At 41.4% G+C, this 72089-nt stretch overlaps 1 protein-coding gene across 5 annotated transcripts; it reads left to right on the forward strand.

Moving 5' to 3' along the window:
- Positions 1 to 2679: 2679 nt before the first annotated feature.
- LOC109936602 (zinc finger protein 239-like) lies at positions 2680 to 60067 on the forward strand. 5 transcript variants are annotated; one of them, XM_048619709.1, is made up of 6 exons: positions 3316 to 3421; positions 12074 to 13100; positions 17159 to 17298; positions 18244 to 19495; positions 54914 to 54984; positions 59758 to 60067. In XM_048619709.1, the coding sequence occupies exons 2-3, from the start codon at positions 12428 to 12430 to the stop codon at positions 17233 to 17235; spliced, it is 750 nt and encodes a 249-aa protein (XP_048475666.1). In that variant the 5' UTR covers positions 3316 to 3421; positions 12074 to 12427; the 3' UTR covers positions 17236 to 17298; positions 18244 to 19495; positions 54914 to 54984; positions 59758 to 60067. The 5 variants fall into 5 exon arrangements, 3 of the variants coding, with proteins under 3 accessions (XP_048475665.1, XP_048475666.1, XP_048475664.1); XR_007266034.1 differs by lacking the exons at positions 12074 to 13100; positions 54914 to 54984; positions 59758 to 60067 and having other exon boundaries at positions 3344 to 3421; positions 18244 to 19676; XM_048619708.1 differs by lacking the exons at positions 3316 to 3421; positions 17159 to 17298; positions 18244 to 19495; positions 54914 to 54984; positions 59758 to 60067 and adding an exon at positions 2680 to 2779 and having other exon boundaries at positions 12074 to 13197.
- Positions 60068 to 72089: the final 12022 nt, after the last annotated feature.

Here is a 72089-nt window from a genome sequence, read left to right on the forward strand (position 1 = left end):
TGAATCGATTCTGAGAGACAGGACAAATTATCACTTGGAAAGTATTAGAATAATTAAGGACAGTTAGCATAAATTTGTTAAGGGAAGATCATGTCTAACTAACAATTGAATTTTTTGAGATGTTAATACAGTAGATTGATGCGGTTTACATAAATTTTAGTGAGGTTTTTGACAAAGTCCACATGACAAACTATGTAAAACAAAAAAAATCAAGGCCCATAAGGTGCAGGCGAATGTAGCAAACTGGGTACAAAATTGAAGACAACAAGGTGCAGAGCTGGATGAACACAGCAGGCCAAGCAAAAATCTGATGAAGGGTCTAGGCCCGAAACGTCAGCCTTTCTGCTCCTATGATGCTGCTTGGCCTGCTGTGTTCATCCAGCTCTGCACCTTGTTATCTCGGATTCTCCAGCATCTGCAGTTCCTACTATCTCTGGGTACAAAATTGGCTCAGTGGCAGGAAACAAAAGGTGATGTGTGTGTGCCTGGAAGACTGTTTCCAGTGACTGTACCAGGTCCCCTACTTGTTTGCAGAACATATTAACAATTTGGACTTCTATGTAATGGGATGATAAAAACATTTACAGAAAACATAAAAAGAACTCCATTTAGTTGAAAGTGAGGAAAGAAACTATAGTCTTCAGGAAGATATCAATGGACTGGTCAGATGGGCAGTAAATAGTAAATGTAATTCCACCTGGAGAAGTGAGAGATGATTCATTTGAAAAGGTGAAACAAAGCCAAGAAATACACAATAAATGGGAGGCCACCAAGAGAGGTTGAGAAAGTGAGGGAGCTTGATATGGACTTTTTTTCATTCATTCATGGGATGAGGGCGAACTGGCTAGGCAGCATTCATTGCCCATCCCTAATTGCCCAGAGGGCAGTTCAGAGTCAACCACATTGTTGTGGGTCTGGAGTCACATGTAGGCCAGACCAGGTAATGATGGTAGTTTCCTTCCTTAAAGGACATGAGTGAACCAGATGAGTTTTTCTGACAGTAGACAATGGATTCATGGTCATCATTAGATTCTTAATTCCAGATTTTTAAAATATTGAATTCAAATTCCACGATCTGCTGTGGCAGGATTCAAACATGGGTCCCCAGAACATTATCTGGGTCTCCAGATTAACAGTCCAGCAATACCAGCACCAGGCCATTGCCTCCCCCGATTTGCATATCACAGTTCTTGTTGAAAGGAGCAGGACAGGTAGATAAGATGGTTAAGAAGGTACAATTCTTATAACAAAGCATACAATGAAAGAGCAAGTAGGTTACATTTGAGTTGTATAAAACATTAATTATTCCAAATCTTGAGCACTGTATGTGATTCTGGCCTAGAAGGGTGGGTGCAGTGAAAATTTACAAATATGTTGCCAGGACTGGAACAGTGCAGCCTTGGGGAAAGACTGGATAGGCTGAAATTTGATGGTGGTGCACAGAGGGATCAATGACTAGATTTAAAATGACTGGTAGAAGGATTATAGTAAAGATGATCCAGAGACTGGTCAGAATCTGGAACTCATAGCCCTAAATATAGGTGGAAAGCTAATTGAATGTTTTATTATGAGGGGAATTGAATGCAAGAATAGAGGTCATGTTTCAGTTATACAGGCATTGGTAAGACCACATCTGGAGTACTGTATAAAATGCTGGTCACCAGACTTACAGAAGGATGTTAACACACTGTAAGCAGTTCAGAGAAGGTTAACAAGACTAAGGTCAGGAATGAGTGATTGCCTTATGTGGAAAAGATAGACAGACAGTCTAGACCTGTATCCTCTGGCATTTAGAAGGGTCATATAGCACGGAAACAGACTCTTCCGTCCAACTCGTCCATGTGACCAATTTTCCCAAACTAAATTAGTCCTATTTGCCTGCATTTGGTCCATGTGCCTGTAAACCTTTCTTCTTCACGTACTTATCCAAATGTGTTAAAACCTGTAACTGTACCTGCATCTACCACTTCCTCTGGCAGTTCATTCCACATTACGTCAGAGCTGATTTAATTGAAACATACAAAATACTGTGGGGCCTTGACCGTGTGGGTGTGCAAAGGATGATTCCTCTTATGGGAGAATTGAGAAATAGCGGTCATAGTTTAAAAATAAGGGGTGTCCATTTAAAAATGTTGAGGAATCTTTCCCCCCCCCCCCTCAGGCTCAAATGTCTTTGGAATTCCCTTCCTCAAAAGGCACTGGATACAGAATTGTTAAAGGCTTTTAAAGCAGAGGTAGAGAAGTAATGTTGTCATAGTCACAGAGGAGTTATTAGAGACATACAACTGGCTTAACCTGAGGTTCACCAGGCCTTAGCCAAGGGGAGTGGTCAAGGAGGAACGTCGTTTGTGGTAATTTCAACTGGGTGTGTGAATTGAACCTATGCTGTTGGCATGACCAGCCAGTCGTTCAGCTAACAGACCTACTTGAGGTATAGATTTTTGATAATCAAAAGGATGAAAGATTATCCAGATGGGGGGTACATTACAGGAATGCAGAGTTGAGGTTAAAATCAGATCAACCAGGATCTTGTTATATAACAGCGTAAGCTCAGAGCATTGAATGGCCAACTCTTGTACTTACGTTTATGTAGAAACTCTGAACTATTTTAGAAAGTGCATGGATGCAGTTCTGTTATCTCCAGGGATACAGACCAAACGTAGGAAAATGGGAGAAGGCGGACTGGCTCGACTTTCGACTGGCTCAAAAACGATAGCCGTGATGTGGAGGTGCCGGTGTTGGACTGGGGTGGACAAAGTTTGACTTTGGCTCAAAAATGGTAGGCTGATTGGTTTTTGTGTGAACTCTTCTGCATGTTCATAATATCTTAAGGAGGGAAGGAATGCGCTGGCGTGGTGGGGGTGTGGTGAGGTAGCGGATTTGAATTTCGCCTGAGGGTGGTTGATTGAGACGATGGGTTGAATGGATCCCACCTCCTCTATAACCATTCTAAGATGGCGGCCGGTTATCTCGCTCACGCCTTTCCCAAGACGGCGAGCGGCCAGTTATCTGGGTCATGCCCTCACCAAGATGATAGTCGGTTACCTGGGTAACCCGGATCCGCTCTGACTACCCACTCTCAAGATGGTGGTCACTAAGCTCTCCGGGGCCTGTGGACTCTTATTTGGCGCGTCAGGAGTTGTTAAAGTTGCTAGGTCCCAGCGCCGCGGCTTCTATTCCTACCCTGTCTCAGGCTCCTCTCGCCACTGGAAGCTTCCGCTCCTCCTCAGGCTCTTCCCATCGGTGACATTGAGCATGCTCAAAGCGCAGCTGCTCTAGCACCTGCGCACTGGATTCCCAGTACCCCGCCCCCCCCCGAGAACAGTTTAGATGCGCATGCGCAGGGCTGTCTGGTCTGGGAGGGGAGAATGCGGAATGCACACTGCGCAGCGCTTGTGCACGAATATTCGGTCTGCAGCAGGTAAGCGGTGACAGATACTGTAGGGGTTGATAACACGTTATCGGGGGGGGGGGGGAGAGGCATAGAAAATCGCCAGCTCCTAGGTTTACAGCCGCAGGGGCTTCACCCTCCCGGAAAAAGGCTGGGGGGAGATGCTCCCATCCTGGGGCAGAGAGTGGGGGATTGTTCACATCGGAAGATGGGGGGGCAATAATAAATAGGATGCTTCACAATGTGAGTCCCTCTGAACTCTGTTGAAGAAGGAAATCCTGTGGGGTTGGGTATTGGCATGTTTTAATGTCAGTGGACCATAGTGTCATACAGCATGGAAACAGACCCTTCCATCAAGCTCGTCCATGCCAAACAAGTTTCAAGATTCTGCATGGTCGACTGACTCATAAAATTAGATCGCACTGGGATTCAGGGAGAACTTGCCAATTGGATGCAAAATTGCCTTGACGGTAGGAGACAGGGTGGTGGAGGGTCCTTTTTCCAACTGGAGGCCTGTGACCACTGGTGTTCTGCAGGGATTGGTGCTAGGTCCAATGTTGTTTGTCATTTATATAAATGATTTGGATGAGAATTTAGGAGGCATGGTCAGTAAGTTTGCAGATGACACTGAAATTTGTGGTATAGTTGACAGTAAAAACGGTTATCTAAGGTTACAAAGAGATCTTGATGGTTTGGGCCAATTGGCTGAGGACTGGCAGATCGAGTTTAATTTGGATAAATGTGAGGTATTGCATTTTGGTAAAACCAACAAGGGCAGGACATATACAGTTAATAGTAGGGTCCTGGGTAACATTGTCAAACATAGAGACCTAGGAGTTCAAGTACATACTTCTTTGGCAGTTGCTTCACATGTATACAGGGTGTTTAGCAATCCGGAACTCCAGGTTAAAGTTCTAGGGACTGGGTTTTGATAGCAAATGGCAATATTTGAATTCAATAAAAAACCTGGAATCAAAAGCTAGCCCAATGATGACCATTTAACCATTACTGATTGTTGGAAAACCCATCTGGTTTACTAATGTTGCTTAATGAAAGTGGAGAAAAACCGCAAAAAGCTACAATGCAGTGAGACTTGGGTGTACCTGTGCATGAAATACAGAAAGCTAGCATAGATGCTGCAGATAATCAGCATTGGTCCTTATTTCTAAAAGGTGAGAGTATAAAAGTAGGGAAGTCTTACTGCAACTATACAAGATGCTGCTGAGACCAATGTAGAGTACTGTGAGCAGTTTGGTCCCTGTATTTAAGAAAAGAAATTATTTCATTGGAGGCAGTTCAGAGAGGTTCTCTAGGATAATCCCTGGTCTGGAGGGATTGCCTTACGAGCAAAGGTTAAATAGGCTGGGATTCTACTCAATGGAATTTAGAAGAATGAGTGGCGATCTCATTGAAACATTAGGTTTCTTGAGAGGCTTGACAGGATAATTGCTGAGAGGGTGTTTCCTCTCAGTCTACGAGGGGACAGTGTTGGACCAGAGGGCATAAGAATTAAGGGGCTTAAAAGTAAGACTTTGATGAGGAGGAATTTCTTTTCTCAGAAAGTTGAGAGTCTTTGGAGCTCCTTGCTACAGAGAGCTGTGGAGGCAGAATCCTTGTGTATATTTAACGCTGAAATTGATTCTTGATCAGTCAGGGAATCACAGGGATGACGAAAGAGCAGGAAAGTGGATGTGAGGAATGTTGGATTAGCGATGATCCTAATGAATAGCAGAGAAAGCTCGATGGGCTGAATGGCCTACTTATTCCTCTTATTTATGGCTCTGATGCTTACTAATGAAGGAAGTATACTATCCTTACTTAGGTCTGGCCTACATGTGACTCCACACCCAGAGAAAAATGGTTGACTCTTAACCACCCACTGAGCAATCTGGCTTGGGCTCTGAATGTTTGCCTAGGTAGCAATGCCCTAATCCCCTAAACAATTTCTTTAAAAACACTGCAACCCTTGAGTCAGATTCAGTGCTTTTACAGTCTGCAGTCGGGAGCTGGAGGAACTGATCCCAGGCAGAAGAGAGGGAAAAACAAAGAAAACTATGGATGGAGGAAAGTGTTGGTGGAAGTGGTTGCATTGGGTTTAGATTTCATCTCCAGAAGGAGGGAGAGCATGTTTAGAACTGGGATTTACAGCTTTGGTTGTAGCAAGAGATGGAAATGTTCTGCCGAAACGAGAATGTCCACTCTGAATTCCTACCCTATACTTAAAGTGACTTTGATGATTTGCGGTAACCTCCTTTCACAGGACTTTGTAAGGTAAGGTACTTCATTCCTGAAACTCAAAACACTGGTTGAGGCACTAGATTCATCAGGACCTGAAAATCTGCAACCTTTGAGTTTCAAAAGAGAACTGTTTGTCTGGGAAAATATTTCAAGTATCTGGGTGGCTGGAAAGTGCACACATGTACCTGAGTGAAAGTGTTGTTCTGCAGTGACTGTGAAAATAGCTTTAACCGTTACCCAGACTGAAGAAAGTCCAACTATTCACAGTGAGACAAAACTGCATACTTTCTGTGTTGCATGAGGTTATCATGGAGACACACAAGGATACCAACACTGTGGATAAACTGTGGAAATGTGCGGACTGCAGGAAAAGATTCCATTAACTGTCCCTGCTGAAAACCATAGACACAGCCACACTGGGAAGAAGCCATTCATTTGTTGCATGTGTAGGAAAGGATTTTCCGATTCGTCCAGCCTTATGCAACATCAACAACTCACACTGGGGGCAGGCCAATTTGTTGCACTGTCTGTGGAAAGAATTTCTGGTCTTCATCCAACTTGCTGAGACATCAGCAAGTTCAAACTGGAGAGAGACTGTTCACCTGCTGTGTCTCTGGAAAGGGATACACTCATTTATCTGGCCTTCAGTCACACCAAATTCACAATGGGGGAACACTGTTCAGTTGTACTGTTTATGAAAAGAGTTTCACACTGTCATCTGCTCTGATCACACATCAGCGAGTTCATTCTGGGGAGAGACCATTTGCCTGCTTTGTGTGCCAGAAGGGATTTAGTAAGTCTGCCTGCCTCTTGGCACATAAGTGAATTCATACTGAGGAAAGGCCATTTAGCTGCACTTCCTGTGCGAAGAGGTTCTTCATCTGACTCAATGTGGCGTGTTCACACTGGGGAGAAGCTATTCACTTGTTCTGTGTGGGAAGAGATTCAGAAAGTCCTCGAATTTGTTGGTACACCAATGCACTCACACTGGAGTGAAACCCTTCGCCTGCTCTCTGTGTCAAAAGGCGTTCACTGAGTCATCTAAATTGCTGAGGCAACAGCGAGTCCATAAGTGACTGCAGAGGTTGAATACTTCTGTTAATGTTGCTGTTAATCACATCTAAAGTTGATAGTCTCACAGTATTCAGTTTGTTTCTGCTGCTGTTAACAACCTCCCCTCTAACTGGCTGGAACTTAATTCTGGATATGTTGCTAGCCAGCATTTATTACCTATTTTAATTCCTCTGGAGAAGGTGGTGGAGAGTTGCTGCCTAGAACTACTGCAGTCTGTTTGGTGCAGGTACACCCACAATGCTGCTGGGGAGGAATTTCTAGGATTTTAAGCCAAGCAACAGTGAAAGAATGGCAACATATTTCCATGTCAGGATGGCAAGTGGCTTGAGAAGTATTTGTGGGTGGTGGTGTTCCTATATATTTGTCTACTTGGATGTAGTGATCATGGGTTTGGAAGGTGCTGTCTAAGGAGCCTTAGTGAATTTCGGCAGTGCATCTTGTGGAATGGGTTCCTTCTGTACCGTAAGACTTCTGGATTCCTTGGCCAGACTTTCACCTGCTTTTCCCATCAACCCAAAATATTGAGATTGTCCAAAACTCCGTTACTTCTTTGCTTTCTCATGCCTAGTTCCATTCACCCTAAGCTACATCAGTCAAGAAATGTCTCTATTTTGAAATTTGCGTGCTAGTTTCAATATTCCTCTGTGGCCTTGTTCCTCCCCATCTCAGTAACCTCCAGTCCCACAACCCTCTGAGACATAAAGCTGTATTCATTCAGGCCCCTTTAGCATTTTTTTTTTGTTTCGTCCACCATTGGTGGTCATACCTAGGTTTAAAACTCTGAAATTCCCATCCTAATATTTTGACCTCTCACTCTTAAAGATGCTTGTTCGAAACTGCCCTCCAATCAAGTTTTTGACCATCTACCCAAGTATCCCAAAATTTGTTTTTTGAAACTCCTTTGAAGTGTCTTGCAATGTTTTAATGTATTAAATGATTCGCTCAGACTTCTGCTATGCTGAGACACTAGCGGGTTCACGAGTAACAACAGTGATTGAATCATACTGTAAATCACAATCAGGACTGAAGAAACTTCATTGGAGTGTATTGCTGCTGAAACAATGTGTTTAAACAATAGCGTGTTGAGTCTTTCTAATACCTCTCTAAATTTATTCATTTTGAAGATCTTTCCCTTGCCATTGTCACCTCCAGTATTTCCTCTAAAAACAAGTCAAGGAGCTCATAGACTTCTTTGTCTCTAAGATTGAGACCATCTGCTCAGCCTTTGCTGATTCCTTACTTTCCATTAGTCTACTGGGCCAAACATATGTTCAGTTTTAAGCTGAACTTGGATCTTTCATCAGCTTCTTTCCTATCTCACATTATTATCTTAAGCACTGAGGCACACCTTCTAAACTATTGACGGTGTTAACATGCAACTGCTAATGGGATAGAAGGCTTTTAGAGGAGTGTAAATGTGTGGAGGGTTGAAGATGGAGTAACCAGCCAGGACAGCATTTAAATATTTGAATCATGGTGTACCAAAGACATGAACGAGTGTTTCAGCAGCAATGGGCTAAAGTGGGATAGATACAAGCAATATTACAGAGATCAGTGATGCAGGGGACATGGCAGGAGCTTGGCTCAAGTTCATATAGGAAACCAAAGTTGAACTTGGTCTGGTTAATCCTCAGACTATGGTCATGCGGGCAGATGGAGTCGGTAGTGAGTAAGAAAGAATCCATGATGCGGTTTTGCATAAGCTGGTGTGTTGATCTAACAGTTGTATGGACACAAGCATTAAATCACCTCTGCTGTATTGGATTATATGACAAATAGAGGCCATTCAGTCCAATCGCAGTGTATTGACACAAAATGCTCAGCAGGTTAAGAAGGCATTTAGCATGCTTGCCTTCATTGCTCAGTCCTTTGAGTATAGGAGTTGGGAAGTCATGTTAAAGTTGCACAGAATGTTGGTGAGGCCCCTTCTGGAATACCGTGTCCAGTTCTGATCACCCTGTTATAGGAAAGGTATTATCAAGGTGGATAGGGTTCAGAAAAGATTTACCGGGATGTTGCCAGGAATGGAATGTTTGAGTTATGGGCAGAGGCTGGATAGGCTGGGACTTTTTTCACTGGAGCGTAGGAGGTTGAGGGATGACCTTATAGAGGTTTTTAAAATTTTGAGGGGTATAGATATGGTGAATAGCAGGTGTCTTTTCCCTAGAGTGTGGCATTTCAAGACTGGGGGCATATTTTTAAGGTGAGAGGAGAAATATTCAAAAAGGACAATGAAGGGCAACTTTTTTTTTACTTTTTGGTTCGAGTATGGAATGAACTTGCAGAAGAAGTGGTGGATGTGGGTTGAGTTACAGCATTTAGAAGACATTTGGATAAGTACATTAATAAGAAAGGTTTGTGGGGATATGGGCCAAGCGCAGGCTGATAGGACCAATTTAGTTTGAGATTATAGTTGGCATGGACTGATTAGACTGAAGGGTCTATTTCCATGCTGTATGACTCTATAATTGAGCTTTCAATGATGACATTACAATCCTGTGCCTCATGAATGACTACAGGAGCTCAGTAACAATGTGTTCTGATCTCATCATACATAGTACAAATGGTGCAAGCAGAACATACAAATTGAGTACCAGGGGAATTGAAATGGCAGAGAATATCGAGTTCAGAAACCATTCAATAAAATGAATCTGTTCTGATTTTTATATTTTATGAGTCTCATTCCATTCCATCTGTTTCACCTCAAAATGTGTACTTTCTGAGTCTCCTGCAAATAGACACCTTCATTCCACATCTACACTGTCGAACTCTTTCACAACTTAAAAGACCTCCATTTGGTCACCTTGAATTTTTCCCTCAAGATAAAGTCCCCCACCACATCAATCTTTCCCAATAACCACGATCTCTAAGTTTTGACATCATTCTTGCATATCCTTTTTGCACTTTATCCAGTTTTTTTTTATAATATGGTGGCCAGAACAGTGCACAGCATCTTATCAAAATTGAACAAAACTTGACAATTTCTAAATTCTGTATCTCTGAAAGAAATTGCATTAATTTGTGATTAATTTTTACTTAACTTGCTGAATTGCAATAATATTTTTGATTAATTGTTCACCTGTATCCTATGATTGTTTTCTATTACCTATTAGTTCATAGGATGCCTACATCATTGACTAGGGTAGCATTTATTTCCCATTCTGATTTCCGTTGGGAAGGTGGTGGTGAGCCACTGCTTTGAACTTCTGACTTACATACATTAGGGTGTAGGATTCCAGGTTTTTGACCCGGTGACAGTGAATGCAATATAGTCAGTAAAGTATGATATAGTTCCATGTCAGGATGGTGTGTGTCTTGGAGGGCAATATGCATTTGTTACCATGCATTTCTTGGCCTTAGCCTTCTAGATGATAGAGAACCAGAAGTTTGGAATATATTTTTTTCTTTATTCATTCATGAGATGAGGGCGTTGCTGGCTAGGCAGCATTTATTGTCCAGAGGGCAGTTAAGAGTCAACCTCATTGCTGTGGGTCTGGAGTCACATGTAGGCCAGACCAAGTAAGGATGGCAGTTTCCTTCCCTAAAGGACCTTAGTGAACCAGATGGGTTTTTCTGACAATCGGCAATGGATTCACGGTCATCATTAGATTCTTAATTCCAGATATTTACTGAATTCAAATTCCACCATTTGCCATGGTGGGATTAGAATCTGGGTCCCCAGAACATTATCTGGGTCTCTGGATTAATAGTCCAGTGATAATACCACTAGGCCATTGCCTCCCCTTGTCAAAGGATTCTTGGTGAGTTGCTGCAGTGCATCTTGTAAATGGTTCATATTGCTGCCACTGTGTGTTGGTGGTGAAGGTTACGAATATTCAAAGGATTAGATGGGTGTCAGTCAGGTGGACTGTTTTGGCCTGAATAGCCTCTGAACTGCTGTGATCTATTTGGAGTTGGAGGAACACGGCAGGCCAGGCAGAACCAGAGGAACAGGAAAGTTGACATTTTGGATCGGGACCCTTCTGCAGAACTCCGAGCATGTTCAATGATTGCCATGGGGACCACCTGAGAAGGAGCAGACAGTCTGAGCAGCGGGAGAAGATTTGAGAGCCAGGGTAGGAATGGAAACTGGTGTCTGGGAACTTTATCAACTTCCAAGGGGATGCTTGAGACCTCGAATAAGAGCCATAAGCCCCGAGTTTACCCTGCAGGTGGGGACACGCACTGCTGAGCGGGCTCACAGACTGCTATCTTATGAATGGGAGTCAGGGTGAATCAGAGAGGCGGGGCTCCATTCCCTGGCTAGGGCCAAGGCTACCCAGGCGTCTAGCCGTCATCTTGGTGAGAGAATGACTTGAAACTGGCTGCCCACCATCTTGGGAGAGGAAGGTGAGGCAGATTTTGGGGGCGGTATTTGCACTGTATCTCTGGCAGTTTGGAACCAATGATTCCACTCTATGCAGCTCAATTTTCAAAATCCTAGAATGTAGGCCACTGGATCCTGGCAACTTGCTACAACTCATTCCCTTAATTTCTGCAGTATTTTGTCTTTACTGTGCAGTGTTCCAGCAAAGTTCAACACAAGCTGCAGGAACACACCTCATCTTCCACTTTCAGAACTCAACATCGAGTTTAACTATTTTAGAGCATGAACACTCCATTCCTTTTCTATTACCTACCCACAACCCCATGTCCTGTTGCTTTCAGTACAGTCAATCCATTTTGCAACTGGACCCCATTATCCCCTATTTAGCTTATTGTCACTGACTTACCATCAACAATCCCTTTGTTTGCTAGCCTTTTTTCACTTGCTTTCTGGAATAAATAACATGCTACTTCCTCAAAGAGCTCCAATAAATTTTTGAACATTATTTCTATTTCACAAGTCCATGTTAACTCTGCCTGATTTCCATGAAAATTTCTAAGTGTTGTGCTCTAATGTCTTTACTAATAGCTGCTAACATCTTCTTTGTGACACATGCTAGGCTAATAGCCTGTAGCTTTCTGCTTTGTGTTCCCTCCCATTTGCTTCTTTCCACTTCAATTGGACCTTCTCTGAATTTACGGAATTTTGGAAAATTAAAGCCAGTGCATCAACTGTGTCACTCATCACTTATTTTAAGACCCTAGGCTGAAGTTCGTCAGGACCTAGGAACTTGTCTGTTCTCAGCTCCCACGAATTATTCAGTATCACTTCCATTTAGTCGATTTCCTCTTTCCCTTCCATTTCCAGCTTAACATCTGTCAAGAGGAAAATGCGGAAGGTCTGTTGTTAAGAAGGTTACTGCAGCATACTTAGGAAATGGCAGCGCAATCAGGCTGAGTCAATGTATGGGTAATTTATTGGAGGTTTTGTGGAATATATCAAACAATGTGGTTTGATCTATTGTTTGTGCACTCCTTTTCCAGGTTTTAGGAGGGGAGGAATGCAGAGTGGAAATTGAAACTAAATATTAAGTCAGGATCTGAGAGAGCCACTTGATACACCACAGCCTGAACATCATCAGCTTTCAAATGTAGAAGGAGAAATATTTATCTGTTCTGTCTGTGGGAAAAGATTTCAAACATCAGCATGACTAAAAATACTGAGACACGTGCATCCAAGAGAGAATGTTGCAATGAGCTGGCTGTGCAAAGAGCCTTCTCCAGTTATCCAGCCTGAAAAAGCATTGGCCCATTCACAGTGGTGAGAAAGCTTATTCTTGTTCAGAGTTTGGGTGCATTTATAATTAGCCATCAAACCTGGAGAAATACAGTTACCCCATGGAGAAACCGTGGAAGTGCAGGAGCCGTGGGAAGGGGTTCAATTATTTGTCCAAGGTGAAAACTCATCAACGCAGTCACATTGGAGAGAAATGCTGCAAATGTGGGGACTGTGGGAAGGGATTCAATTACCCATCCCAGCTGGAAATCCACAGACACAGTCACACTGGGGAGAGATCTTTCACCTGTGCTGTGTGCAGGAAGGGATTCAGAGAGTTATCCAAACTCCACATCCACATGCGAGTTCACACCGGGGAGAGGCCATTCCCCTGCTTGATGTGTGGGAAGCAATTTACACAGTCATCCAGCCTGCTGATGCACCAACGTGTTCACACTGATAAGAGACCTTTTAAATGTCCAGAGTGTGAGAAGAGTTTTAAAAGCAGAAGTGAGATGCTGACGCACCACCGCACGCACACTGGAGAGAGGCCATTCACCTGTTTTGAATGTGGGAAGGGATTCACTCAGTCATCCACCTTGCGCAAACACCAGGATGTTCATAATGGAGAGAGACCATTTGTCTGCTCTGTGTGCGGGAAGGGATTCACTCAGTCAGCCAGTTTGGTGGAGTACCAGAGAGTTCACACGGGGGAGAGGCCATTCATCCGCTCTATATGCGGAAAGGGATTCACTCATTCATTCAATTTGCTGAGACACCAGCACATTCACACTGGTGAGAGACCATTCACTTGCTCCATGTGTGGGAAGGGATTTACTCGTTCATCCAACTTTGTGACTCATCAGCAAGTTCACAATAAATGACTTCAGGGATTGGATTCCGCTGTTAGTTCTATTGTTAATTACATCCAGGACTGAACCATGTTCATTCAGACAGTTGGAGTTTGTTTCTTGCTGCTCTTTGGAGCCCTACAACTGAACTAGTATTTAATATCCAGGTGGTCAAACACATTTAGTTTATTTTCAGCACCTTGTTCTTTTTTGTCATTTCAGTTTTGTCCTTTTGGTAGGAGACATTAACAGCATTCTAAAAATATTAAATAATCAAAAAAAAGGAGAGGAAATAAATTAATGTCTATTAATTGAGGGAAAATGAGGGAAACTAATGGGTCTAAATACCAACAAGATTCCTGGATTTGATGGAATGCATCCTAGGATATTAAAGGAAGTAGCTACAGTGAGATAGAGGATTCACCGGTAGTGAACTTCCAAGAATCCTTAGATGCTCAAAGTGCCCAATGATTTGAAAATTACCAGTGTAACATCTTTATTCAGAAAGGGAAGGAGACAAAAAACAGGTTCCCTTCGGCCATTTAGCTCAATATCTGTTATTATGAAAATGTTTGAGTCAGTTATAAAAGTTTCAGCAGTTTCAGTATTTAGAAGTACATAATAAAATCAGCAAAGGCAGCATGACTTCACAAAGGGAAAATCAAGCCTGACAAATATATTATAAGCCTTTGAGAAGGTAACAAGCAGGATAGAAAAGGGGGAAGCAGTAAATGCAATATATTTGGATTTCCAGAAGGCATTTCATAAGGTACCACATATTACGTACTTAATAATGTAAGAGCCCAACGTGTTGGGAGATATCTAACCTTTAATCTATGCTAATATACTAATTAATAGAAGAAAGAGAGTTTGGAAAAAGGGGACATTTTTCGGAGAGCATGCTGTCTCCTATGGAGTACCCCAGGGACCAGTGCTTGAGCCACAATTATTTACAGCATATATTAATGGCTTGGATGAGGGAAATGTATGCCATATCGCTAAGTTTGTGGATGACAAAACTAGGTGAGGATAACACAAAATGTGCAATTAATAGAGAAGGCAAGTAGAATGTGGCCTTTATTTTGAAGGAAATGAAGTATAAAAATAGGGAAATCTTGCTGACGTTATACAAGGTCTGAATTAGACCAAACTTGGAATACTGTAGATAGTTTTGATCACCTTATCTCAGGAAAGTTGGTATTGGAGGTAGTCCATAGAATGTTCACAAGGTTGATCCTGGGTTATGGATGGATTGTCTTATGAGTTGAGGTTGAGTGGATTGAGCCTGTACTCCTTGGAGTTTAGAAGAATGAGAGGCAACCTTATTGAAACACTGAAGATTCTGAGATTTGATAGGGTAGATATGGAAAGGTTGTTTTCCATAGTGGGAGAATTTAAGAGCAGAAGTCATAATCTCAGAATAAGGGTTCACTGTTTAAGACAAAGATGAGAAAGAATTTCTATTTTTCAGAGGGTAGTGAATCTGAAGAATCCTTTACCACAGAAGGCTGTGGAGCCTGGGTCATTAAGTATATTCAAGTCTGGGACAGGCAGACTTTTAGTCAGTAAGGGCATCAAGGGTCATGGGTTAAAGGCAGGAAAGTGGAGCTGAAGATTATCAGGTCAGCCATGATCTCATTGAATGGTGGAGAAGACTTGATTGCCTGAATGGCTGACTTCTGCACCTTATGGACAGTTTCACTTCACCTAGATAAAGCTCAAGGAGGATAATAGGGGATGGGAGTATACAGAACTTCACGATCACACTGAGAGGTACAAACAACACTTTGATGTTATGGAAGAGAGGTAAGAATGGCTAAAGTGCCCTTGTAGGTTAGCCTTTTTAGTGAATTTAATATGCCCTGATGCTGTGGTGGGATTTGAACTCATGTCACCAGTGGACTAGTCTGGTGTTTGGGTTTCTAATTCAGTAACATAATCACTGGAATTTTAAACCGTTCTCTATTAGTAGATCAAATGTCTGTTGTACAATTGTACCAGCAGCTAACAGGCTCCTCTTAACTCTTACTAATTTAGTTGCAGACTTAAAGCAATGTATTTCTCCATAGGTTTATTTTAAACAAAATATCACCTCCCTCAAAATGGTAGATTGAAAACTGTCACAGAACACATTAAACCTTCCGAGAATAATCACCATAGTCATTTTTAAATTGGAAACCTAAACCTGTTGTTTGACTTTTGACTTTTGAACAGGAACAGAGCAGTTTTACTTTTTTCACTAATTCATTGACAGTACATTTCCAGCATTTACCATTTTTCTTCCTGATTTGAAGTACAATAATAAAAGAGATTTCTGTTCTGCATCAATGAGTTGTGAACCTTGGAAGTCGTTTCCATGGGACACACTTCTGAATCCTGAACTTTCTCATCTCCTTTAGCTCAATGTCAATATTATACTGATTATGCATTTGTGAAGCAGTTTCAAATATTTTACTATCTTCAAGTCATTATCTTACCACAAGTTGTTGTTGTGCTATTCGTGTGCTGTGCTTTTCTCAATTGGATTAGCCAGAAATGATGGCTGCCGCCTCCCTGTCCCCATTCATTGTATAGGATCACAAGATCAGAATATTGCTTGCCTTCCACTACCTTACTAAGCAGTGAACAGGACTGAATGCAGCCATCACACAGCACCATCCAGAAGATCTGGGCATTGTGTCCATGTTAATGGAGGCAGGTCATATTTTACAACATGATGCATCCAACATTGTCTTCTGGTGATACTGCAACAAAAATAAACATACTCAGCACATTGTGCCTGTGCCAGCTCTTTAGTACAGTTATTGAGTTAGTCTCACTTATCTCTTTACTCAAAGCTTGGAATTTTTTTCCCGGACTGCTGTGAGAGAATCTACTTCCACCACTTTTCCTGACAGTGTACTTTTGATCAAAACAATACTATGTAAAAAAAAATCTTGAAAATCCCTTTGAATCTGTGTTTTCTGGGAGCTTCTGGAAACACTTTCTCCTTTATTTAGTCTGTCAAAACTATTCATAATTTTAAACATCTCTGCCACATCTCTTAACCTTTACTCCAATGAAAATAAATTCACCTCTTGACATTCTTCCTAACATGTAAATCCCAGAATTGAATGCATTGCCCAGCAGAGGTATAACAATTGCTTTTCTAAAGTCAAATGTTAACTCATTTAACATAAATATATTTAAAATAATTGGTTAAAGTCTTCATTAAAATACCACATGGAAGATTCATAGGATGGTTTTAAGTGCTGCTACCATCGTACAACAGAAATTTTGTCTCCAGATACAGAGGGAATAGTAGCAAGTGGTTATATTATTGTATTAGTAATCCAAAAGACTGGAATTAAAGCCAGACTTGTGAATTCATATTCCAGTGCAGTAGTAAGACAATTTAAGTCCAGCTAATTAAATAGATGTGGAATTAAATGCTGCTGGATTGCTGTAGGTGACTTTCTTTCAGAAAGGAAACTGATATTCTAACCTCACTATGACCTCCACAGCCACAGCAAAATGATTGATTCATAGTTGTCTGCTGTGGTGGTGTGCAAGTCACTTGGAAAATCTACAATTCAAATGCATAACAGCAAGTAGCACTAAAATGATTTCATCTTAATCTTTTCAAGGACATTTGGGGATGGCAATAATAGTGGTCTTGCCAGTAATAACTACACCCTGTAATGAATTAAAAAGGGGATGTGTCCCAAAAATTTCCTGCTCTTTCCTCATGTACCAGCAGAAGTAAAATACGTGCCCTGGAGTATCTATAAGAACATGATCTCCACAGTTGCTGACAGAAAAGATTCCCTAAATCAGCCCACTTTCTGGGGCATCACTGAGCTAACATCTGACTACCAGGGTACTTCCGGCTATAATTCTTGATCTATGTGGGACTCCTTCATTAATTCTGAAATCTCTCCTTTTTGGTGGATTGTGTACTTGTGTCTTTGTAGAATCTGTGCCTAATTTTATTGATTGATTCTCCGACACGTATCTCTACAGTGTCAAAACAAATGTGTAATCATGGCCAGCACGGGTCTTTCAATGGCAGCGTCTATACCCATCGTTCATCGGGGTGAGGAAGGTTCGCTATCTTTTGCACTGTAAGACACAGTGCGCTTGCGTGAAGCTGCACATGCGCAGTGAGTATCACCACTGGACCTTCTGGTTGCATTTGCAGCTGGTCAGCGGCGGCTTTAAAGAAACGGTTCGCAAACTGTGTGTATGTGTATATATATGTGGAGGTACACAGCCTGCAGAATGGGCAGCTCCCGAGTCTGCAGCTGTGGGGTTTCATCGTTTCTTCTGGGAAGTGACCCGGACGGAGAAGCCATCATCCTGCTTCAGGGAATGGAGGATTGTGGTAACAGACAAGAGCTTTCACTTTGGGGAAAGGTAACTGATCTCTGGTGAGGAAGGAAGGTGGGCAGGGAAGATTAGTCACAAACGCTCGCTGCCCCTTGAATCAATGATTTGGTTCTCAGCCTGGAGCTGGAGAACTAGAAGTTTATAAAATCATTGGGGTGGGGGGAAGGGCGCGATAGGGGGAGGCGCATGGATAAAGTGAATAGCCAAGGTCTTTTTCTCAGGGCAAGGGAGTCCAAAATTAGAGGGCATAGGTTTCAGCTGCAAGGGGAAAGATTTAATATGGACCAGAGGAGTAACTTTCATGCAGAGGGTGGTGCGTGTATGCAACAAACTACCAGGAGAAGTGGTGGAGGTGGGTACATTGACACCATTTAAAAGGCATCTGGATGGGTATATGAATAGGAAGGGTTTAGAGGGATATGGGCCAAATACTGGCAAATGGGACAAGGTCAGATGGGATGTCTGGTTGATGTGGATGAGTTGGATCGAAGGGTTAGTTTTGGTGCTGTATGACTTTGACTACCTACCCTAGACAGAGGGGGAGGGAAGGAGAAAATTGGGAGTGGAGGAAAGGAACACTGGGAGTGGGGAGGAGAGTGTGACATGGGTTTAAATTTTGGCCCAGAGTGGAGGAGAAGTCTTGGGGACTTGGGCTGGGAGCAAGAGAGCTAAAGGATGATTGAATTCTATGTTTTAATATTTCCGTCTTTCACTTACAGTGATACCTTTTGTAAATACCTTTCTCCTGGAAACTGTAAGGGGATGATGTGCAGACAGGAGACCCAAACCAAATCTCATGTCAAGATCAGAGAGAACTACTTGTCAGAACCTTGATATGATTGGCCTTTGAATGAGTAAGGACAAATGGTTTTCTGTGGGAGAAGATTACAAACATGAACCTCACTGGAAGCACATTGAGCTGAGAGTGTTCCACTGACTGTGGGAAGACTTTGAACTGGGTTGGACAGCTCGAAGGAACATTACAGTGTTGCCAGCTGGAGAAGCAGTTGATGTGTCCTGTGTGTGGATGATCTTCAATTGCTCATTCAACCTGGAGAAACAAGAGGACTGTGGCACCACGAAGAAACTGTGGAAATGTGAGGACTGCAGTAAAGAATTTAATTATCCATCCCTGCTGGAAAACCACTGATGCAGCCACACTGGGGAGAAGCTGTTCATCCGCTCTGTGTGCGGGAAAGGGTTCACTAAATCATCTTGGCTCATGTTTTACCAACAAATTCACACCAAGGCGAGACTGTTCAGTTGCACTCACTGCGAGAAGAGATTCAAGCAGTTGTCATCCTCACTTCACACCAGTGACTTCACACCGGGAAAAGCCATTTACCTACTCTGTGTGCAGAAAGGGATTCACTCATTCCTCCGGCCTTTGGTCACACCAGCAGATTCACACCGAGGAGAGGAGGTTCAGCTGCATTCACTGTGATAAGAGGTTCCGATAGTCATCTGAGCTCAGTGTACACCAGTGAGTTCTCACCTGGGAGAGGCCGTTCCATGTGTGGGAAAGGATTCAGTCAGCCATCCACCCTCCTGGCATATCAGCGAACTCACACCGGAGATAAACTGTTTGGCTGCACCCGCTGTGCAAAGAGGTTCAAGAGTTCAGCGGACCTCAGGGCCCACGAACATGGTCATACAGGGCGAAAGCCATTCACTTGCTCTGTGAGTGAGAAGGAATTCCTCCAGCCTTCTGCAACACCAACACATTCACACCTAGGAGAAGCTCTTCGACTGCAATTCCTGTGGGAAGATGTTCAGGGAGTCATCCACCCTCACTACACACCAGTGCACTCACACTGGGGAAGAGGCTGTTCACCTGCTTTGTGTGCAGGAAGGGATTCAATCAGTCCGACAGCCTGCAGGTCCATGAACATGCTCACACCGGAGAGAGAGTATTCACCTGTGGTATGTTGGAAAAGGATTCATTCAGTCCTGCTATCGACTGACACACCAGTAAGTTCATATGTAACTGCAGATGGTGGATTGTGCTGTTGTTGCTGCTGTTAGTCACATCCAGGATTGATTGCATTCACTTCTGATCTCCCTGCTATAGGAAGGTTGTTGTGAAATTTAAAAGGGTTCAGAAAAGATTTAGAAGGAATTTGCCAAGGTTGGAGGGTTTGAACTATAGGGTGAGGTCGAATAGGCTAGGGCTTTTCTCCTTGGAACATTGGAGGATGAAGGGTAACCTTATAGAAGTTTATAAAATTATGAGAGGCATGGATAGAGTGAATAGCCAAGGTCTTTTCCCCCAGGGTAGGGAGCCCAAATCTAGAGGGCATAGGCTTAAGATGAGAGGGGCAAGAGTTAAAAGGGACCTAAGGGGCAACTTTTTCATGCAGAGGATGGTATGTATATGGAATGAACTGCCAGAGGAGGTGGTGGAGGCTGGTACAATGACAACATTTAAAAGGCATCTGAATGGGTATACGAAGAGGAAGGGTTTAGAGGGATATGGGCCAAATACTGGCAAATGGAACTAGATTAATTTAGGATATGTGGTTGGCATGGGTGAGTTGGACGGAAAGGTCTGTTTTCATGCTGTGCAGCTCTATGATTCTATAATAGTTTGACAAAATTTGCTTGTTTCTATTGATCTTTAAAAACCCTGCCCAGTTTAATATTCTAGACATATCACTGATTTTAGATCAAATGTGTACCTGTTTGAACATATCATCTGTTATTTTACCTTTTATTGCAAGAAATCTTGACAGTGATGCAATTGAAATAAAATTATGAACATTTACTTCAATCCTAAATTGATCTTTGGTGAAAATTCTACTGTTCAATGTCTGAAATGTTCCACTGATTAACATCTCTGATTAATCTTAATTTTTGGATCAGCAGTGTCCCTTTTCAAATGTATCATCTGTTATCCTTCATTTTATTACAAGGATTCTTGACAGAGATACAATCACAGCAAACCTTTTATTAATTGGCACCTATAGGACCAGGAGTGTTTGGAAGTTGCTGAGTTCAATCATTTATGACAACATTTGCTTATTTCTACCTATCTTTATAAACCCTATTGAGTTTAATATTCTAGATGTATCGCAGATTATGGATGTGTCTGTGAATGTTTGTAAGTCTGTGTGCATCTACATGTGTCTGTGTTTATCTTCGTGTGTTTCTGAGTCTGTAGATGTGTGTTTCTGTCTCTGTGTGTGTCTAAGTCTCTATTTTTATGTGACGAGCTCTTCCTGCAATAGAACATACTTTGTCCTGGAGGGAAGTTTGAATGTGTGTCTGTGTGTTTCAGTCTGTGTGTATGAAAAGTGTTTTTGGCCTCTTTGTGTGTGCATACGTGCATGTGACCAGCTCTGCCTGCAATTGGACACAGTTTGAATGAATGAGTTAAAACGTGATGAATCAAACTCTCAGTCTCTGTCTGTCTGTCTGTCTGTCTATCTCTCTCTCTCTCTCTCTCTCTCTCTGTCCTTCTGGTGTTTCAAGTGATACAATGCCACCCTCTGCTGGCCTCCTCATGTCATTGCATAAGCTCCACATTTTTCCCTAAATAAAAATCGTAAGAATTGTTAATTCTGGAAGTCAGAAACAAAAAAACAGAAATTGCTGTAAAAGCTCAGCATCTGTGGAGAGATTTTGTTCCACAATTTTCCCTGTTCCCTTACATCTGCTTCCTGGTCCTCCAAGGGGATGATCAATCCCTCAACACATCAATCACCCAGTCCTCCAAGAGGACTTTAAATCGATCACTCAGTCATAGAATCCCTACTGTGTGGAAACAGGCCATTGGCTCATCAAGTCGAAACCAACCCTCTGAAGAGCATTCCATCGAAACCTACACCCCTTTCCACCCTATAACCCTACATTTCTCATGGCTAACCCACATAACCTGCACATCCCTGGACACTATGGGCAATAGAGCATAGCCAATCCACCTAACCCGCACATCTTTGGACTGTGGGAGGAAACAAGAGTACCTGGAGGAAACCCATGCAGACATGGTGAGAATGTGCAAACTCCACACAGACAATTGCTCAAGGACTGGAATCAACCTCAGCAGCAGGGCTAACCACTGAGCCACTGTGCTGCCCCAATCAATAGCCGATACGTTATATAAATGTTTTGGATGAGGATATAGAAGGAGTGATTAGTAAGTTTGCAGCTGATACCAAGGTTGGTGGTATGGTGGACAGTGAAGAAGGTTACCTAAGATTACAAAGAGATGTTGATCAATTGGGTCAATGGGCTGAGGAGTGGCAGATAGAGTCTAATTTGGATAATTGTGAGGTACTGCATTTTCGTAATGCAAACAAGGACAGGATTTATACAATTAATGGTAGAGCCCTGTTGATCTTTGGTGAAAATTCTACAGTTCAGTGTCTGAAATGTTCCACTGATTAACATCTCCTAATTAATCCTGGGGTTCAGGTACATAATTCCCTAAAATTTGCATCAGTAATAGGGTGGTCAAGATTGCATTTAGCACGCTTGCCTTCATTGCTTCGACCTTTGAGTATAGGAGTTGGATGTCATGTTGAGATTGTTCGGGACATTGGTGAGGCCTCTTTTAGAGTACTGAGTCCAGTTTGGTTACGCTGTTATAGGAAGATTATAATTACACTGAAGAGGGTTCAAAAAAGATGTTTCAGGATATCGCCAAGGATGGCGGGTTTGAGATTTAAAAATAGACTGAAAAGGCTGGGACTTCTTTCACTGGAGCGTAGGAGGTTGAGGGGTGACATTATTGATTTTAATAAAATCATGAGAGACATAGATAAAATGAATGGCAGAGGTCTTTTCCCTAGGATGGAAGAGTTCAAAACTAAGGGCCAACTTATAAGGTGACAGGAGAAAGATTTAAGAAGGACATGAGGAGCAACATTTCTACACACAGAATGATTTGTGTGTGGAATGAAATGCTAGAGAAAGTGGCGGATGCAGATACACCATGTGTAGGAAAGGTTTGCAGGGAAATGGGCCAAGCACAGGCAAGTGGGATTATTTTAGTTTGGAAACGTGTTTGGCGTGGTGGGACCAAAGTGTTTGTTTTCACGCTGTATTACTCTATGACTCATACTCAATCACTTCACACACATTCTCTGTCACACATACACTCACACAGACTCCCTCTCTCTCACACTCATGCGCACTCTCAATTTCTCACACATGCTCTCTCACAATTACACTAACACTCCCTCACAGACGGTTCCACATGCACACATGAATGCACATACTAACACTTGTATCTTGCACTCCTATCTTGCACTCATCCACAGACTCTCACTCTCATAATCTTTCACTCACACTCTCCCCTAAACACTCACTCCCACTGTGACACACACACACACACTCACTGCCAACCTCTCCACTTTCACAATTAGACATGCACAGACTAACACCCACGCTCTCTCTCACACACACTCTCTATCTTCACACACTCATCTCACACATTCTCACTAACACATTGAATCATAGACGTTCACAGTATGGAAATAGGCCCTTCAGCCCAACTTGTCCACGCTGCCTAGTTTTCACAATTAAAGTAATCCTTTTTGTTTGCATTTGATCCATATCCCTCAATACCTATCCCATCCATATACCTGTCCAAATGTTTCTTAAATGACAAATTATGCTCTCTTCCACCAATATCTGTGGCAGCCTGTTCCAAACTCAGTGTGAAGGAAAAAAGTGCCCCTCTGGATTCTCTTGTACTTCTCCTATCTCACCTTAAACCTATGCTGTCTAGTTTTAGACTCCGTGCCATAGGCAAAAGCTGTTGGCTATCTACCTTATCCAAGCCTCTCATGATTTTACAGAGCTCTATAAGGTCACCCCTCAGTCTTCTATGTTCCAGGTAAAAAAGTCCCATGCACAAAGCCATTCTGACTGTCCCAAATGAGTCCTTGCCTCTCCAAATGCCAGTAGATCCTTAGAATTGCTTCTAATAACTCACCCACCACAGATGTTAGGTTCACCAGTCTGTAGTTCTCAGGCATTTCCTTGTAGCCTTTCTTAAATAATGGCAAACCATTAGCCAGCCTCAAATCTTCAGGCACTTCACCCGTGGCTGTTAATAATATAAATTTCTCTGCTAGGGGCCCTGCCTCCCACAAAGTCTTTGGATACACTTCATTAGGTCCTGAGGATTTATCTACCTTCATGCATTTTAAGGCTTCCAGCACCTTCTCTTCTGTAAAGTGGACTGTTGAAGACTTCACTATTTATTTCCTCAAGTTCTCTAGTATCCATACCTTTCTCGATGATATATACTGATGAGAAATATTCATTAGGGTCTCAACCAGCTCTTGTGGCTCCATACATAAGCAACCTTGTTGATCTTTAAGAGGATCTATTCTCTCCCTAGTTACTCTTCACATACCTGTAGAATCTCTTTGGATTCTCCATTACCTTATCTGCCAAAGCTATCATATGTCCCCTTTTAGCCCTCCTGATTTCTCTCGCAAGAGTACTCCAACACTCTCTATACTTCTCAAGGAACTCACTAATTCCTATACATGTCATATGCCTCCCACTTTTTCTTGACTTCAATAACTCACCAACCAGGGTTTCCTACTCCTGCCAGCCTTACCCTTCACTCTAATATGAACATGCTGACCCTGAACAGTCAATAACTCACTTTTAAAAGTGAGTTGTCCCTTTGCCTGTGAACAGCCTCCCCCAATCAACTTTTGAAAGCTCCAGTCTAATACCATCAAAATTGGCCTTACCCCAATTTGGACCTTTAACTTGTGGACCAGACCTATCCTTTTCCTTAGCTATTTTAAAACTGATGGAATTATGGTCACTGATCACATTCTCACTCAATCACACACAAGCACATACTCCCATACACAAACCTGCACATGCTTACACACACGCTCACTCTGATCACCACTATCACACACATGCAAACTCTCACTTAAAACACTCACACTTATACAATGACACACATGCACAATCTAGCACACACATCCTCATATCAGGCTCATACACTCATATGCATTTATCCCACACACCCACTTAAAATCTCTAACACATTTACGTTCGCACACGCTCTCGCACACGCTCTCGCACACGCTCTCGCACACGCTCTCGCACACGCTCTCGCACACGCTCTCGCACTCCCACCTGAACTGACACTCAGACTCTCATTCACACAGCCTCACATTCACACAAGTTGATTGTCACCAATTCACATTCTCTGCCTCTCCTGACTGATATATTTGCCATGTGCTCTTTCTGTACAAACGTCGAGATGGTAAATTCTGGTATTCTGGTCTCTAAACTGCACTTCTCAAGATTTATTGATCTTTTTGTCCTTAGTAGTAACCATCTTAGCTCGCATGAATCACTTACCACATATTGCTGGTAGAAGCATGTTTCATGCTAACTGGCATTCTCTTCAGTCTTGCACATCTTATTTTAGCTTTGCTTTTCTTTTTTAGTCATACTTGGCATATTTACAGTTGAAAGGCTAATCTAACATTCATCCCAGTTAGTGTCTTGATATCTTTTCTGTCTCCTTTGTCATCAATCGAATCTTGGCGTTGGCTCCTCTATTTTTCCCTTTCGATAGAATTCAAGCCAAGCAGTCAAATGGAAATTCAGAAATGCAGTGTGACAAGGAGAAGTCAGGATACGAGTTACAACGTAGGTCAGACAGAAACACAGACAAAGAAACTGATTTAAGTTTCAGATCAATGACTTTTCATTTGTACTGGGATAATTGGAATAGTAATGGGTTTTAAGGCAGTGAAAGAAGGGGAAATAAGGCAAAAGTAATGTCCTGCAAAATGTTTGAAAGTCAGGAGGGATAGAATGGCGTTAGAATGTCATGCATGGCCCACAGGGAAGGAAACATGTTTCCAGCCTTGCAGCAGCATAGACTTAGGACATTTGGTGCGATATGTCATTGACAGCCCTATGTAAGAGCAATTCAACAAGTAAAACCAAAGTATCTGGAGGAGGTATGAATGGCAGATTGCGGACAACTACCATTTCAAAAGCAAAACCATGTGGAAAGTAAGATTTAAGCTCAAATTCTACAAATAAAATGAAATCAAAATGAGGAACAATTTCACAGTGCGAGATTGTTGGACTCAATTTGATCTCTGGAAGACTGGGAAGCACGTAACTGACAGATGAGGAGCTATTTCTTGAACTCGTAAGTTGAGAGTCTTTAGAATATGTCAGGAGGTCGATGACCCAGTGATCGGCATGAGAACTAAATTGCCCTAGACACTTATTTTCACCATGTTGACCCTAGGCTAGTCAGGTAACATTATCAGGCTACATTGGGTCACAATACACTGGCACATTAATGATTTCAACCCATAGAAACTATCATAGAATCCCTGTAGTATGGAAGCAGACTGTTAGGGCCATCATATGAAACTGGCATTGAGACACTTTTATTCTCGGTAGAGATCACCCATAATTCTTTTTTGGAAATGTCCGAAATCCAAGGCATTTACTCAAGGAACAGATTTCACTCTTTAGAGCAACAGGCTTTATACCATATAATAGTTAAAAATATACACACTACATAATGTCTGAGGTAGCAGTTGGAACCTATTAGAATCAACATATGTTACACAAGGGATAACATGATATTGCAACCAATTATAAATTACAGGTTATAGATTACTGTTTAAACAGCAGATACAGTGAAGACAGAACTTACAAATTGGCGGAAAAGTCCTCTCATTATATAAATCACCAATCTCAACCATGAGGTCATTTAAAACTGTATGTGCTTCATGGAAACTTTAGTTCTTCATCCAAGAGACAGTCTAATTTTCAGCAGTGAATAACCAACCAGAGTGTCTGGGCCGCAGTTTTCACTGAAAGATGGCATATGTTTGCAAATCCTCAGCTTAGCCTGGATCATGCAGATCCCTGAATGATTTCTCCACATAACAAAAAACAGCTGCAGCAATTGCCTGATTGCTTATTTCCGGCTCCTGAATCCAGCTTTTTGGCTTCAACCTGCCTGTACTGCATCATTGGAATCATTATCATCTATCAGTGTGCTCAGAGATGAGAAAGCTTATTGAGATGGGGATGGTTGTATAGCTGGAGGTGGGGGGTGGGGTCGTGGTTGAAGAGACGGGGCAAATAGGGACTGGAAGAGATCACAGAAACAGAGAGACGAATGAGGGCATTTAGAGCTCTGTAAACAAGAATGACCAATTTTAGCTCGAGCCTTTGCTTGACTCACAGCAAATGTGCTTCTTGGAGCAGGCGGAAGGTAAAACAGAGACATAAATTAGGTCTCCAGCACCCTACTACCTTGGAGAAAGATCTTGTCTATTCACCCTATGCATGCTCCTCATGATTTTATATACTTCTATAAGGTCACCCCTCAGCCTTTGACGTTCCATGGAATATAGCCCCAGCCTAATCAGCCTTACCGTACAGATCAAACTCTCCAACTCTGGCAACATCATTGTAAATATTTTGCACCAGAGGCTTTGGAAGGTGTTGGGTAGACCACATGAGTTTGATTCAGCCAGCAAGCTGTCAATACGGGGATGCAAACTGCGTGATCGATTGGAACTTGGGAAGCAGAAACAAAATGACAAAATCTAAAGACAAATCTAAATTGAAAATGCAGCTAAGGGAGATGAAGATAGGCAGAAAACATCTGAACACATTCAGTATAATCATGAACAACAATGAAGAAAGGACTTTAAGTAGCAGATCAATCTCAACATAGTTGAGCCTGTGAGGTGCGAAGTTTTTGCTGGAAGGATTGAAATCCAATTATGACTTGGGAGTAGGAGGCTGAAAGTGACAGAGAGGCTCATGTACACATTCAGAAATCTGTTAAATTACCAGCTCAGGTTATTTGAATGACAACAATGAAAAGAAGAAAAACATGACTAGGGATAATTTCATCTGAATGGAAGTTATACAAAATAAAGGAATAATGTCCATTAAAATATATGCTAACTTTGATTACATATCATCAAACATACTGTGTATGGAATCCTCCATTATCAACATCATGGGTGTTACCACCAACCAGAAACTCAATGGAATTGCCATATAAATACAGTGGTAACAGGAGTAGGTCGGAGGCTAGGAATTCTGCCACCTTCTGACTCCTCAAAGCCTGTCCAACATCTCCAAGGCATGAGTCTGGAATGTGATAGAATACTCCCCACTTGCACAGGATGACGGCAGCTTCAACAACACTCAAGAAGCTTGAAACCATCCAGGACAAAGCATCCCCGCTTAATTGGCACCACATCTACCAGCATTCACTCCCTCCACCACCGGCGCTCAGTTGCAGCAGCGTGTACCATTTACAAGATGCACTATAGAAATTCACCAAACATCATGAACTAGTACCTTCCAAACTCACAACCACTTCTATCGCGCAGGACAAAGGCAGCAGATTCTTGGGAACACCACCAACTGAAAGAACCCCTCCAAGCTACTCGATACCCTGACTTGGAAATATATCACTGTTCCTTTACTGTCGCTGGATCAAAATCCTGGAATTCTCTCCCCATGGTCATTATGGGTCTACCTTCAGCACATGAGTTGCCGCCGTTCATGAAAGCAGCTCACCACCACCTTCTCAAGGGCAATTAGGGATGGGAAATAAATGCTGGAACAGCCAGCAATGTCTACATGGCCTGAATGAATTTTAAAAAGTTTAAATATCACGTTTTGATGTACTGGCAAATACATATATATTTTAAGATGGATTACATCAGAACTGAGAAAGGTGGACTATTAAGCTCATCAAGATAATTTTAGGAATGCCATTTTCACTGTGTGCATTCTGATCTCTGTATGATGCAATCCCAACATGTCAGGTCACAGTTATAGGCACCTTTCCTGTCAGGAATACACCTGAATCAATTAGGTGTTGGTACAGTTCAGAATGAAAGGATAAATCATCAGTTGGAGCTGACCTGTCAAAACATAATCAGTTACAAACATCTGTGACTCTGTCTTAGAGGGATAATCAAATTCAGCAACAGATTCCCAAGACCTTGTTGTGGGGAAAGGATGAATCAATACAAAAATAATGTCCGTTCTCAGAATGTGAAATGTTATCTTATTGAGGATTTGAATGTCATCGTAATGCCATCCTGCAGTTTTCACGATGACACCTTTTTTTGTTGGATCAGATCAATTGAAAACAGAAAAATAAAAACACATTTTACATTAATTCACACAGGGATTAACTAAATCAACCTCCTTTATACTAGAATGAAGTGGAGAGATCCATCTTAGACTGGTTCTTTAAGGAAATCACTGTTGTCAGTTTCATTCCAGTTAGTTACTCAAACTCCATAATAACCATATTCTCCCAGCAAAATATAGTGGATGTTGCAAATCTGAAACAAACACAGGAATATTGGAGAAACTCATTGGGCCTGGCAGCATCTGTTGAGAGAGAAACAGAGTTAACTTTGAGTCCAATATGACTCTTCTTCAGACAGGTGTCAGATATTTGTGCTGACTTTTAAGAAGTATAATTTCACCAAGATATGATCTCTCAGTAGCACCTTCCTTGCACTAAGATCTGAACCTATATTGCTGAATGTGCTAACCTGAGAATTCAGCCATGCTGTTACAATCAAAGGTTTGCCTACACCAGCAAAGTGACGGGAGGAGTACACAAAGGACAAAAGTTGTTGTTGTTGGAGATCAATCATCTCAGCTCCAGGACATTAATGCAGGAGCCCCTTATGGCATGGTCTGAGGTTCAACCGTCTTCAGCTACTTCATCAGTGACCTTCCTTCATAAGGTCAGAAGGGCACATTCACTGATGGTTGCGTGATTTCAGCAGCATTTACAACTCCTCAGAGTCTGAAGTACCTGTGTCCATGCATAGAAAGACATGGATAATATCCAGGCTTAGGCCGATAAGTTGCAAGTAGCATTTGCATCACACAAGTGCTAGGCAATGAAAATCTCCAACAGAGAGTCCCTGATATTCAATGCCATTACCATTATGGAATCCCCCAGTATCTACATCCTGAGGGTTACCATTAATTAGAAATGGAACTGGATTAGCCACATGAATACTGAGGCTACGAGAGCAGGTTAAAGGCTGGGTATTATGTGGTGAAATCACTGATGTCAGTGCAGCATTTAAAAGGCACAAGTCAGGTGTGTGATGGAATACTCTCCACTTACGTGGATGGGTGCAGCTCCAACAACACTCAAGAAGATCAACATCATCCAGAGAACAGGATCCCAGTTGATTAGTACTCCATCACTAAAATTAACTTCCTCCACCACTGATGCATGGTGGCATCAGAGTGTACTATCTATGAGATGCTCTTCACCAGGTCTATAAGACTCCTTTGACAACACTTTACAACTCTAGAAGGACACAGGCAACAGATACATGGGAATGCTATCACCTGCCACAGGGTTAGGGATAGGGCTAGTGATAGCGATAGGGCTAGGGTTAGGGTTAGGGTTGGTGTTAGGGTTAACATTAGAGTTAGGGTTAGTGTTAGGGCTCGGGATTGGGTTTGAATTTGAGTTATGGCTAGCGTTAATGTTAGGGTTAGGGTTAGGGTTAGGGTCAGCTTTAGAGGTAGGGTTTGAGTTAGGTTTTGAGTCAGGGTTAGGGCCAGGGTTTGCATTTGGATTAAGGTTCGGATTAGGGATAGGATTAGGGTAAAAGTTAGGGTCAGGATTTGGATTTGAGCAAGGCTTAGGGTCAGGGTTAAGGCTACTGTTTGGGTTTGGATTAGGGTTAGGTTTAGCCACACACCATCCTGCGATAGGGTTAGGGTTAAGGTGAGGGTTAGCCACACACCATGCTGCTTTAGTGTTAGGGTTAGGTTGAGGGTTAGCCATATATCATCCTGCAATAGGATTAGGCTTAGGGTTAGGGTAAGCCACAAAACATCCTGTGATAAGGTTAAGGTTAAGGTTAGGGTTAGGTTTAGCCACACACCATCCAGCGATAGGTTTAGGGTTAAGGTTAGGGTTAAACACATATCACCCTGTGATAAGGTTAAGGTTAATGGCAAACACCATTCTGTGATAGGGTTAGGGTTAAGGTTCTGGTTAGGGTTACAGTCAGCTGACGAAGATGACAACGCACCACCCACATCCAAGGGGTCATTGATAATTAGTAATAAATACTGAGCTCACCCTGCCCAATAAAAGAAATGTAGAGAAAATTCAAATCATTTGGCTTGAGGAAATTATTCACTGCTTACTGGCCGCATTAATATGATCACTAGAGCAGCATGTAATATTATCAGTGACAAATAGTTCAAAAGACACCTTTGAACAACTACTGTCACTTACCAGGGGCACCAATGATGTCAATGATCACGTAATATATCTTAGCAATGCTAATAAAATGTCTCATGCATTTTCTGAGTGAAATGATCAAATCCTTTGTGCTGCAAGCAGTAATTAGCATTAAACTCCAAGGAGACAGATTGCCAGTACCACTAAATTATATTCTGTCGGCTCCCAGTGTGTGTTATTGAAGTTGCAACATTGTTCCATACAAACTGGAAAAATATAAACATATTATGACATTAAGCACCTACTGTCATAGAATGTCCTCCTTTCTGATATTGAATTGGAAAACACAAAAGACTGGAAAGTTCTGATTGCATTGGAAATATAATTAGCACATTGAAGATAAATGTCTCACATGAAGTAATGAATAATGGTGTGTATTTTGACTTTGTTTATATACAGCGGTCTCAAGATCCTTAAATCGCATGTCTATTAAAAAACAAACGAAATAACAAAGCAGTTAGGACCTGACTGTAAGTTTCGGGTAAGGTCCTAACTGCTTTGTTATTTCAAGTTGTTTTAGTCTCCTTTGAAATACATTTTAAAAAGGATCACTTTAAACCCAGAATTTGATTCTTCTGTTTGACAGTTTTTTCATTAAAAACAGTTACATAAGGGGTTGCATGATATAATGATATATATAATTTAGTTATAGCAAAACAGATAAAAATACGAAATGTATTCAAACAGAGTCAGTATGGATTCAAGAAGGGAAATTCGTGTTTGACAAATTTATTACATTTCTTTGAGGACCCACTCACACTGACCCACACACACTGACCCGCTCACATTGGCCCTCTCACATTGGCCTCTCACACTGACATTCTCACACAGACTCACACATACTATGCGTCAGTGTCTCAATTGAAATAACTCCACAGAGGGCAGTATCCTATGACCAAGTCACACTTCAGTTACATGTGGAGAGTACTTGACACTGGTCCGACTTCCCCAGCTCTTAGAGTGAACAGAAACTCTGACATTCCTGTTAATGTCTGTTAGCCAGGTTAACAGCCCTAGCCAGGGAACTCATATTCTGTGAGGTCCACTACACTAGGCTGATGTTGTTACAATCACTTTGGTTCTGTTGAAGATAGTATCCTCAGGAACTGCTTCAGTGATATCCCAGGACAGAGGGCTCTGGCCTTCAACAACTGCATGCGTCTTCTGTTATTTTGCATGTTATTCCAACCAGTGGACAGTTTCTCCCAGTTGTCTTTTGATTTGCCAGGAATCCTTTCAGATCACCAGAGCAGGGATATCTTTGGTTCAAAAATACTGGGTCTTGGTGAGACCACACATAGTGCAGTGTAATGCGGTTTTGGTCTGCTTGTCTGAGGAAGGATATTCTGCCTATGGAGGTGGTGCAATGAGGCGTTACCTGTCTGATTCCTGAAATGGGAGGAATGGGTCTGTTGGGATGAGATTAGAATCACACAGTCATAGAAGTCTACAGTGCAGAGAAAGGCCATTGGGCCCATTGAGCCTTTGACAGTCAAACAGAAGCACTGTCGGGTACTGCATCACTAACTCTCATAGAAAAACTTCTTCAATCTTATGATATTTTCTGCCACCCTTGCAGACAGTGGATTCCAGATTCCTACCCTGTCTGCTTGATTTTATTTTCTCACAATCCCTCCAAAATTCCTGTCCCTCACCTTCAAACTATGCACCTTAGCCACCAATCCCTCCATCAAGGTGAAACATTTGTCTTGTATACCCTGACTATGCCCCCTCATAATTTTACACATCCCATTCATATCCCTTTCCAGTCTCCGCTGGTCTGTTTCTAGAATAAACTTGCTGCTCTCAAAATCCATACCTCGGCTAATGAGAGTAATTATCCCATATGCCTCCTTTACCACTTGATATAATTGACCCAATATCGTAAGTGACTGGTATCCCCAGTCCATATGTTTCATTCCATGTACTCACGCACAGACTTCACAGATGTATGCAAGTAGGTCATCCATGTGGGCTTGCTCACAGACTGGACTCATATCCCTTTGTGACTAGATTCTTGTACACTCTAACACCAGAGTGCCAGACTCCTTTCCGAATCCTTGTCTGCAGTGACAGACTTCTTTCATTTTGCAAAGGGAATCATTTGAAACATAGAGAAACGTTACTGCAGCTGTGTTACTACAAGGTCTTACAGAGAGATTTGTTTGCATTTCTGTAACTGAGAAGGGAGGGACCTCCATTACAGACAGCTTAATGGCTGCTCAACATCCATGGATGGCTGTGTCATTTAATGCCTCAAGTCTTATACAGAGGGACAGGAAGAGGCCATTCAGCCTCTCAAGTCTGTTACAGATGAACAGAAGGAGACCATTATGCCTCTCAAACCTGTTACACAGGAACAGAATGAGGCCTTTCAACCTCTTGAGCTTGTTACACAGGATTAGGAGGAGGTCTTTCAATCTTTTGAGCCTGTTACAAAGGAATGGGAGGAGATCATTCAGCCTCTTGAGACTGGTACAGATGGACATGAGCAGGTCTTTCAGCCTCTTGAGTCTGTTACATAGGAACAGGTCAGCCCACTTCTCGAACCTGTTATACAGGAACAAGAGGAGGTCAATCAGCTTCTCAAACCTGTCATATAAAAGTACAACCAGTCAGCGTGCTTGCTCAAATACAGTCAGATTAAAAAAACACAAATACATCATTCAGATTTTGAGGATGCTTTAAAGAAACAGAAGAAAAGCTTTCTGTCTATAGAAGCTGTAAGGAATGTGAAGACGCCATTCAATCTCTCAATTCCATTCCACTGGAAGAACAGGAGATGACACAGCTATTCAAGTCCATTACTTAGGAGCAGGAGATGGACATTTATTTTCACAAACCTGATATACAAGAACAGTATGCAGTCATTCTGCTCAAGAGTGGTACACAGGAAAATCTGAGTCCTCAGGTTCCTTTTACCCAGGAACAGGAGGAGGCAACTCTCTCACCACCAGTATGATGTACGAGGAGAGAAGGAGAATTGGCTTGTTACAAACAGAAATATATGAATAAGTTGTATGAGTGGGCCACTCAATCCCGCTCCACTGTTCAAAAATGTTATGGCTGATCTGATTGTGACTCCTCATTCCATTGTACAGAAATTCTCCTCTGTGCAGCCTCTGCTCCAGTTGTTGGTCATGTTGAAGATCCAGATGCTGTAACTACAGTCACCATGACTCATCCAGAGTGAGTAACCAAATCCTCTTGATTCACGAATGTCCACAGAAGCTTAAAACACAGCCTCCAGGAATCCATCCTCAGCATTTCCACTAACTTTCCAATACCAGAATTAAGTCAAACACTACTCAGCTACAAGTTAGAAGATTGGTCTGAATCAATAACGGTTGAAAGGATTGTTCATGTTACAGAAAACATAATCAGCAGAAAGTGACTAACACAGGCGTTCAGTGGACAGGCACAGAATAAGTTTCAAAAATGTGTCTCAGAGTTGCTGGAAAACCCAGTCCAACATGGAGCACTGCACATGACATCTGAAAGTGAAAGAAAGCATGACCTTTGCTTTTTAAAAATTGATCTGAACTTCTTAATGGTGGAACTCTATGCTCCAGGGAAAGATACAGGAATGTTATTCATGTTAAAATTGGACAATTACTAAATGGATATGAAGTTACAGAAATATGGAGGTGGACAGAGGAATGGGACTAGCCAGAGGAGTCAGACTTTTGAGGTTCCCATCATAAGAATGAGAACATAAAATAAAGGCATTGCCAGATCAGCTGAAATAGTTAGTTATGCTGCATTCTCAATCCACCTCACAGCATCAGCCCAGACACAACAAACTCAGATGGGGTATCTGTTCAGCATGGAGCACTGTGCAGATCAGGCTAGTGTACTAGTCAATACAAACAACAATCTGTCCAGAGTGGAGCACTGTACAAACCACAGCAGTGCATTGATGTATAAACCCAGACGAGATATCAGTCCATACTCTCATGGGGAGCTGTGCAGACAGGCAGAGTGCACTGATCTGAGCTGAGCTAGGTATCTGTCCAGCATGGATCCTTCAGTCTTTGATTGGAGAGAGTGTAGATGCGGCTTTACTCTGTATCTAACTTCCATACTGTCCCTGTCCAGTGAGTGTTTGAAGGGGCAGTGTTAGATGTGGGCATGATTTATTCAATATCTAGCTCATTCTGAACATGGCCTCTACATTTGACAAGGCCAATGTAGTTGGAGATTTAATTTGTATCTGAACCCATCTGTCCCTGTCCTGGGAGATAGTAAGAACTGCCAGTGCTGGAGCCTGAGATAACACAGTGAGGAGCTGGAGGAGCACAGCAGGCCAGGCAGCATCAGAGGAGCAGGAAAGCTGAAGTTTCAGGTCGGAACCCTTCTTCAGAAGCAAATGTGTCTCTCATCAATTTGCACAATATATTCTTAACTACAATGTTTAATTCTCATCAACTTTGCGACAACATGTCGGCAGTGATGTTCTCTCATCCTGCCCCTTGTATACTTTTCAAATTGAATCACTGCAATAATAAACTCTATTGAAATAATTTGGAATTTTTGTCCTTAAATTTTTCCAAAAACTTTAATGGGTTACAATGAATATAAACAATTGTCTCAGTCACATTGCTGGCAATATAAATGTTGTAACACCAATGCCAAGCTCAAGGTTTTCTTCTGTATCATGGAATATTTCTGTTTCTGAGTATTCAATTTTCTGGAAAAATATCCAATAAGTCTTTCTATCTTGTCATCTTCTTGTAACAGAATAGCACTGACACCCACACCACTTGCATCGATAGCCACCTCAAATGGCTTTGAGTAATTAGGTGTTGCCAATACTGGGGCAGTGGTTAATGCAGCTTTCAAGATGTCAGATGCCTTCTGACAGTCTGCTGACCACTGAAAGTTTCCACACTTCTTCAGTAAGTGAGTCAGTGGAGAAACCACACTGCTAAAATATGGTACGAACTTCCAATAAAACCCATTCAATCACAGGAATTGTAATACTTCCCTCTTCATCAATGATATGGGAAACTCCAGAATAACCTTTGTTTTCACATCCCTTGGGGTGATCTGTCCATGTCCAATACCATGGTCCAAGGAAGTTACTAAAGCTTTTGCAAACTCACTCTTAGCCAGGTTGATCACCAAGCCTGCCTCCCAAAGTCAATCAAACAATTCCGATAGGTGCTGCAAATGTTCCTTCTATGAATAACTAAAAATCTGCATGTCATCAATGTACCCCACAACACTGAGTAATCCAGAAATAACTTTATTGGTTAGTTGTTGAAATGTGGCTGGTGCATTTTTCATACTAAGTGGCATGACTTTAAATTGGTACAGTCCATTCAGTATCGCGAAAGCTGAAATTGTCTTCACTCTTTTGGATAAAGGTACCTGCCAGTATCCTCTGAGTAAGTCCAACTTAGAATATAAATTGCTTATCCCACCTTCTCAATACAGTTTTCTAAACATGGAATAGGATATGAATTAGATTTTGTAACTGCAATAATTTTGCGATAGTCCACACATAATCTTTGAGAGCCATGTGGTTTTGGCACTATTACTATGGGTGAGCTCCAGTCACTGCAACTTACTTTGATTATGTTATCTTTGAGCTCGCTTTCAATCTCTTTTTGAACCTGTGCCAACTTTAGAGGGCTAAGTCTATAAGGATGTTGCTTAATTGGAACAGCGTTTCCTATATCTACATCATGCATAATTAGATTAGTACTTCCCATCTTATTCCCACATATCTCCCAATGTGGTTGTAATAAATCTTTCAGGAGCATTTCAATTTTCCTCTAGAAAATAACTCAATAATTTATCCAAATTTTTGACAACTTCTGCATTGTCCAATTTAATTTGAGGAATGTCCAATTCAACATTCTCTGAACTTTGTTCTTCACTCTGTGTTGTAACCAGTAACACATTCTCCTTTTCTTTTCCTTCCCTATCAGAATACCTTTGGAGCATAATCACATGATTTACACTGTGAGATTTTTTTTTCATCTGGTGTTGTTATCAAATAATTCACCTTACTCAATTTCCTCTTGATTTTACAAGGCCCACTAAACCGTGCTTTTGAAAGTTCACCTATCACTGGAAGTAACACTAATATTTTATTGCAAATTTTTTGTTTGATTTCTAGTCTGCTTCCTGTTTCATCACATGCTGTGCCTCTTTTAAATGGCATCTTGCCAACTTGCCAGCTCGATTTAATCTTTCCCTAAAATTTGACACAGGTCCAATTATGTGACCTCTGAACTCTGACTCAACAATTTCTTTCTAAGTAATTTCAATGGTCCACTCATCTCATGCCGGAAAACTAATTCAAATGGACTGAACTTGGTAGATTCATTTGGTGCATCCCTAATTGCATAACATGAAAAATGGAATTCCTTTATCTTAATCCTCTGGATATTCATGAGTACAAGCCCCGAAGATGGTTTTTAAAGTTTGTTTCTAAAGCTCCCTATGATTTTGGATGGTATGCAGTGAATTTGAATTGTTTAATTCCTATGCCATCCATAACTTCTTTGAATAATTTTGATGTGAAATTTGACCCTGATCTGATTGTATCTCTGGGCGTAGTCCATATCTAGTGAAAAACTTGAGTATCTCTTCTACAATCCTTTAAGCTGTGATATACATAATGGAATGACCTCTGGGAATCTAGTGGACACATCCATTATGGTCAGTAAATACTGATTCCCAGTTTTTGTTTTAGGTAGGGGTCCTATGCAATCAATTAGGACCCGTGTAAAAAATTCCTCAAATGTGGGAATGGGTATTAAAGGTGTTGGTTTTATCGCTGCCTGACAATTTCTAATTACCTAACATGCATGACATGTCTGGAAAATTTCAACTACATCCAATGCAGTCCAGGCCACTTAAAATTTTCTTGTATTTTGCCTTGAGCTGTTCCTTACTCCCAAATGACTTACTATTGGTAATTCATGTGCTACAACACCTCTTTGTATAACCCACCAGTAACATAACTTGATGAACTGATGCCCATTTCTCATCTGCCTGAATTTGTGATAGTCTCCATGTCCTCATCAGGATGTCATTTTTAAGACAGTAACATTCTGGGATACACTCAGATTCTTCTTCTGTGTCTGCCTTTTGATACAATTCCTACAGTTTTTCAATTTTAGGTCAGTTAATTTCTCTGAACTAAAAATATCACTTTGAACTCCACCTGTTCTTGTTTTTTCCCTCAATCATTTGATCAAACATGGTATTTGATCATTGTACTAAAACTTCCTTATCTTTATTCTTTGATTTTTCCTCCTGCTTCAACCTGTGGCCTTGTGGACTTGTTGTCACACGGTCATGAAAAATCCCAGGATATGCTTCCTGTAATGCCTTAGTTGCCTGATTTTCCACTGGCTTTTCAACCGCAGTAGGAATCACTCTCACCTGTGATCCAACTATATCATTATGAAGGACAAATCGCATTCTTTGAGTCGAGAGTTTCTCCAGTATTTCTACCACCATTTCTCCACTTTTCAGCAGGCACTCCAACGTCACCTTACATAATAGAGCTCTTCTGTTCTCGCCATGTAATCCACATATTACCACTTTTTCTGGCAATATCTTTCTGAATTACATATCTCTTCATCTCTCACCATCAAAGATTGATATACTCCTGTATCTTTTAAAATTGAAATATCTTTCTTTACCTGCTGCTCCTGGCATATATGAGTAAACCTTACCCTCACAAGTAAATTGTTTAAGGAGATCTGACACTTTTTTCTCAACCAACCCCTGACCAGGTTATACATCTGGTGCAGCTTTTTAGTTTCTACTGTGCTTTGCTTAACCATTTCAACAAAATTCACTAGTTTATCCTGTTTTCCCACATCCGTCTTCCCGATGCTTTTCCTAAACATTAACACTGCAACTTCATGTGTCCTACTTTATTGCAGTGAAAACACCTGAACTTTTATATTTCTCTTTCTCCCTCATGGGTTTCTTTCTTACCCTGTGGTAAACTAACTTTATTATCTTTAATGAGATCTCCTTTTCCCTTACCACATCATGAGTTCTGTTTTCCTCAATTTCTATCCTTCACTGACTGAAATTGAGATCAGAAGTCAAAATTTGATTTATGAACCAGCTCCTAACCATTGGCCATTTCAGCTGCTAGCCTTGCAATTTTAACTCTCTGCTCTTCGATATAAGTTCTCACTACTTCAGGAAATGAATTTTTGGACTCCTCCAAAATAATCTCTTAAGAGTGTCATATATTTGCTCTATTTTCAATGCCCTATCCACCTATCAAAATTACTTTGTTTGATCCTTTCAAACTCAGTATATATTTGACCAGAGTCCCTCTTAGATCCCTGAAACTTTTACTGTAGGCTTCTGGCACTAGCTTATATGGCATTTTTCATCTCATTATACTTCTCAGATACTTCCTCTGATAATGATGCTAATACCTCACTAGCTCTAGCCAACAACTTTGTTTCGATCAACAGTATCCACATGGCCATTTCATTTGTTTAGCCATTTTCTCAAATGAAATGAAAATGTCTTCTACACCCTTCTCGTGGAATTCAGGAAATGCTTGGACATATTTAAACAGATCCCCACCAGGCCTTTGGCTACACTGAGTTTTCTTGCCATCACTATTGTCCTCACTAAACCTCCGTTCTATCTTCAACTCCGCCCTTTTAAGTCAACTTTCCTCTCTAACTGCAAACTTCCAAAGTTCAAACTCTCTTACTTTCTGCATTGCTTCTCTATTTTTCTCTCTTTCTTCTGCTTTCTCTCCTTTTCTTTTTTCCTCTGCTTTTTATCATAATTCAAACTGTTTCATTTCCTTTTCTCTTTCCTTTTGTTCTGCCAGGGTAATTTCATTTTCTTTTTTCCTTGCCATCACCTCTAATTTACGCTGCTTCATTTGCAATTAAAGTTTAGTCATTTCCAATGATTCCAACAGCATTCCAGGCAACTGTAAATGCTGCGTGATTGCTGCAATTATTTTCCCTTTTCTAGCAGACATGGGCAAAGCCAACTCCAACTTGTTTGTCAATTCAGAAAGCTTTGCTTAGCTGATTTTCTGTAAAGCTCCCAAAGTGATTTACTCCAGCCCCAGAAAACTCATAGTGATTGAAAGAGCCATTATTACAAAAGGCACACCTTAAACCAACCAAATTCAACACCTGAAATGAAAGACACGAACAATTACCACTCGCAGCCTTTGAGTCCAATAATCCTAAACCCAACATGGAATTAGGGATTATGATACTGACAAGAGCCCCCAGTTTGTTATGGACCAGAACAGAACCCCTAAAAATATTTTAAGAATGTAGCCTAAATCATAGCTTTTTCTTATTTCAAAGGCAAATGTAAAATATCTGTTCCAGATGAAATGAAACTGGTCAAACTACTTGACATTAAACAAAATACGATATATTTAAGCTCTGCAGTTAAAATACAATCAAAGAAAGAGGAATTTAGAATAACTGAATTCTTTCAAAAACCTAACAGAATAATAGATACAGTAACTATCACCAATGTTCCAGTACAGTCTCATCCTATCAACACACCCCATGGCAAAACAGGAAAATTCAGACACAGATTTTCACATGCAGTTCTCCAATCCATAAGGAGAACACATTAAGAGAAAATTCAGAGAGAATAGTAGCTAGGAGACATGTGCTGATGCTTCAAACTCTGTTGAGACCCCAATAGTTTCTGAATCTACTGAAAAACCAAAACCCATAAATCCTATTCAGTGTGAGCAGGCCATAGCCAATCAGGCTGTTAAAATAAAATTCCAAGGTCTCCCAAGTTGTTTACTCAAGTGTTCTCCACTAGCCAGTTCTGACCCTCTCGTTCAATCTCTATCTCAGAAGAAGCCAGATACAGAATTTTCACACTTACTAATTAAAATATTGACATTCACAACCATGTTGTTAATGTACATAACAAGCACCAAGGGTCGCACCATAGATTCCTGGGATACACCTCTGGTCAGCTCTGGCTTCCAATATCAACAACAATCTTCCACCATCACCATTTTACCTACCATTTGTAAGCTAATTTTGTAACCAGCTTGCCAACTTGCCTTGGATCCCATGAGCTCTTATCCTTTGGACCAGGCTTCCAGGTGAATTTTGTCGAAGGCTTACTTGAAGTCCATGTTACCCACGGCAACTGCATTACTCTCATCAATATACTTAGTCACCTTTTCAAAACAGTCAACTAAATTAGTCAGAGATAGTAGGAACTGCAGATGCTGGAGAATCCGAGACAACAAGGTGCAGGGCTGGATGAACACAGCAGGCCAAGCAGCATCATAGGAGCAGAGAGGCTGACGTTTTGGGCCTAGACCCTTCATCAGAAAATCTCGTTCTAATAAATCTGCGCTGACTATCATTCATCAATCCTTGCCTTTTCAAATATTGATTAATCTAGTCCTTCTGAATTTTTTTCCAATAAGTTCCTTTCCATTGAAGTCCCATTCACTGGTCTGTAATTACCTGGTCTTTCCCTGCTGGCCTTCTTGAAAAATGGAACCAGATTATTAATCTTCCAGAAACAGTTTTGGGAAACAAGCAAATGGCAGAGTAGTCAAACAGATTTTCTGCATCATTGTTTATGGTGGAAAATACTTTGAATATCCTATTAATGCTAAATATTACGAGGGAGGAATTAAATGACATTGTCATTACCATCATCACCACAAATGAAGTCATATTAGACAAACCACTTGAGATAAAGGCAGATAGATCCCCTGGCTCTGATGGTTTTCATTCTAGGTTGCTAAAAGGGATGGCTGCAGAGATAATGAATGCATTGGTTGTAATTTTTCAAAAATCGTTGAAATCTAGAGAAGGACCAGGCAAGTAGAAAACTGCTAACATAACATTTCTAATCAAAAAGGGTCGGAGAAAATAAAGGAGTCAAAAAAGGCTAATTAACCAGGCACCTGTTCTTAGAAAAGTATTAGAATCAATTATTAAGGAAGTAATTGCAGAACATTTGGAAAATCATAATTTAATCAAGCAGAGTCAGCATGGCTTCATGAAAGGAAAATTGTGTCTAACTAGTTCATTAGTGTCTTTCAATGATGTATTATCCAGAATGGTTATAGAGGGACCAGGAAATGTGCTCTATTTTGCACTTTCAGAAGATGTTCAACAAGACACCTCACAAAAGGTTGAGTCATAAGATAAGAGCCCATGGTCTTGGCGGTTGTGCACTGTCATTGGACAGAGAATTGGCTAAGGAACTGGACATAACGAGTGGAGGGAAGAGTTTATTTTTCACGTTGGTGACCTGTGAGCAGTGGGATTCCAAAGGATCAGTTGGGGATACAGCTGATTACAGTATGTATTGATGACTTTAAGGAAGGAAGTGAATGCACTGCAGCCAGATTTGCTGTTAACACAAAAAGAGCTGGAAAGGCAGCTGGCGAGAAGGATACAAACAGTTGACAAAGAGATATTGATAGGTTAAGGAAATTGTCAAAAAGTTAGCAAATGGGGTATAAAGTGGGAAAATGTGAAGTTATTTATTTGTAAGAGAGAACAAAAGAATAGGGTTTCATTTAAATGCAGAAAATACTGCGGAAAGCTGCAGCACAATGGGGATACTTGTGGACGAAACACAGAATGCTGGTATACACGTGCAGCAGGTATTCTAGAAGGCTAATGAAATGTTGGACCTTATTTCAAGGGGTTTGGAGTATAACAGTAGGAAATCTCACTGCAACTGTACAGGGTGCTGGTGAGATCACATCTGGAGTACTCTGAGTAGTTCTAGTTCCATTACTTAAGGAAATAAATCATTTAATTGGAGGCTCTTCTCCGAAAGTTCATTGCATGATCCCTGGTATAGAGGGATTGTGAGCAATGCCCAAACAGATCGGGACTCTACTCAATGTTTAGAAGAATGAGAGGTGATCTCATGGAAACATCAGCATAGATCATAGAATCCCTACAGTGTGGAAACAGGCCCTTCGGCCCAACAAGTCCACACTGACCCTCAAAGCATCCCACCCAGACCCATCCCCCTATAACCCACCTAATATACACACCCCTGAACACTACGGGCAATTTAGCATGGCCAATCCACCCAGCCGACACATCTTTGGACTGTGGGAGAAAACCAGAGCACCCGGAGGGTACCCACGCAGACACGGGGAGAATGTGCAAACTCCACACAGTCGCCCGAGGGTGGAATTGAACCTGGGTCCCTGGTGCTGTGAGGCTGCTGTGCCAACCACTGACCCACTGTGCCACCCCATGTAGGGAACATATAGGTTTCTGAAGGGCTTGACAGAGTGAATGTTTTCCCTCACAGGAGAGTCCAGGACTGGAGCCTTAAAATAAAGGGGCTCCAATTTAAGGCAGAGATGAGGAGTAAATACTTCCCGCAGAATGTTGTGTCTTTGGAACTCCTTGACATAGAGAGCTGTGGGAGCAGAATTATTTTGTGTTTAAGGCTGAGACACTTAGATTCTTGATCAGTAGGGGCATCAAACATTATGGGGAAAACAAAGGAAAGCGAAAGTGAGCAATTTCAGATTAACCATAACCTTATTTTTAGTGAATGGAACGAGATCAGCCAGGTGGACTTCATAGAGTATGAGCTTCCTGATTGGGATTGTTTACCTAGTCCAACCGGGACCCCTAGCTGACAAATATAAACAAGAGTGTCAGGGGTTCTGTTCACTCTAAGAGCCGACTCTGAATTTGTTGGCTCAGTATTATGTACTAAGAACATGTAAATGAAAGGCCACTTCATGACAGAATACCAGCCTTCCCGGAGTTATGTCAGTGGCAACAAGAGAAAAACATGCCCCTGAAGAGATTCGCTCATGACAGTTGTCATTTAGTCGGGGAAGCATTGCTGGCATCCTGTTGCTATTTGGGAAGCTTGACTTATTTGATCCTGCTATTAAAGACTGGGCCCAATAGAAAGAATGTGCTTTTTTTTTCTGGACAAATGGCATTGGGATAGACAAAAAGCAACAAGTAATTCTCCTGACAGCTTGTGGACCCTCAGCCTTTCCAGTTATTAAAAGCTGAGCTTTCCCTGAGGCAAAAGATAATGAAATCTTTCAAGATTTGACAAATGTAACTGAGGAATATGATGGCCTCAAACCTCCTCAAATTCTGAAATGCTATCAGTTTTACTTGGCATTTCGAAAACCAGAGGAATCGGGATTTTTGAAGAGGTTAAGACAACTGGCAGAGGCATGTGCTTTAGGTTTAACCCGTAAGTGAGATGCTGAGAGACCATTTGGTGTGAAGAACAAAGAACAAAGAAAATTGCAGCACAGGAACAGGCCCTTCAGCCCTCCAAGTCTGCACCGATCCAGATCCTCTATCTAAACCTGAAGAATTAATGATGTGACCATACAAAAGTGCCTACTAGCTAAAGCCTAACTGGACTTCATACAGGTACTACAACTGGCTTTGTCATTTGAAAATGCGGCAAGCGGAACTTATGAGTTACAGGATAATTCCAACGGAAGTGGATGGCCTCGCCAGGCCGATTGAGCTTGGGCAACAAGCATAGGTGAAGGCACTTGCATAGCCTCCCTCAGCACATATCCTGAACAGAGGGACTCTAGTTAAGCCCACAGCAAAACCCCAAAACAAAGGCAAGCCTTAGGCAAGCAGTTAAAATTTTCTTGAGGATCTTTACAGCCAATCCATTGTAGTTGCTGCTGGTATTCAGACTCAAACAGCAAAAGAGTCCCACTGGACCTGAACTGGCATCCAGGAGAGTGCACATCCTGGAAAATCCACCAACAAACCGGTTTGGAACTGTTAAAGTGCTTAGCAACATCCAAATCCGAACTAATCAAAATAAACGCCTGGTTAAATGGTCACCCAGTTCTAATGGAGGTTGATACCAGTATGGCTGCATCAGTGATTGCAGAACCAAAATTCACTCTGTACTCCAACACTTAAGTTTATGTAAGATGTTGGCCAGGCTGAGGACCTATACTGGGGAAATCTACAGATTAAGGGTATAATTTTGGTTCCAGTCTCAGATGAAAAGCAACTGGTTCAGTTACTATTGATTGTAGTAAAAGTCTCTGGTCCGAACTTGATAGAGCAAAATTGATTGAGAAAGATTCAACCTGATTGGCTCAACATTTTTCAATTAGAAAATGGCCGCCTGAGTGAAGTTCTAATTAAATACCCAAAAGTTATTCTGGAAGGTCTAGGGACTATCAAAGGGGCGAAGACCACCTTACATGTTAAACATTCTGCAAGGCCCACCTGCTGCCATTTACCTTACATGCAAAAGTGGAGGTGGGAATCAGGAAGCTGAATACAAGAGAATTATCAAATCCCAGTCCAGTTTTCGGAATGGGCAGTACCAGTCATAGCAATTGTGAAGTGCAGTGGGTCGGTTTACCTCTGTGGGGATTTCAACCAAATGCTAAACTGTTTTTTGCAGCTGGATAAATACCCAATCTCTCGCATAGAAGACTAATACACAAAACTGGCGGGATGGAGTAGTTGGGGGGTGGCTATCCTTTGCGAAGCTGGACATGAGCCACGCATACCTGCAACTGCGATTAGATGAGGATTCCCAGAGTATGCTACAATTAATACCCATAAGGGCTTGTACTGATATACGAGACTGCTCTTTCGGGTATCATCAGCCTGTGCCATTTTCCAGCAGATGATAGAGAACATTTTAAGAGGTTTACCCAAGGTCACCATTTATCTAGACAACATGTTACCAATCGGAAAACCAATAAAGATCATTTAGAGAACATGGACATAGTGCTTAAACATTTCTCCAAGGTCGGTATATGCCTAAGGAGGGAAAAATGTGTGTTACAGGCACCCAAATAACCTATTTGAACTCCAGAGTCAATACCTGTTGGAAGATAAAGTACGGGCAATCAAAGGTGCCCCGGCTCCCACGTTTATATTGGAGTTTATGTCTTTCCTTGGACTGGTGAACTATTATGGAAATTTCAGACATAACCTGTCCTCCATCCTGGCACTCTCACATCCGGTATTAAAAAAGGATCAGCCTCAGAAATGGCCTCCTTGCCAAGATGTACCCTTGAGGGAAGTGAAGAAGCAGTTACCGTTGTCTAAGGTGTTGGTACACAACGAACACAAGGCGATAGGGCGATGACATGCGATGCCTCCTCATTTGATATCAGTGTAATGTTAGCTCACTGGTGGCCCAATAGGGAGGAAGCCTAATATCGTATGCTTCCTGAAATTTACCTGATGCTAAACAAAAAATATGCCCAGAAAGAGAATGAAGGTTTGGCAGTCACCTTTGGTGTCAGAAAGTTCTACCAAAACCTTTACAGATGTAAATTTGCCATAATAACAGCCCACAATCTCCTGATAGGGTTACTTAAAAAGGACAGGGCCATGCCATCCATAGCTTCAGGTCAAATTCAGCAGTGTGCTTCTATTCTAGGTGCACACAATTACAAGTTGGAACACGGTCCAGGATGCCAAGTGACAAATGTGGATGCCTTGAGCCACCTCCACTAGTGGATATACCATGAGTAGTAATGTCACTAGAAGAGTTTGTTCCGGTTGTAAACTTTCTGGACACCCTTCCAGTCACCACTGACAATGTCAGACTGTGGACACAAAAAGATCCCATCCTGTAATGCAATCAACAAACATATAGAATTGGACCCCATATACAAACCCATACAGATCAAAATCGGAATGACAGTACTCACCATAACGGACCAGACAGTATTAATTCCAAGCGAAGTAGAACAACATCGCTTCATCGGAGGCCTCACTGATGATGTTACCTAGCATGATGACAAAACATCAGTACAAAAATAAGCCAGCTTGGCGAGGAAGTCAACAACCTCACCCACACCCGAGCTACAAATCTTTGCTAAAACTTTAAGCACTGATGGGTATTTCTGTTGGGTCGGCGCAGGCTTGGAGGGCTGAAGGGCCTGTTCCTGTGCTGCAATTTTCTTTGTTCTTTGTTCTTCACACCAAATGGTCTCTCAGCATCTCACTTACGGGCTAAACCTACTATACATGCATGAAATAATTTCGTAGCTTGGAACATTTGCAGCCCATGTGTGGTGGGAGAAGGGGACCGGTGGTGGCAGATGTCTGCAGAGATAGACTAAGGGGCATTTTATGGACAGATGTGATGGTATGCTTGAGAACATCAAAATAAAAGCATTGCCCAACATTGACAAAGCTTTGAAATGCTCCTCATGCTGGGCAAATAGTCCAGTTTACTGAGCAATACACTTGCCTAGTCTGCACAACTCTCCATGCTAGCTGTCATCTTGTCCCTATGGTGTCTGGGCTGATTCTTTGAGACAGATTCAGAATTTGATGTAACAAACCATTTCAACTGATCTGCCATGCTTTTATTCAATATTCTCATTCTTGTGATTTGAAGCCTTTAAGGTCTCACTCCTCCAGTTATTCCCACTCCCCTGTCTTCTTCCCATATTTCCACAACATCTTCTCAGTTAATTAATTGTCTGTTCCGATCTTTAATGTGAATCTTTCTGTCCCTCTGTATCTTTCCCTGGCTTTGGATTTTGACTCCCTAGTGTATCGAGTGCTGGCATTATGAAGCTCAGGAACAATGAAATGCTGTTGTTCACTTCCCCATGTGTCCCATGGGGTGCACCATGATGGACAGGGTGTTTTAGAAGCTTTGATGTGTGTCTTTGAAACTTGGTCTGTGCCTGTCCACTGAACGCCTGTGTTTGTCCCTCTGAGCTGATCATGCGATCCGTAACAAAAGGAAATTTTATTATAAAGAGGCAGGCATCTAAATTGCAGTTCAGGGCCGTCTGGCTGACTCCTGCTCATGAAAAGTTAGTGGAGGTGCTGGGGATGGTTTACTGCAGGTTGTGCTATGAGCTGCCTCTGACATTCAGGGAGACCTGAGGATTTGGTCACTAAATTCTGGATGGACCATGGGGAATGTAGTTACGGCATCTAGGTCTACAACATGAATAACAAATGGAGCAGAGGCTGCAGAGATGGGAAGTTCTGAAAACACAGGTGAATGTGCGTGGGGAAAGGGATCTGCCCTATCCAACCTGGGTTTTCTAAGAACTGCACTTAACCCAGGAGCAGAGTGTAAGGTGACCTGATTGAACAAGGAGCTGGTCACAAAGCAACGTGACCTCCTTCAACACGACCTGCAGCGTCACACCAGGGTGATGACTGTGCTGCCAGTGGCTGTTAAGCTCATAGTTTCATTCAGCTTCTGTGAGCCAGAAATTTCCAGGAGTAGGTGACATATCTATCGTCTCCCAGTATGTCAAAATCAATGTCACCATTCGGTAGTGGAGGGCATGTATGGTGGATAGGGTGAATACAATGGTTTCCTTGTTTCCACAGTATAGTGGGATTCATGATGATGTATGTGCTTCAACAGGTTCCCCTTGTCAATATGGAGAGGTAGAGGAACAGAAGAAACTCTCACTCCATTAATATTGGAGTGTGGCCATGTGCCGTACATCATAGTGGTGAATAACCACTGTCCTGGCATCAGCCACAGGCTCTTCATTCAGAAGCAGTCAGCCATTCCCATTGTCTTTGGGCTCCACATAGAAATAAAGGATGGCCTCTCATATAAAAACCACCCCCTTGACACATGGCTCAAAACACCCTCCCTCCACAACACACCACTGCCAACCAAACACATCGAAACATCGCGTGTGTACTGAGAGCAATGGAGCCGCTGGAATCATCAGGGAGCAGACCATCAAGGAGATGTTGCAACACTTCCAATATCTGAACGGGTCAAAGTGAACACTCCAGTACACACTGTACTACTAAGTCCCATAATCTCCCTCAATTTAAATAACATACTGCCTTTCATTCTTTATGAAAAAAAACAGATTATATGTTACGTTATATTCCACTTACCAAACTATTATCTATTGATTTTACCTGTCTATATCCATTTGCTGACTCTCCACCTTCTCTTGATAACTTAATTTCCTGATTATCTTAGTTCCGTCATCAAACATAGTTACAATACATCTGTTCCACCCATTCAAATAGTTTTCAACAGTTGATAACCCACCACTGGTCACTGTTTGACTCCACTGGTTATGCTCTGTCAAACTGATGAAGACATTTTTTTTTCCTTTATTCATTCACAGGTTGAGAGCATTACTGGCTAGGCCAGCATTTATTGCCCATCCCTAATTGCCTAGAGAGCAGTTATGAGTCAACCATATTCCTGTAGGCCTGGAGTCACAGATAGGTAAGGATAGCAGTTTCCTTCCCTAAAGGACATTAGTGAACCAGATGGGTTTTTCCTGACAATCAGCAATGGATTTACGGTCATCATTAGACTCTTAATTCCAGATATTTTATTGAACTGAAATTCCACCAGCTGCCATGGCAGGATTTGAACTTAGGTCCCCAGAACATTATCTGGGTCTCTGGATTAACAATCTAGTGATAATACCACTAGGCCATTGCCTCCCCAATTTAACCTGAATGTCTGCTTCCTTTTTGATAACTGTTTCTGCCCTTATTCCTGAGTAGCACATTCAATGGGCTCAATATCACATAAAGACATAAAAACGAGAAGCATCAGTAGGCAATTCAGACCCTACAGTCTGCTCCACCATTTAATACAATCATAACTGATGTCATTTTGGCCTCAGTTTTACTTTCCTGCCCCCTGTCCATAAAGCTTCATTTACTCAATGCCCCAGCATCCACTGCACTTTGGGGTAGTGAATTCCACAGATTCACAACCCTTTGAGAGAAGTACTTTCTCCTTACCCCTATTTTAAATCTGCTCTGTCTGATTCTAAAAATACCTGCTGTTCTTCTAAATTGCTCCACATGAGGAAATATCCACTCCATATGTATATTGTGAATCACCTTTATCATCTTACAGACCTCAATGAGATCTCCTCTCAATCTTCTAAACTCCAGACAGTATAGGACTGAGCTGCTCAATCTGTCTTCATAAGACAAACTCCTCATCTCTGGAATCCATCTAGTGAACCTCTTTTGAACTGCTTCCAATGCAATTGCATCCATCCTCAAGTCAGGACACCAAAACTCTCAAACCACAAACCAATGCTCCAGTTTCGGTCTGACTAATGCCATGCATAGTTGCAGCAACATTTCCCTACTTTTATACTCTATTCTTAAGAATTAAATGCCTTAAGCACACTTGCCTTCTTCATTACCTGCTGTCCCTGCATATGGGTATTTTTGCGTTATGCACATGGACACTCAGGTCTCTCTGCACCTAAGCACTCTGGAGTTTCTCTCTATTTAAATAATATGTTGCTTTTCTATTTCTCTGGCCAAAATGGATGACCTCATACTTATCCATGTTAAACTTCATCTGCCAAATGTTGTCCCATTCATCTAACCTATCCATATAAATTTGTAAACTTCTCACATCTTCATGGCAAACTACTTTTCACCTATTTTAGTGTCATCTGAAAATTTGGCTATCGTATTTTCAATCCCCTCATCCAAATAATATGATAGACTTAAAATAGTTGGGGCCTGAGGACAAAACTCTATGGCACCCTAAAGGTTGCCAACCAGGAAACGACACATCCATTCCATCTCTCTGCATTTTGTTGGCTCACTAATCTTCTATTCAAGCTAATAAATTACACATTTTGTGTAGCACCTTATTCAATGCCTCTGAAAGTCCAGATATATTACATCTCCAAGAGCCTCATTATCCACCTTGCTTGTCACATCTTTAAAACAAAATTCCAGCAAATAATTCAAACACGATCGATTCTTAATAAAACCACACTGACTCTGATGGATTCTGGTTTGACTATGCAAATCTCCTGTTGGAGCTGCCCATATTTGAGAGACATAAAATGGCAGACAAACTGATTAAAACAGAATTAAAAGCCTGCTCCAGCATTTAGACATAGAATTAAAAGCCTGTTCCAGCATTTAAGTGAAACAATTATACCTTTCAGAAGGGGTTATTCTGAGGCAAAAGGGAACAAAGCATGAACAACAGCTGCAAGGAGTGTTGGTAGAGACAGTCTTGATAAGAAATGCCCAGAGATAGACAGTCTGAAGATTTGTAACAAACACAGATGGACAAGTGGGACTGCGGCTCGTAGAAATCTGAAGGATGAAACAAGTTCATTAAACTACGACACGTGATTGATTACAACCTCATTATGAAAGGATGTTGTCCCATTAGGTGAAAAGAATCAGTCATAATAAGGAGAATAAATCTCAGTCCATTACACAATCAACATTACTCATCATGCATCTGTAAAAACAGCAGCTAAAGGTATTTTGCAGTAATTAGTTTTTTTAAAAAAAAACTTCATGATATTTAGAAATAAATTCTAGTTAAAGATTCTTCAGATAATCTCGGAGGTAGATTCCAACATCATTATAGATACAAGCATACAACAAGATACATTGATAACTAAAACACATTGGGGGAAAAGATTCAAACATAGATGTGAAAGTTAGTAAGCTTTTCCTGGCTTTTCCTGTAAAAAACAAATTGCTTGCAAATCATTAGCTAAAGAATGCTAACAGTAGAGGTATTTATAAAATTTTACATATAACTAACTTTATAATAGAAATTAATGTTATGAATCTTGTAGCAGTTGGTTAGAAACAGCTGATTTTATAGAACTAGGACACTGGAAAAATATAAAAGGAGTAACAAAATTTGATAGAGATAGAAAAGGAATACAATGGGCAACAGAATTCAAGCAGTCCTTAGAGATCAGCAAGTCTGGGACATGTTTGAAGGAGTACAGCCGGTAAGTTTGGAATGCGAATAGGATGCACAGAAAGATTCCAAGGCCTGGAGATTACAATGTCTGTTAAACATCATGAGATCATGGGAACCTAGGGCTGTACACAGGAGTGTCCATCACTGATTAGGTGTTTCATGGGATTGGTCCTTTGGAATAAGAGAAAGGGTGCAGTGACCATATTGAACGTGATTATTTTAAGACAAAATGTATAAAAATATTGCATTTCACTGTAAAAACCAGAGCATCATTGACCTCTCTTCCGATCTGAACTAAAGATTAAGAGACACTTAGAGAATATGAGTGGGGCAGCACAGTGGCTCAGTGGTTAGAACTGCTGCCTCACAGCACCAGGGACCTGGGTTCAATTCCACCCTTGGGTGACTGTCTGTGTGGAGTTTGCACATTCTCCCCATGTCTGCATGGGTTTCCTCCAGGTACTCCGGTTTCCTCCCACAGTGCAGGCTAGGTGAATTGGCCATGCTAAATTACCCATAGTGTTCAGGAATGTGTAGATTACAGGGGGATGGGTCTGGGTGGGATGCTCTGTGGGTCAGTGTGGACTTGTTGGCTGAAGGGCCTGCTTCCACACTATAGGGATTCTATGAAAAAGACAACTGGGTTCTAATGTCAGGGCCAGATTCAGGGGGATTTTTTGGTACCCTCCCTGCATGAACTGGAGATTGCTTGAATAAAGACTGCTGCCTGCCTCCTGAGTCTTTGTCCCTGGTCAGGGTTTGGGGAAGGCTTTACTCCAACAGATTGGTGAGCCAGCCAGGAGAATCTGCTTGAAGCTGGCATACCTTGGGCCACGACTTGGGTGAGTACGTTTATTTACCACCCTTTAAGGTAAGTGTGAGAGCTTCTGTAAGTCACGGTACAAAAAAACCTTTTTTAATTGGAGCAAGCAGGAGGAGACAGAATTACAGGTGTGGTAACAAAGGCCTGCGCTAATAAGTAAATGCAGGAGAGACAAAGGATTGTCTCAACAAAAACCCAGGGGGGATAGGGGTGCCAGCACTGGGTCAGTGCACAAGGAATGTGGATTCGCCAGGTCTACAGATAAGCACCAGTAGAGACAACAGACTGCTTCACCCATAGGCCTGTGATAACTGATAAGCACAGGAGAGACAAAGGATTGTCTCAGAACACAAAATAACTCCAGAAGAATGTCAGAAAAGGACCAGGAAAATCCTGCTGGTGTCCAGACCGATCTATTCTGCAGACTGTGTTTAAGAAAATAAAGCCTTAATTAAGGACATGAAAAGGCACAGAAAGGATTAATAATCCTTGTGGCTCTGTTTGAGCAGAATGCTGAAAAGGCTCTGAAACAAGCTAAGATAGCTGCAGTGTTCATAATTGAGAAAGAGAGAAAGGAAGACTGGCTGTCTGTGCCAGTTCACTGAAACTTGTAGAAATGTTAATTCTTTGTGGTCTGGTTTGAATGCACCTTTGTTTGTTGGTTGCTAAATGTCACGTGCGACTTGTGTATTAACAAGGTGTAGAGCTGGATGAACACAGCAGGCCAAGCAGCATCAGAGGAGCAGGAAAGCTGACTTTTTGGGCCTAGACCCTTCTTCAGAAAGGGTGTTTTATTGTGTGTTTTTGTTTCCTGGAGCTCGAGATCTGGTGATGTTTTGAAGATAAGCTTGCATTTTGGGAATCTACGGTGATTTAAAAGTGTGGTTCAAAAAGCTTGGTAAAAATTTACCATTTAGCATTGGCTCCATGATGTGTTTGGACTGAGGAAAGAATCTTGAGTAAATTTTAATTCCAGTAATTACCATGTTAGGAATTTTATTTTCAGTCCAGAAAAAGACCTCCAAATACTGTTTTAACACGAGTGAATCTTTAATTCTGGATGATAAGATTTACTCATTGTAAATATACTTTGATGTGAAAGTATGCAAGTAATAGGAAACTTGGAATTTTGGAAATACAATTCTCTTTGAACAAATTTCAGATGGTATGTTCTAAACTCTGAAAAAGCTGATAGAGGAATTAGAAAGGGCAAATCTAATAAAGGAAGTGGGCTTTTTCTTAAAGTATAACACACATTATCTTGCAGGAGGAGGAGAGACGGATGATGTAATAATGTGCAAGAGTTTACACCCCACTCCCTTTTTGAGTCCATAGCAGATCAATGCTAAATAACGCTTTCCGCTTGACAAAGAATGGATGGAGGTTATTTATTTTTCAGGATTGGAGAAGTACTGTGGAAACAGTAAAAGTATTAGGTACTAGGAATTCCAATGTATAAAAATTGTTAGTGACTTTGAGGGAATAAAACAGAACTTTGTATTTTGACAAATTTACATAGAGATATCAGGTATCTAGAATGAGTTATCAAGTAACTTATAAAAGGGACATCTCAGAGAAAGATCAAAGTGTGTTTTGTCTGAATCAAACAGAAATGTTTGACTTCTATTTTAAAATGTTATAAGGTTATGCTCCATGGACTGCAAAACTCTCCAGATCTCTGGAGTTAGATAGGTGGTATAGTTAAATTGCAAAATTGGATGATTATGAAGTAATTAAGGATGGAGAGTACTGACAGAAGAAAAACAAATTAACGAATAGGTCTCAAACATATACACTTACTTGACATAGGGATTTGTGGCTTGGAAAAGCACAAAAACATAGTTTAAATGATAAGACACTGACACATCATCGATTGAGAAACTGACCTTTAAAACAATGAAAGTAGTATTAGTGAAATGGGGCAGGAAACATAATCTGAAGATAAAACCCAATGAACATTAGAGCTGTATGGTTTCATACCATAAAACTGCAGCTAAGTAGGGTTTTGCATGTGGAAGCAGTGCCACTGTATGACACAATCATTCACAGAAATGACAAATTAAAGAAGCATATTGAAGAAGACAGATACAGATGAAGAAAGCTGGAGAAATTTTGATTCCAGTATGATGTTATTTTACTGCTACTGGGAGAAGTAATCTGTGGATTGGGAATGGGAAGATTAAAAAGAAAAAAGAGACACACACAGCTTAAGGAACCTGAATCTGGGATATATTCAATTTTAGAGCACATTATGTAAATGGATTAACAGAAAAGATAATTTAGATGATATTCTGGTAGCCTCAGTCAGGTGGCATTATCGGAAATGAAAAAACAAGTTACTTTTAAGGGGATAAGACAAGTCTTAGAACTATTTAACTATTGCAGGAACTTTGTAGAAAATTACAGTGAACTAGCTGAACTCCTGCAAGGCCTTATCAAAGGATAAGGCTAGCTTAGAGAAAATTGAATGGGGACCTGAGTAACAGACAGCCTTTGTCAAAATCAAACAGACACTGGCCTCCGCAACAACACTAGAACTCCCTGACCTGAAAAGGCTCTTTCATCTCTTTTGCAGTGAAAGTAAGGACAATCAATCTGCAGTTGTGCTGCAAAAAGACAAGCTCCGGCCTGTGGGATACTAATCAGGTAAAATGGATTCGGTCGTGATGGGACAACACTCGTGTGCTCCAGACATCCTATGTGCTACCTGGGCACTAATTACATCCTCCCTCTTTACACAACTAGGGAAGGTGATACTACACTCCCCACGTAGTGTAGTCCAGCTATTGGAATCTGGCAAATTGAGAGGTGTAACAGTTGGCGAGCCAAATGGGAAGCCTCACTGTTGCCAGGAGATAAGCACGTTGAAGTGGTTAAAGATCATAGAGAGAACCCAACAAGCTATGTGAATCAGGAAGGAGAGACACATGATTGTATCCCTCTCATAGAGCAGGAAGAAGAGAGACAGGGTCGAGTTAAGGAAGAGCTATTAGAGACGTCAGATGTGAAATGCATGTTTGTAGATGGAGCATGGAAGTATTTTGATGGTGAGACCCGGACAGGGTGGGCCATGGTTAATTTAAAAGAGGAGCTTTTAGCAAGAGAGAGGATAGAAGGATGTTGCTCCAACCAGGTAGCTGAACAAAAAGCACTTACTGCTGCCCTGCAGTTAGGGAGACGACAAAGGATTAACCTGTGCACAGGCAGTAGATGTGCCTTCAGTGTATTCCATGACTATATGATGGCATGGGCAGGTCAAAGTTATGTTGCCTTGAGTGGCAGTGTAATTCAGCAAGAGACCCTAGTCAAGGACCTAGTGGCTGCAGCAATTGAGCTAAAAGATGCAGTAGTAATTAAAACTAAAGCACACAGGTAGACTTAGACACCACAGCAGAGAGAGAATAACTATACAGACAGTGCAGCAAAAACAATGTTAGAACAGGAGGTGATAATGATATCAGCTGTGAGAGAGAGCGAGGCGTCAAAGATCATGAATGGAACATTTTAAGTTTACAAGCAGAAGCAAGTTCAGAGGAAAAAGCATTTTGCTTTAATCCATTTTGCCGCGTGAGAAGCAGATGATATTTGGAGGAAGGAAGGTAAGGTCGTCGCTCCTATGTTCTGCCAACAGGCCCTCTGCAATGTTTACCATGGACTAGCACACATAGGGAGGGATAAAATGATACAATTGATATCTAATTGCTAGTGGTGGAAAGGAATGGGAAGAGACATAGCTAAATTTTGCCAGACATGCACTGCATGTGCACAGAGCCAGGACAGGGAATTAAAATCAAAAAGAGCCATTAGGCCCATCCACAGGGACCATGGGAACACATCCAAATGGTCTTTATAGGACCACTCCCACAAAGTCAGAATAAGAAATTCTGTCTGGTCATAGTCGACCAGTTTACCAGATGGATAGAAGTTTTCTCCACAAAGGATTGTATTGCAACTTCAGTGGCAAAAGTATTGGCTGCTGAAATAATACCCAGGTGTGGGTGGTTCCCCTACAACTAGACTCAGACCAAGAGACACAATTCACATGCAAGTGCCTGAAGGAAGCATGTAAACTCTTGTGAATAACACAAAAGTATCATATCCCCTCCCATCACAGAGCTCGGGTATGTTAGACAGAATGAACAGATTGCTGAAAAATGCTCTGATCACGGCAATGGCAGGAGCAGGAGTTAAATGGATCCTATCCCTACCAGCCATTCTGATGGCCCAGAGGGTAACTCCCTTGAGGGTCACTGGACTAACACCCTTCTGGCTCATGAGGGGTCGAGCAATGACACTCCCCCAAGACCTAATCACAGGGGGAGCAGAACTGACTAGCAGCAAGGGACAAGTCTGGGATTTCATGAAATCCCTCTGTAAGCATGTACACATACTTCACGGACAGGAAAGAGACCAGCAGCTTGTCAAGGACTGGGAGTCTGAGGGATGCCCATGACAAACAGAAATTCCAACCCAGGATCAAAACTCTTGATGAAAATAATCCCAAGCAAGCGAGCCTTGATGGGGCAGCCCTCATGAGGTGATATTAACAGGTAACAGGAGCGCACTTGTTAATGAAAATGAATTGGTAAAAGGAGGCATCCTACCCAAGAAGAAGGCGGGACTTCGTCTCCACAAAGACTGTGCCGTGGTCGCTCTTACCAGTACAGTCATGGACAGATGCATCTGCAACTGGCAGATTGGTAAGGATGAAGTCAAGTGTGTTTTTTCCTCTAGTTGGTTCCCTTACCACCCACTGCAGACCCAATCTAGCAACTATGTCCTTTAGGACCCGACCAGCTTGATCATTACTACTTCTGCCAAGCCGCTGTTGCTGGTGGACATTGAAATCTCCCGGCCAGAGTATGTTTTGTGCCCTCGCCATCCTCAGTGCATCCTCCAAGTGTTGCTCAACATGGAGTAGTACGGATTTATCACCTGAGGAGGTGCGGTACGTGGTAATCAGCAGGACATTTCCTTACCCATGTTTGACCTGAAGCCATGAGACTTCATGGGGTCCAGAGTCAATGTTGAGGACACCAAGGACAACTCCCTCCCAAATGTATACCACTGTATTGCCACCTATGCTGGGTCTGCCCTGCCGGTTGGACAGGACATATCCAGGGGCCATGATAGTGGTGTCTGGGACATTGTCTGTCAGGTATGATTTCAGAGAATGACTATGTCAGGGTGTTGCCTGACTAGTCTGTCAGACAGCAATCCCAATATTGGCACTAGCTCCCAGATATTTGTAAGAAGGACTTTGCAGGGTTGATAGGGCTGTTTCCGCCATTGTCTTTTCCGGTGCCTAGGTTGATGCCAGGTGATCCGTCCGGTTTCATTTCTTTGACACTTTGTAGCAGTTGGTGCAATTGAATGGCTTGCTAGGCTATTTCAAATGTCAATTGAGAGTCAACCACTTTGCTGTTGGTCTGGAGTCACATACAGGCCAGACCAGGTAAGGATGCCAGATTTCCTTCCCTGAAGGACGTTAGTGAACCTGTAATAGTTATTCTCAGAAATCATACCTGACAGACAATGTCCCAGACACCACCATCACTGCCTCTGTATATGTTCTGTCCTATTGGCAGGGCAGACCCAGCAGAAGTGGCAACACAGTGGTATACATTCTGGATGGATTTTTCCAAAAACCGACAATGGTTTCATGATCATCAATAGATTCTTATTTCCAGATTTTTTTTATTGAACTCAAATTCCACTATGTGGGACCCCAGAACATTAGCTGAGTTTCTCCATTGCCTTCCCATGGATTCCTCCATTATCTGTGTGATTGACTTCTGTTCTTGATTCCTTCAGATTTTCTATGTAAAAATAAGATCATCTTTCATTCTTGTAAAGTCCAATGGGTATTGGATCAACCTGATCACGCACCTTCATTGCAGGATTCAGTTAAAGGAACCATCTCTGAGCTGCTTCCAATGCAACAATATACTTTCTTCATCGAGGAGACTAATGTGATCTCACTAAGATCCTGTACAGCAGCAGCAACACTTTGCCAGCCTGCTGTAAAGTTTCCACCCAGGTTAGAGCAGTCTGAGCTGTCTGGAGGAATGCACAGCATTGAACGATCATTGTCCTTTTCTACTCCACCAGCATAAAGGGAGATCTGGTGAAAATGTCATAATGACGCTTGAGAAGAACAGATAAAATGTGAGATAGGCTTTGCCAAATATCTTGCCTGAATCTACCATTAATTTCTCCAGGTTCCACAGAATCTGGTAAGGTGGAGCTTAGAAACAACAAGGAGAAGCAAACATTAGTGGGGATTGATATATTAAAGTCAATATTGCATAAAATGTTAGGCAGGTTATAAAACAGGAAATTAGATATACAGGTTTGTGGGTACCGCAGTAATAAGGGAGGAATTCAAATTGCATCTTAACTGTGTCAACCTCAGTGACTGCGAATGTTGGGAAAATAGATTTTGTGCACGTGTATGAGGTAGTTTGCTTTAACAGTATGTTGAGCACTAAGCTAGAAATCAGGCTATTTTGGATTTGGTGTTGTGTGATCAGAAGTGCTAATTGAAAACCCAGCAGAAGTGCTAATTGAAAACCTAGCTGTAAAGGAACTTTTGGGAGTAATTACCATAATATAATGAATTTTACATGATTTCTAAATACAAAACAGTTTTATTGAAAGAAATTGCTGTTATATACCTGAGTCATGTAACCCATGAGGGTATGAAGGACAAGCTGGCTTCAGTGAATTGGAAATGTACACAAAGAAGATTTCATGGAAGACAGGCAAGATTTGTTGTTTATTGAAGCACTGTAATGTGTACAATATACACATATCCCTCCAAAGTGCAAACAACAAATGGGAAAGGTGACTCAACAATTATTAACAAAAGAAGTTAAAGATTGTATTAGATCAAAGGAATTGGCTCAGAAAAATGCCAGATGTTGTAGTAAGTCATGGATTTAGAGAAATTTAGGACCCAGCAAAGGAGGACCAATAAACGGATAAGAAAATCAAAAAGAGAAAAAGAACGCAAACTAACCAGAAACATAAAGACTGCTGAAAATCTTCTATATCAATGTTTGAAAGGAAAAAATGAAAGCTAGGTCAAATGTAGAGCAATGAATATGCAGACAGGATAATTTATTGTAGAGAACTGAGAAATTACACAAAAACTAAACAGTTATCTTGTGTTTATCTTCATGGAGTAAGATCCAGAAAATCTCCCAGAAATACCAAGTGACCATGAGGCTTATGTAACTAAAGACTAAAATCATTCATGTCAATGACGAAGTAGTATTTGAAAACATAGCTGGATTGAGCATTGATAAGTCTGACGGACCAGATGTACTTCATTACCAGAATTTTGGAGGAAGCAGCAGCAGACATATTGAGTGCATTGGTGATCACTGTGTCATTTTTTGTGTACATTTTGCAAAGGCGGGAATCCATTCTGGATAACTGGAAGGTTATAAACGTAATCCGATGATCAAAGAAGGGAAGAAGGGGGAGAGTGATGACTACAGACCAGGTAACTTATCTTTGCAGAAGGGAATCTGTTGGAATTAATTATAAAGTATGTGATATTGGATATTTAGAAATTAATAGCAAAATTGAAGAAAATGATAACACATTTATGAAAGGAAAATCATAACTGACAAACTTATTTTTGGGATTATTTGAAGATGTTTTTGTAGACATAAATAATGGAGAACCAGTGAATGTGGTATAGTAGGATACTAGATCATAGAATCCCTACAGTGTGGAAACAGGCCCTTCAGCCCAACAAGTCCACACTGACCATTGGAACATCCCACCCTGACCCATTCCCTGTATAACCCACCTAATCTACACATCCCTGAACACTACAGGCAATTTAGCATGGCCAATCCACCTAGCCTGCACATCTTTGGGCTGTGGGAGGAAACTGGAACACCTGGAGGAAACCCACGCAGACAATGTGCAAACTCCACATCGACAGTCACCCAAGAGTGGAATTGAACCTGGGTCCCTGGTGCTGTCAGGCTGCAGTACTAACCACTGACCCACCGTGCCGCCCTAACTAGGTGGATACTCAGGTGGATTTTTTTAAAGAACTCACACAGTGAGTTAGTGAACAAAATTAAAGTGGAAGATATTGGGGGGAACATATGCAAATGAAAGGTAAAAGTTAGGTTTAACTTCATGTTAAGGGAATCAGAATATAGAAGTAAATATGTCCTGCAGAAGTTGCATGGAGCGTTGGTGAGACTATACCTGGATTATTGTGTATAGTTTTTGTGTCTGAATCTAAGAAAGAATGTAGTGATCACAAAGGAAGTGTAATGGGCATTCTCTAGATTAATCCCTTAGATGGCAAGGTTGCCTGATGAGGAAGCTCAGCCTGTGTTCTCGAGAGTTTCAAGAATTGAGAGGTGATCGCAGTGAAACTTAGACAATTCACACAGAAAGGATTGACTAATGCAGTAGCATGGAGAAGGTCAAGCAGGCAAGATGATGAAGAATCCCAAGATATTCTACAAGAACGTCAAGCAGAACAGAATAACCAGGGAACAATTCAGGGCCATTAGAAACCAAGGGAACAATCTGTGCGTGAAACTGGAGAACACTGTTAGATTGTTACATGAGAGCTTCATATCTGTATTACTTGAGATAAGAATGTGAGTACAGAATTCGAGAAGATGGTGTGTGAAGCTCTTGAGCAGATTGATATCAGATGCAAGCAGGGATTGATGGTTTTGACTGGTAAAAATTGGACAAATCTTCAGATCCTGATGAGTTGTATCTCAGGCTGGTATTGGAGACAAGAGTGGAATGGCCTTGACCCAAATTTTTGAGTAGATTCTAGCCACAAGGATGGTGCCAGAGGACTGTAGATCAGCTAATGTGGTTTCAATTTATAGGAACGATGGTGGAGAAAGACTTGGGAACTAATGACCAGTGAGTATCAAATCAGTGTTTGGGAAGCTATTGGGGAAAATAGGAAAGGAGAAAATTGATCTCCGTTTAGAGATGCAAAGTTAAATCAGGGATAGTTAGCATGACTTAATTAGAGGGAAGATCCTCCACAGATCCCTGAAGAAACTGGAAAGGTTAATAGTCCAGTTAAGAAGGCATGGAGGACTGTAGGCATAGTGTTCTTCATTGAAACATAGACTTTAACAGCTGAACAGGGCATTGGTTAGGCCAAGATGGAATACTGTGTGCAGTTCTGGGAGCCACATTATAAGATGAATGCAATTGCACTGTTGGGGGTACAAAGGAGAATTCATCAGTATGTTCCCTGGGATGAAATGTATGAACTACGAAGAGAGGCTGGATAAGCTCGGGTTGCTTGCCTTGGAGCAGAGAAGGCTGAGGGGGATGTAACTCAGAAGGTTAAGATTACAAGGGGTATCAACAGGGTGGATAGAAAGTAGCTGTTCCTTTTAGCCAAAAAGCCAAGAACAAAGGGGCACACTTTTAAAGTGAAAGGTTTGAGATTTAGAGAGGGTTTGAAGAGTGTTTCTCACCAAGAGGGTGTTGGGGGTCTTGAATGCACTTCCTGAGAGGGCAGTTGTGGCAGGTAACCTCACTACTGTTAAAAAAGTACTTGGACAATCACTTGAAGTGTCACAGCATTCACAGCTAGGGGCCTCTTGTGGAAAAGTAGGACTAATATAGGTCACGATAACAAAGTGTAGAGATGGAGGAACGCTGCAGGTCAGGCAGCATCAGAGGAACAGGAAAGCTGATGTTTTGGGTCAGGACCCTTACTAAAGCGTTAGCTTTCCTGTTCCTCTGATGCTCCCTGGCCTGCTGTGTTCCTCCAGCTCTAACGTTGTTACCTCTGACTCCAGCATCTGCAGTTCTTGCTATCTCTCTCGTATAGATCGTGCTGTATTTCTGACAGTATAGAGTCAATGCACCTGTGACTGTATGATTATGGAATGTCAAGCATTGAGCAGTTTAAGATAGGAATTGATGGGTTTCTGAAGAGTATATTGAAAAGGGTTACAAGAATGAACTGTAATGGCTTCTAAAAGTATGCCAATGTGAAAGGTGAAAGAAAACAAGTGTAGCTTTCTTACAGTCTGAAATCACAGAAAACAAAACAAAATCTTCCCAGCTATGCCAGGAAACCTCAGTCTGGTGAGGGAAAAAAAATGGGAATGGAATGAAATTAGTAAATAAACAGTCTTGGAGAAATTATTGGGACTGAAAGTAATGGGAGTAGATAAGGTCAACATAGATTTATGAAAGGGGAATCATATTTGAGAAACCAACTGATAGGTACATAATGGAGAAGCAATTGTTGCAACGCATTTGGATATTTCAAAAGATTTTTGATAAAGTTATGAAAGATTTTTGATAAAGTAGGTATAAAATGATGCTTTTGTTTTCTGAGTGAAGGGCTCGTGGGTATAGCAGGGATCAGTGCTTGGGTCCTCTTTGGACTGTGACAGGAAACTGGAGCACCCAGAGGAAACCCACACAGTCACAGGGAAAATGTGCAAACTCCACACAGACAGTCACTCAAGGGTGGAATCAAACCCGGGGCCCTGGCACCGTGAGGCAGCAGTGCTAAACACTGATCCACCGTGCTGCCCCAAAGTAAGGCAGTATGTCAACAGGACATTGCCAGGGAAAAAGTGTGGGAGTGGGATCACTGGCTGTTGCTAGGGGAAACAAAGGAGTTTGGGGCCACCACATGTGTTTCTAGGGGTACAGTGTGGCTGTGTGACCAATGTCTGTTGCTAGGGGAACAGCTTGCAGGTGAGTTCACAGGCTCATGCAACAGAGTGGGTGCTGGACCACCGACTGCTGAAAAGACAACAGTGTGGCTGGTGGGTTCAAGGGTGGTGCTGGGGAAAAGTGTGGTGGTGGGCCCATAGCCTATTTTTAAGGGAAGAGATTGAGCGTGGTGAAGTCAGCCAAGGTTTGCTGAGTAGTTTGGGGGTTGGGCCAGAGACTGTTGCTAGGGGAGCATAGTGGGAATGGGTCAGCAGGCCATCTCTGGGGAACTAAATTGTTGCTGGACCACTCACAGTTACTGGGAAGAAATGAGGGAGTGAGACCACTGACCGTCAGTAGGGAACAGAGTGGCAGTGATACACAGGCCACTGCTGAGGAATCCATGTGTGGGGCAAGGGGAAAAGAGGGGTAGAGTAATAGACCATTGCTAAGGGAACAGAGTATGTGTGGTACCACTGGCTGTTGCTAGGGGAAATGTGTGGGGGGTATGGCAGCAGGGCGTTGATAGAGGAACAATGGGATGGTGGGTCCACAGACCATTGCGATGGGAACAGAGGGGGTTGGGGCTGTCAGGCATTGCTAGGGGAACAGTGAAGTGGTTGATCCATAGTCCATTGCTACAGTGTTATAGTGGCCCATAATTAAGTTGATAAGATGTTGATAAGTTGATGAGTTGATAAGACTTGGGCTTTTTTAGCTAACACAAAATGGTGGAAAGGGTTTCACGGTTACATACAGCAGATGTTCACAGCTAGACTTGTAGTCTCCATATAGATATACCGGATAAGATGAGTTTCTCTGTAGGAAGAAACATTAGGGAAGTTAATCAGGCTTCTGTAATCACGCAGTTCTAAACATATAAGCATTCTAATAAGGGGCATTTTTGTAAGGCTCAGTTTAGCCACATTCCCAAGTTTGTTATTTCATGAAAAGGAAAAGGAAAGGCAAACAATAAATTAGTGCTAAAAGGTTAGTTGCATTCCATGAGCAAATGTTTATAGGCAATAAAGAGGCCAATGCATTATTAGGGAAGATAAAGTAATAAATGGTGTAAACACGACCTCCAAAAAAAACATTGACACAGGAGAAAGGTTATGAAATGAGAGGTCATGACTGGGGAAAGATAAATAATTAAAACTTAAGTGCAGATTCAGATGATTCAAACACGTGCTTGCAGCCAAAGATCAAGGGAAAAGTGACAAAGACAGATTACCAAATACAGAGTGAAGAGATGGCTATGTTGCCTAGTTGTGGAATCTAAACAAAGTTCATATATAGCTTGGTAAAGTTGTAAAGTGGTTGAATTTCATCCTCCTCAGTGGAATTTGAATAGATACTTTTATTAAGAAAAGATAATTAGTAAATGGAAATTGTTTAGAGTGGAAACAGTAAAAATTTATTAAAAATTAGACTTCAGTTTAAAATCCACTTGCAACATGTAAGTAGTAGGGGTCCCAATCTACAGTTGAAAGTCAGAAGGACTTTTGTTTGATCTCAGGTTGAAGTTCTCAATTTGTCAGCTGTGTCACAGTAACTTTATATTAGAGTTGATTTAAAGACTTTATAAAAATTGGTAGAAACTAATGTCCTTCCTAATCTGCCATACTAAAGTTAGTACAGAATTTGGAGGAGTTTTTAGTGAAAAACAACAATTTAGGCTATTGGTAAATAATACAGTGTAATTGGCAAATGTCTGGAAAGGAATAAAACTGTCAGAAGTATTGCAATATCCCAAAGATAGATGATGGAGGTATCTGTTAGACATCATGACATTATGGGAGGACACAGGACTGTCTGTAGAGTTGTCCATCATTGATTATGTGTTTAATGGATTGGATGTACAGATTAGGTGGATGTGGCTAACAATGACATCAATATTGCATGTAATTATTGTAATGTGAATGTTGTATTTCACTTGGGAACTCAGAGCATGATTGATCTTCTGATGTTGTATTTCACTGGGGAACTCAGAGCGTCATCGAACTTCTTCTGTGAAATATGATTAAAATAGAAGTTGCTGGAAAAGCTCAGCGGGTCTGGCAGCATCTGTGAAGAAAAATCAGAATTAACATTTTGGGTCCAGTGACCCTTCCTCATAACTGAGGAAGGGTCACTTGACCTGAAACGTTAACTCTGATTTTTCTTCACAGATGCTACCAGACCTGCTGAGCTTTACCAGCACCTTCTGTTTTTGTTTCTGATTTACAGCATCTGCAGTTCTTTCAGTTTGTATTTCGGTGATTAAGAGGGCAATGGACTCCATGTGAAAGCCAGATCCAGGGCAGTCTCTGGCCTCTCTCATGTATGTGGTAATGGAAGTCTGAATAAAAGTTGCTTGTGCTAAGGACACAGGACTTAAGACTCCTCTCGATATTTCTCCCTACAACAATTGGCGCTGTGAGCAGGGTGCTACACCAGTCCATCATCAGCAATGTGTACCCTAATTGGGTGAGTATGTTTAGGAAGAGGGTAAACCGCACAGTTGATCTCAGCTGTAAGTTGCAGTCCGAGAAGAACTAAGAGGGAGAATGGAGTTGTGCTGTGTTCAGTAGACAATTGACAGACCTAGTCTGCACCGGGGAGAGTTTTGCCCCACAGTAGGACTGGTAAGGCCTGAAGGGAGAGTCCGCACCAGGGAGTGTTCAGCCTCACAGGAGGATGCCTAGGTGCAAAAAAAGAGAATATGCACCAGGGAGTGTTGAGCCCCACAGCAAGGCAGATAAGTGAAAAGAGATAATTTGCACTGGGGAAGGTTGAGCCCAAAAGCAGTCAGATACGGTCCGAGGAGAGTCTGCACCGAGATGGTTTGAACCCCACAGCAGGATGCCTAGGGTGGAAAAGTACACTCGGAGGCACAAGACCATGATAGTCAGAAGGGATCTGGAAGGGATTGTGTTTAAGGATAAAGGAAAAATAATATGGGACCCAGAGTGGTGATTGGTATAAAGTGTACTGGATTGCAATCAAAAGTTGATCATGAAGGTGATCAGAAAGGGTTATGATTTTGATGCACTAGGATCAGAGCAGAAAGCTTGGAGGAAGGGACAAGAAGAAGATAAATGTGAGAAGGTTGATGTAATTCTGACAAGTCTCGTCAGAAATATGGCCAGTGAGAAATGGGTTGCAACTCTCAGATGTGAGAGTCTAAAGCCAAAAGGCCAGATAATCGCCACAGTAGGGAAGGCACGTAATGCCCTGCTGTACTGACAGGACGGTGCAGATGTTGATGCTTCCTGGAGCATGTTAGATGATGAAGCGTACACATACGGACTTAGGGAGAATAACGAGTGGGATGACCTACCACTCTTTGAATCAGAAAGACCCATGCTTATGGCTCCTTTGTGGGCTGTATTTAAAAATTGGAAAGGCAGGGGAATCTACAAGAGAGAATGGAAGTTAACTTAGAACCTTAAACCCCAGCAGAGAAGCAAATGTTATTGAACAAATTGACCAAATGGTTAAAGCTAATTGGAACCCCACAAAGACGCCTCGTTTGTAAAAAGGGTGGTTAAAAAAAGAAGAAAGTCACTGAGAAGACAAAGCCTTAATATAAGCATTTCAAACACAAAGTTGAAACTGAAATTAGAAGAAAGTAAAAAAGAATTTACGAATTGTATGAGAGAGACAGAGAGAGAGAGATAGAGAGGGAGACAGGGACTAACCTTTAGTGAAATGGTCCCTGAACTAAGTGTTAACTCTTTGTGGTCTGGTTTGTTTGTATCTTTGCTTGTTGTTTGTTAAATATTGTCTTGTGTAATTTGTGTGTTTCTATTTCCTGGAGCTCGAGATCTGGGCTACTTTGAGTCTAGTTTGTATTTTGACAATGTATGATGATTTGAAAATTTGGTGTGTGTCTGTATCAGTTTGGAACATGTATGGTTAAGATGATGTCACTTTAAGGAACTAGCTGTGATCATGCAAAAGAAAAATCTTCTACAAAATGTTGATTTAGAATTTGTTTCTTAAAGCATGGCAAAAATTTACCTCATGGAATAGATTACAGTTGATTAAAGTTAATTGGAAAAGAAAATTAAGTCAAAAGACATAACTTATTTCCTCCTTCCTCAAAACCATCTGTGTTTAGTTTGAGGCAAGAGTCCTGGATAAATGTTTAATTTGAATCTTTATTATTAAACTATCAAGGTTGGAATTTCATTTCCTGGCTTGAGTGAAATTCCAAATATTGTTTTGACCACGGGTGAATCTTTAATTCCAGATGATAAGATTTACTCATTTAAACATCTATTGGTGTGAAATGGTGCTTTAAGAAAGAAGGAAATTGGAATTTTGGAAAAGTAATTTGCTTTGAACAAAGTTATCTGATGATATGCTTTAAAATGCGAGAAAATTGGAATAAAAAGAATTTGAAAGAAATATAAAATTTAATGAAGGACATAGGCTCTCCCTCTGTTTGGAAACAGACTATAACTATAGGTGAAAGGGGCTGTTGATGTAATTACGTCCAAGGATCTGTGCCTCACCCCTTCAACTTAGTAATAAACTGTCACTAATCAACCCATTCTGCTTGAAGTGGAATGGATGGATGCTTTTTTTTAGATAACTGAAGATACAGAAGGCTTTTGGCAACAGCTTTGAATTTCTGAACTTGACTGCAGATTTTCAACATTGCAACACAGTGATGGATGAGTCACCTTCAATCATCAGGCCACTTGTTAACATTACATCTCAATATTGGAGTACTACTATGAAAACATCAAATGTATTGAGTATTAGGCATTTCAAAATCACTAAGCCTGGGCACATTCAAGCATATCATAATAATAAATTATATTAAGATTTGCCTGGTCTGGCATTATAAATTATTTAAAGGGGAACAGTTACCTGAAATTTTAAGGGATTCTGGGAAGCAATTAAATGCATGAACAGAATCTCAGTGGTTTTAATGTATGGAAGGAAAATTTGTTAGTATTTCTTGAGGAGTAAATGAAATATTGAATTTGGACTAGTTTATGTATAGGTATAGAAAATATCTACAGTAGTTTCTCAAGTAAGTTTTTTTTTAAAAAAGGGGCCGTGTCAGAGAAAGAACGAATAAAGTATGTTCTTCCTTGGAATCAAACAGAATTTTTTTGTTTTAATAAATTACAAGAATATATTTCATTGCACTGCAAATCTCTCCGGGGATTAGACAGAATGGTAATAGTTGAGTTGCTAATTTGGATCAGAATAAGTGATTAAGGGTAGAAATAGTGGCAGAAAACACAAAAAATGAATAATGGCAGATGTAGTGAGTATATCCGTAAGTTTTATGGGCTTGCTTGACAGTTAAGCCAAGTGCCTAAAGGGGAAAGAGTTGTAACGGCTCATGACTGAGTTGATAAGATGGCCACTTGGGGCTTTTTTGACTAACACAAGATGGCTCAAAGGGTCTGGCAGTTACATACAGCAGATATTCACAGCTAGACTTGTAGTCTCCATACAGATATACTAGCTAAGATGAGATTCTCCGTAGGAAGAAACATTAGCGCAGTTAATCAGGCTTCTGCAAACATGCAGTTCTAAACATATAAGCATTCTAATAAGGGGCATTTTTGTAAGGCTCAGTTCAGCCACAGTCCCAACTTTGTTACTTAGTAAAAAGTAGTAGAAGGAAATGATTGATCCTGCAGTATTCTGAACTGCTCAGGTAATTGTAGAATTAGAAAGGCAGACAACAAATTAGCATGAAAAGTTTAATTGCATTCCTTTAGCAAAATGGTTATAGGGAAGATAAAATAATAAATGGTGTAAACACAACATCAAAAAAAAACATTGGCCAGGTTTGAAAAAGAGAGGTCATGACTAAGAGTGATAAACAATTGAAGCTTAAGTGCAGATGCAGATAATTCGAACAAATTCTCACATCCATATATCAAGGGAAGAGTGACAAAGACGGATGGCAAAATACAAAGTAAAGATATGGTTATGTCACCTGGTTGTTGTGGAATCTGAACATGTTTTGTTTAATGGCTTTTTAAAGTCATGAAGTTGTTGAATTTCACCCTCATCAGTGGAATTCAAATGGATGCTTTTTCTTAAGAAAAGATAGTTAGTAGTGGAAAGTGTTTAGACCGGATACAGTGAAAATGAAATTTTAGTTTAAAATCCACTTGCACCATGTAAATGGCAGGGGTCATAACCTGCAGTTGGAAGTCAGAAGGACTGATGTTTGATCTCTCAGGCTGAAGTGAGAGAGGGCTTGTTCTCAATTTGTCAGTTGTGTCACAGTAACTTTATATTAGAGTTTATTTTAAAGACTTTATAAAAAGATTGGTAGAAACTAATATCCTTCCTAATCTGCCATACTAAAATTAGTACAGAATTTGGAAGAGTTCTTAGTGGAAAACTGCTATTTAAGGTATTGGTAAATAATGAGGTGCAGCTGGCAAACATTTGGGAAGGAATAAAACTGTCAAAAGCATTGTAATATCCCAAAGAAAGATATGGAGGTATATGTTATACATCACGAGATTATGAGACGACCTATTGCTGTCCATAGAGATGCCCATCATTGATTGCTATTTACTGGATTGGATGTATAGATTATGGGTATATGGCTATGATGACATCAATGTTGCATGTAATTACTGTAATGAGAAGGGTATAAAAATGTTGTATTTCACTGGGGAACTCAGAGCATCATTAACCTTCTGATGTGAGCTGTGAAGAAGGCAGCTGGGCTCCATGTGAAAGCCAGATTTGGGGTGGTTTCTGGCCATTCCCACATATGTGGAAATATAGTTCTGAATAATGTTCACTTGTGTTAAGGAAGACAGGAAGTAAGACTGCTCTTTGATATTTCTTCCTACACAGGAGGGCAAATATTTTGGGGATGTGAAAACTGGATGGAGCGGGGTTAGATCAAACACCTGTCTCATTGAAGGGGATAGCAGGGAATGCCTGGCGACTGGGATCTTGCTGTGCAGTAAGGAAATCAGTCAAAAAGTCACTTTATCTCTACCAACATAAGTGGGTGTCATGGAGGAACTATGGGGGTGGAGAAATTGGGAGATAAAGCTGTGCAGGTGAGGGCAATTAGACAGGGTGAAGAAGGGGAAATATTTGGGAAGAGCAAAATATTTGCTTGTAGCACAAAATCTGAGTGGGCAAAATAGTTGGTGGACCAGTGTTTGGTGGAATGGCAAGATATTGGAGGTGGTCACACAAAGCTTGGCAGCTCAAACACATGGGGAGGGGGAATTGCATAATTGGGGCAGGTGGAAAACTTGAGGTCTCGGGGCATATAAAATTTGAGGGGAGGCACAAAGATGGGGGATTACAAAAAGGGAGCATTTATGTGCTTATCCTATGTTTGACTCCCCCAACTTTGAGAGGGTTTGTAGTTGGGGGGGGAGGAAGAAATCAGGGAGTGCATGCAAAATTACAAAATGAAGAATTGTGGGAGTTGTAAGATGGGGGGGACAAAATCTGGGGAGGTGCAAATTTGTGGAGTGGAAAATTTGGCGGGCTTACTGCAAGACTTGTATAGGCACAAAACTATAGAGAGGGTAATTTGGGGGGAAGGAGGCTGAAAAGGGAGAAATTAGACGTGAATGAGGTGAAAGATACTGACAATTGCAAAATTTGGGGTGTGGAAAAATTGGGTGCGGGACAGCAAAATCAGGAGTATGGAAGTTGTAGAGGGCATCGAAACTTAGGAGGCCGGCTGCAAAATTGGGAACAGTCACCTATATTTAGGGAAAGTGGGGGCACACGAAACATGGGGAGTGCAGCAAATTTGGGAGGTTATACAAAATTTGAGGGGCTGTAAAACTTGGGGGGGCAATATTTAGGGGTGTTGCATATTGGGAGGGCATATAACTGGTGAGCAAAATATTTGGAGAAGGTGCAAAGTGGAGGGGAATGGTGTGTAACAGGGTACGGCTGGAGACTATGATATAACAAAGCTACGGTTTCAAACCAGCAGCAGCCATAACGCACGTTCATTTAGACAATGGAACAGCGGCATCTGCAACCAGAGAACACACATTTATCCCACAAGGGAACTCAGGCACTCAGATCTACACAAAGTGGGAGTGGAACTGAGATGAACAAAGTCAAGACAGCGAATTGCCTTTTACTCACTTGAGAATTCTATAAATCAACAGAACGCACTTTACAAATGGACATCAAGTGATCAATTGTATAAATATACGCAAGTTTATTGTACAAATGAGATTATTAAATATATCAACTACTGCCCTGACCATGTACTGAGGGACATTATGTCAGTGTGTGTGTTTCTTTATGTATGTGTCTGTGAGTGTCTATATGGGTGTGTGTGTGCCTGTTCGTGAGTTTGTATGAATATGTTTCTATGTCTATGTGTTTTTCGATGCATCTCTCTTCGTGTATGTGCGTTCTTATGTCTAGCTATGTGTGTTTCTGTGTGTGCCTCTCTCTCTCTCTTTGAAAAGAATGGGTTTCTGTGTCTATCTCTGTGTATGTAAGTCTGTGTATGATGTGCCTCTGTTTTTCTGTATTGTGTGTGTCTGTGTGACCAGCTCTGCCTGCAATGGGACAGACGTTGAATAAATTAATTAAAACGTGATGAATCGAATCCTCTCTCTCTCTCCCCCCCCCCCCCCCTCTGGTGTTTAAAGTGATACAATGCCACCCTCTGTTGGCCTCTACACATCACTGCACAAGCTCCACATGTTTTACCACTCCCCTGCATCTGCTTCCCGGTCATCCAGAATGATTAATCAATCCCCCATCGGAATGATCACCCAGTCCTCCACAGGGGATGGAATAATTCCCCATCACATTCATCACTGAGTCCTCTAGATTGATGGAGCAATCTGCAATCACACCAATAACCCAAATCTTCCGGGGGATGGATCAATCCTTCCTCACATCCACGTATCCAATAGTCAAACATTTCGGGAGTAACCATTTACTTAATTAGAACAAAACCCTCAGAAGTCTCAGATTGAAATGAAGACTTTTGGAGGGGTCCAGGCATGGGGCAACTTCCCAGCGGGATCTTCAATTTCCAGAGCAATTTCTTCAAGGTCTGTAAGGTTCCACAGATTACC

This window comes from Rhincodon typus, chromosome 43, assembly GCF_021869965.1.
Source record: "Rhincodon typus isolate 14 chromosome 43, sRhiTyp1.1, whole genome shotgun sequence".
NCBI classification, from domain to species: domain Eukaryota; kingdom Metazoa; phylum Chordata; class Chondrichthyes; order Orectolobiformes; family Rhincodontidae; genus Rhincodon; species Rhincodon typus.

Coding starts and splice junctions, on each gene's coding strand:
- LOC109936602 (XM_048619708.1), top strand. CDS start 12,428: ATGGAGAAACCGTGGAAGTGCAGGAGCCGTGGGAAGGGGTTCAATTAT.